Source organism: Cryptomeria japonica, chromosome 4 (genome assembly GCF_030272615.1).
Source record: "Cryptomeria japonica chromosome 4, Sugi_1.0, whole genome shotgun sequence".
Taxonomy (NCBI): Eukaryota; Viridiplantae; Streptophyta; class Pinopsida; order Cupressales; family Cupressaceae; genus Cryptomeria; species Cryptomeria japonica.
This window is the reverse complement of record NC_081408.1, coordinates 141,881,716-141,953,804: the sequence shown is the minus strand read 5'-3', so window position 1 is coordinate 141,953,804 and position 72,089 is coordinate 141,881,716. Positions and strand designations below refer to the sequence as shown.

General features: G+C 33.1%; 3 protein-coding genes across 3 annotated transcripts; all 3 read left to right on the top strand.

Moving 5' to 3' along the window:
- The first annotated feature begins 23,868 nt into the window (after positions 1 to 23,868).
- On the top strand, positions 23,869 to 25,209 carry LOC131074069 (peroxidase 5-like). The gene is made up of 4 exons (XM_058010613.2): positions 23,869 to 24,097; positions 24,180 to 24,371; positions 24,458 to 24,623; positions 24,707 to 25,209. Exons 1-4 carry the CDS (start codon positions 23,885 to 23,887, stop codon positions 25,117 to 25,119), a joined length of 984 nt encoding a protein of 327 aa, XP_057866596.2. The 5' UTR covers positions 23,869 to 23,884; the 3' UTR covers positions 25,120 to 25,209.
- A 5,884-nt stretch (positions 25,210 to 31,093) lies between these two features.
- Positions 31,094 to 32,345, top strand: LOC131074067 (peroxidase 5-like). The gene is made up of 4 exons (XM_059218927.1): positions 31,094 to 31,273; positions 31,350 to 31,541; positions 31,656 to 31,821; positions 31,939 to 32,345. The coding sequence occupies exons 1-4, from the start codon at positions 31,094 to 31,096 to the stop codon at positions 32,343 to 32,345; spliced, it is 945 nt and encodes a 314-aa protein (XP_059074910.1).
- Positions 32,346 to 52,599: 20,254 nt separating this feature from the next.
- Positions 52,600 to 53,846, top strand: LOC131074075 (peroxidase 5-like). The gene is made up of 4 exons (XM_059218926.1): positions 52,600 to 52,806; positions 52,900 to 53,091; positions 53,169 to 53,334; positions 53,434 to 53,846. The coding sequence occupies exons 1-4, from the start codon at positions 52,600 to 52,602 to the stop codon at positions 53,844 to 53,846; spliced, it is 978 nt and encodes a 325-aa protein (XP_059074909.1).
- Positions 53,847 to 72,089: the final 18,243 nt, after the last annotated feature.

Sequence of the window (72,089 nt, the reverse complement as noted above, 5' to 3'; positions counted from 1 at the left end):
TAACAAGTTCACAAACTAGCTCTGATACCATTTGATGAAGTCAAGGTAGGGAAATCCAATGAAGGACAACCCATCCTTGCATCCTAACACAAATGCCATGCAAATTATATTGGTAATTGGGAACACAACATGAGATAATGTAGAAAGAACAAATGGTAACATCACAGAATACACAACTGGTAAACAATATGAACAATTCTTATAATAGTATGAAGAATTAGATATGCCACATGCTAGATCACAGTCCAAGATACAAACAATTCTTACAACACAAATATAAAATCTATAGATCATCCACATATCAAATCGGCCTCCAGAAATAGTCTATCGATTCAACCCTAATCCGAACCTTAGCCCTTCCGGCTTTAGTCCACCAGATCAGAATCTTGTCGGTTCTACATCTTTGCTCGATCTCTAAACTCTATCTTCTATCTTCTATCTTCTCAAATGATTAGAAAACTTCTATTTATATTTTCAACAAATAATAACAACTTGATCAAGCTGGCCCAAAGACCAACCGGTTAATAAAACGTGTAAACAATAACAAGTCGGCTCAAATCATTAAGAACAACTTCCAATGCACAAAACATCACACAGTCTTTTGGGAACATCAAAAAAGACCCAAGAAACATAAATCAACGATCCGCAAGTCATAGTGATCAACCACAACCTAATCCAACTTCACTCAACACACTGCAAGACTAACTGGTAAGAACATATCAACCGAGCCAATACTGGAATCGATATCTCTCTGAGATTAAATCCAAATGCCATGAAACTCAAACACGACAAAGACGACAAACACAAGGGAATAAACCCAAAACCATAAAGCTAAACACTCAAACATGAAGGAATACCATGATCTCCAAGCAATTCCACTGCTAACTACTCAACCGGTAAGAACTACACCAATGCTCTTGCATCAGAGGGATATCCAAGTGGAGAGAAAAGTGATAAGATCCTAATAAAGGTAATATCCTAGAGATTGGAACTCCAAATATTATGGTCCATACAGGATTCACAAGAAACCTATCTAACCAGTCTACAATATGCTAGAAGCCATGTCTTCTATTGGACCAAGTAAAAGACCCATTTATTGGTATATAGTATTTTAGAGCATTAATACTAACAAATTCATTAAATTCTAGCATTGACTTTAGGGGCGAGATAATCGACCCTTTCGTTTCCCTTGGAGATAGAACAAAATTAAAGTATCCTCCTAAAATAAAAGGTGCCTCTATAAAGTTTAGTATCGTTAAAGCAATACTATCCCAAACTGACTTCCTACTAGTTGTTGAAGTTAGTCCATCTAGACTAAAATCAGGTGAAAAGATCCGTGTACAGTTTCTAGCTTGACATGAATAAAATTTACTTTAACAACAATAATGACAATCTTTCCCACATTTGGTTTCCAAAGAATGGCCAAAACTCCAGATGCCCCAATGGAATGAGATGCAATATATTTCTAATATTTCCATCCTTTAAAGGGTTGTGCCTCGATTACTTCTAGAAACTTCATTTCTTGAATAAAAAAAATGTCAGCCCCACCATTTTCTCATTTTGAGATTTGATAAGACACCTTTTGTTAGGGGTGTTGATACCCCTAACATTCCAAGTCACGATTCTCATTGTTTTCCCAGAGAGTTCTCCACTCTCCATTAGCATATCTTGTTATTAAAATGGTTTGAATCCCTACTTTAACCTCTTCATTGGTTTTCTTTTTCTCTCTCTTCTTCTTTGGAGACCTGCCCACTTTCCCTTTAGGTTTGCAAACAATAACTTTCTTTTTCGACCTTGTTTGGTAAATGGAAGCCACAACTATCAAGCGATCCTAAATTTTATCCTCTTGCTGACCACTAAAAGTGACCATCTTGTGCTCTGGCTCTCCCTTATATTGAGGAAGGCCTTTAAACTTTCAAACTACTAACATTGCTAAATGTGGAGGAGCCTCGCTATTTTGTTCTATGATGTGATCATAGAATCCAATCAAATCTCATAGCTCTAACATATTTCCCTCTTCCTCTATTTGTGCATCCAAAAACATTGAACAAGGTTGAAGAAGTTTCTCTTCAATAATGTGATCCTCCTCACCCGTTAGAAAAGAAGTTTTAAACTACATTAAGAACTCTTTGTCCTTATCTAGATAAAATATAGCAGAGGCTAGTAACAAACTGGCATGACACAATTCAAATAAAGATATCTCCAAAGAAATTTATCATAGAGGGTTAATGCTTTGTATCCATGATATGAGTTTGGGAGGCACAAAAATCACCTTTTTCCCCGAAACTAAAAAGAAGGAACTTATTAGACTACCTTTAGATATGTTTGCAACTTCTAACTTTTGCAGTCCCTCCTCTACTTTTGAATTTACATCATGAAAGCTTTCATAACAGTTCATAACTAAGTCTAACTCTTTTCTTGTAGCTTGAAACCTTTGTGATTCCACCTCTCCTATTAAATTAATAACATGAGTGTTGTCATGACAATTCAAACCTGAGCTTGAACAATTTAGAATTGAATCTAACTATTTGCTTGTAGCTTGATACCTGAGTGCTTCCACCTCTCCTATTAAATTAATAACATGAATCTTGTCCTGACAATTCAGACCTGAGCCTATTTCAAATTCAGTTACAGTCTCCAAATGAGACTCCTCATGAAAGATAGGTGAAGCAGACAGAAGATCATCCTCTACTCTTAACTCTTGAGCATTAGTTCATTGACATTCAGATACTACTTGATCCAGAAGACTTACAGACTCTGATAGAGAAAGTATAGAGCAATGAAGAGCGTCAAAAGAATGATCCTCACATACTTTTAGAATTTGATAGGAAGGTCCTTGACATTTTAAAGTTAGATGACCTAGAGACTCTTTATGCAAGTCAATCGTATTTGGATCCTAGACTAACAGTGATTGAGTATGAGGACCAAACTTTGAAGTAATTGACAAGAGTTTAGGGAATGGTTTCGAGAGAACTAGAAATAAGAAAAATAAGAAAACCCTTAAAGGAAGATACCCAACTGATTTGCAAACCCTTAAAGAAAACCCTTAAAGGAATGTTTAATAAAAATGCCCAATTGATTTACAAAAAGCTCAATCAATTATAAGTCTCAATATTCCAAAGGCATGCCTAGAAAGGTAACCCAAAAGGGTGCATATCGAATATCTATTATTTAAGGATTGAAATTTAGAGACCATGCCAAGGTGAAAAGACCAACCCACTATCGAACCAACCCTTAAATATATGATCCCTATCCCAACTCTCTTTTGAGGAAAAGATGGCAATAAAAAACTATGAACCATGATCAATATAAAACACTTCCTTCACCCCATTCCAATGTTTCTTGGCCCACAAGCATAAATCGAAGGATTGAGGGGGGGAGCTCCAAAATTTATCGATTATCGCCATATCTCACAGATCTATGATATGGGGTTTCAGAAGGTGATCCGACAGAGAGATACTAAACTTCCCTCCTTGGTTTGGGTTCCCGTTGGATTGAGCTTCTCCTCCATCCACTTTTGCTAAGAGAGAAGTGGCCTTGTCCTCTAAAATTTGAGGTGAATGTTTCTGTCTCCAAACTGTATAACCCCCATGTTGTTGGTCAGTTCTAGGTAACTAACCCTTTGTCGATTTGAAGTCTCCCATTGTCAGACTTGGTTTATTTGGCTTAAAGGAGCTCCCAATGGTAAATTATCTGGGAATGTGAGAACAAAAGATTCTCCATTCTTGAAGGAAACTTTCCTACCATAAAATTCCTTTCTATTTCTCAAGTGAATGTTATTTGGAGCAGTCAGACAATCTTCACCAAATGAGGAGTCTGCCCCGCTATCAATAAACAGGTAGTCTAAGAAACCTTTGTGTTTGTCCTATTGCTGAAAGCTTAGTTCCTTGTGATGTCCAGTATTGTCAACTGAATATCTATCCTTAGCACAAATATCCAATATCTTTTGTTTCTCCTTGTTCAATTTCTTCGACCACTGAAATGGTTTCTAGTTAGGTTTTGAAAATCTATATGTGATGTTGGATTTTAAATGTTTTCCATAATCCTTTCAAAAAGAATATGAATATCTAAGATTCCCTTCTGTATATATGTTGCTCTGCCATTGTTGGCAATACCTCCGATGTTCCTTGTTCTACAATCTAACACCATGTGAGCAGAAATTTTGAAAACCTCTTCCTACCTAGGGCCGAAGCCTTCCTCCTTCCATTCAAAGTATTACAAAGAGAATCAATGATTGAAACCAACTTATTTTCATAAAATTTAGATAATCTTGCTATATTTACAATATGAAATAAATAAATTATTTAAAAAATATCCAAACATTGGCAATCATCTTTTGTCATCTAGATGTAATTATATTAGAATTTTTTCTTAAAAAATCTATTAATTTTTATTGTTTCTTCTTGTATTTTTAAGACCTTAAAAAAAGGACACTGAAAAGGATTGTGAATATTAAAAACATGCATATGTTCATGTTTTCTTGCTAATCAATCTCTCATTTCCCTGTCACATACATTTTACTTTGAAATGACAACCAAAGCCAACTCAATCTTTATTAAACTCAATTAATTTTTTTAGCCTTTAATCTGTCCATAGTCACCTACTTTATTTGCCTAACAGTTCCATTTCTCTCTAAATATTCTTCTATCATTGAACAAAGATAATAAGTGAAACTTCTTCATATAGTGAACCAAGGTCCAGTGTCCCATCTCAACATGTTTTGTTCATTTTGATTAAAAAAATGTAGTTGCACATGTTTGCTATGTTCTGTTCTCTTGGAATAGAATTGCAATTAAATATTCACAAGGCTTGAAATGAAATGGACTCTTGCTGAGGTTGTTCTTATGTTCAAATGCGAAGAGTACAATGACAAAAGTATATAGAAAAATATATATATTCTTAGCAAGAAAAATTAGGATTTGAAATTTCAGACATGTAGATTAATATTTTCAACCAGGTCTAAGCTAGGCTTTTCATACTAGCTATACTTCAATTTACAAGGAAAAGTGAATTATGAAATAATGGAAGATATTTATAGAATTATTACAACAAGAAATAAAGATCTTATACAAGGATTTATATGCGAGATTCAAGAACTGATAATTTCATATTAAGGTTAAATTTCTTATTATAGTTGATATGAATGTACGGTGTATTTGATAATATGAAAATATTTTGAAATATTACAAATATTTTAATAATCAATTATTTTCATCATGTGGATTTAGGTTATTCATTTTTTTAAATTCTTTTTTGTAATTCTTGTACTATGGTGGAATATATGTCTAGGTCAATATTTTGATTTTTCTGTCTATTATATTCCTTTCTATTGTCTATTACTCTATAGCTCAATTAGATAGGCATGAGTTCTGGATCCATTTGACCAATTTCACATCTTTAAAACAAATCAAAACCACTAATAAATAGTTTTAAAATAAACTCATTTTTTTTAATTAATTAAGTAGGGAGAGAGCTCTTAAACCATATACAAAGCATCAACCAACAAAAACAACAAATAGCCCATAAACAACCATAAGTTGCAGATCTACCAATAAGTACAAACAAAACCCCCTTAATCTACCAATATTATTTAGCATAGTCTAAATTTTTCAACTAGTATATACCTATAAAGTTTAAAATAATATTAATAGTATACCATCTAGGCATAATCAAAACTTGTCTCTTAGGGTTGAATAAATTCTTAGTATCTAAAGAGACAATAATCAAACTACTAACAACATCTAAACATATTCTACATTATTCAGGCAATTGATTGTTTCTCTCATGTATTTGGTCAACACTAGGGGGTGAACTCACAATACTGGTTCCCACTTTTTGACCAACTTTAACGCTTAGATGAATATTTTGAAAAAAACCTTCACTTTTCAACACCTATAACTTTTAAACTGTTAAGAATTTGAAGATGATATAAACTAGTGATTTTTAGCATCTTGTTTGTAGATTCTAAATATATTTTTTTCAAATTTGTTTGAATAAAATTTTATTGATTTTTCCATCTCCCTCAAAAATTAGTTTTTTACAACAAACAACATTTTTTCAGAGTGATGTGTATCCCGAAATGAATAATGTTTTTTCTATAAATGATAAAAAATTAATTCTTTTGAATTTTGGTTTGTAACATCAATACCCAGGGCATGCAGTTGGTTTGATAGTGATATGTTGAATATTTTTCATTTTATTAAGTTTTGAAGTTTGACTAATTATAATTTATATTTAGGTGTACGTTTGAACACATAACTTGTTCTATATATATCAAAATTAAATTTTCTTTTTTTTATAAGAAAGAAAACATCAATACATAGTGCAGAGATATTTTTCAGAATTTTTTTGAATTAGTTTACTATTTTTCCCAATGCATTGAACAAAGAAGTTCATGTTCGATGAAAAACCTACATTCATAAGAAATAAAAAAAAAAAATATATTAAAAGTTATACTATTTGGAAACCTTATACAAGGACTAAATACTTTAAAAAACAAAATTTAAATGAATTAATTTGACCCCACAAAAGCTAATGTAAAATTGGTTTTTTATCAACATTTGATAGATGCAAAGGAGACTCCATTGCAAGTATGATTTAGAAGTAGAGAGGTTCTATCCAGGAAATATTGATCTAAGAGCCTTTGATTTAACTCTCTTTAATTAATTACTTCAAATGGGACCTCTTAAAGTTTAAATTATTATATTTTCTAAAAAATGTATGATTTCAGCAAAAATCAGGACATACGAAAAAGTGGGAACCAGCTTTGTGAGTTCACCCCAGGCCAGATATATTTTTTGCAGTTAACTCTCTTCGTCAATTCATGGTTGAGCCAAAGGGAGTGCATTAGACAACAGAAATGCATGTGCTGTGCTATTTGCGAGGTACAATCAAGTATAGGATTAGATATGCTCGAGGTGAAGGAATCAGGTTGATGGGCTATACTAATGCAGATTGGGTAGGAAGTACAACACACAAGAGGAGCACTTCAAGGTGTTGTTTCAGTCTGGGATCAGGAGTTGTCTCTTGGTTCAGTAGGAAGCAAAAGTCTATGGCTCTGAGTTCTACAGAGTCTGAATACATAACAGCTAGCATGGAGACATGTGAAGCTATATGACTTTGGAAGTTGCTAGTAGCCTTGTTTGGTCAGAAGGTGGAGAGTACAGTGATACACTGCGACAATTAGAGTTGCATTAAGTTGACTAAGAATCCAGTGTTTCATGATAGGTCGAAACATATAGACATTGGGTATCACTTCATTAGAGGTTGTGTACAGCATGGAGTTGTTCAGCTACATTTTATACCTATGTATCAGTAGGTAGCAAACATTCTGACAAAGGCATTGGGAAGGCAAAATTCATCTTCTTCAGAGAGAAGTTGGGTGTCATGCAGAATAGCTTCCTCACTAAGAGGGAGTGTTAGTTTGTTAGTTTTGTAGCTTGGATAGCTGTTTGTCCATTTGCTAAATAATTAGTAAATAATTGTTTTCTAACAAATGTAGTTAGAGTTCAAACAATTTTTATTAATTATTTGACTCTTTTTAGAAACTTCTAGCAACCAATTTGGTTAGGGTTGTGTAGTTGTTTTTAATCTTAGCCATTGATTGAGAATTAATCTCGACCGTTCGTTTTCCAACAAGAGTAGTATATAAGGGGGTCAAGGGGCATTTGGAAAATGATGAATTGTGTGGAGAAACTTGTAGTGTTAGCAAGTAGTCTTGCAGTGTTAGCAAGGGGTGATAGCGTTGGGATAGTAGCGAGCTGGAATCTTAGCAGGACAAATTGGGAGGTTGTTGAAGCTTTGCCAATAATAGGCAAGCAGTATTTGTATCTATTGATTTGTTGTAGTTAATATATATTCCTCATCTGCAATACTAGTTTTCCCTTCGCGGTTTTTCCAGGGACAGTTGTCCGAAAATATTGTGTTCATTGTGTTGCGCATTTATATGAGTTTGTGAAATTGCAGTTGTGTTATTTTCCAATATTTGTTGCTCAAATAATCTATCAAAGATAGGAGGATAATAATCAGTAATTGTAATAGATTTTTCACACCCTTTAGTTTAGTAGTGTTAAATCATAAATTTAAGATTATGTAAACATAAATATTTTCATGCACATATGTGAGAATAATAATGGATGCTCAATGTATTGTTCTTGCCTCAACCTTTCTAAAAATTCAACATTACATTATTCTTACGTATGGAAATCAAGGGAATCATTAGATACACATTGTTGGTTTTTTTAGGAAGGATAATGTGAATCTTTGAGAAGATTCAATTTTTATTGAAATTAGCAATTTGCCTATGTTTTCAAAAATGTGTTATTAATAAAACACTTGTAAAAGAGATAATTTTAAGATGAAGATGGTACAATTGAGAAATATGAAGATGACAATGTGCACCAAATTGATGTGAACTATAAAAATAAGCTCTATCAGTATGATAATCATAGTCATCATGTTCAATATGAGCTACCCATTAAGCACTTCAATAAAATCAAATAAATTATATGATAGATGTACAAGATAGTAAAGAAATCAAGTGTTAAATATAAATATCTCACATAGGGAATTATTTGAAAGGTTCAAAACAAGTATTATCTAAAAATAGGCAATTGAGTGTCAAAAGGTTTTGTTGGAAGTGCTACTATATGAATGAGGTTGGTTGCACAAACTAGGGAAAAAAAAAAAAAAAGAAATATGATTCAGGGAAAGATATAAAACTAACTATAGGAATATCACCTCCAAAGAAAAAGATGCATATACTAAATTTATAATTGCACAAAGGACCTATGTCCCTAGAAAAAAGTGTATTAGTGTTCCTTGCAATAATGTACATAATTCAAATTCTATAGTACTAAATAATAGACAAAAAATGGTAAAACAAGTAGCAAATGAGAGACAATAGGTTGTTAAGGATATTGGATCTCCTGTAAAAGGAAGCTTACTTATTATAAGTGTTCAAGTAATACCTTTTATCCCTAATACTAACATATAACTATTTTACCCTTCATCAAGGTTTAATCCTTAGGCTCTATAATTTTTATCTAGCTATATCCCTTTCCACTAGGCCCTTTTTCAATCCCCTTAGCCCCTTGTTGGACCCTAATTTAATGGTGGAGCTCTTGGCCCCTATTGAAAAAATGGACCCTAAAGCTGCCACTGCTTCTATACCAAAGCTTGTTCCTACCCGCTTTAACCCTATTAGAGATGCAAAACAGAAAATCTCCACTACTCTGCCTTTAAATGATGTGGAGTTACTGGAATTGAATGAGGGGGGAGTGCTTGAGGATTCTTTGTCCTCCTTAGCGTTAGAATCTGATTGGTCTCTCATGGCCTCGAAGGATGGTGCCCCTTTTCCCCTTGAACAAAATGTCGCTAACCCTAATCTTGACTCCACTACATGTGAATGCAAGAAAGAACATGCTTATACAAGGCTAGGATAAGACCCTAGTGTAGAGGGGGCAGCACCCCATTATTAATGTTCGGGCACAAAGAGGAGAAAAGATAAATGTCATATTAATAAACTCTTTATGATGAATGTGATTCAAATTAGGTAAGTGGTACCCATGGACAGTTTTGTACCTACCCTATGAAGTAGAATATTTCATGACATGAAAGCTAACAAGAGCATAGTGACGAAGATTGAACTTGCTATGCCCATTTTGCAGTCTTCCCAACTTTTAGTCATTTTCAAAGAATTTGTTGATGAACTATTTGTAATCTCACAAACTCTTATTCGCGACCCATAAGCCCTCTCTTAGAAGATCCATTTTCTCTACAATTATCTATGGGGTCACTTTGAACTTAATGCTCCCAATACACACCTCCCCATTTGACCAAGAATTGCAAAATTTAGAGGTGAGAGTATGATTATGCCTCGTGCATGGATTTTAAGAACATAATCAAACTAAAAAATTCAAAGAGTTTCCAAAGGTCTTCATTTTGTCCCACCATCTTAATATCTATTAGCCTTGACCTCTTCAAGGCTCTTCCCATGTCATCTTCCTGGGCTTTATTCTTAATCATGAGAATTGAGAACTTTCTATAATAGACTTTTGTTAACTAGAGTTGGGTATAGCCGTTGAAAAAATTAAAATCTTTGTTTTAGGAATTTTAACTCAACCTTTCCTTTGCTGGGGAATGGTTGAATTGGTACTCAACACACAACTCTACTAAACCAATGGAGGATTTTCTAATGGATACTACAATAAAAAATAAAACACTTACCTCAATACAAACCATACCCATCCTATAATACATGCATATCTTAGTTTTCACTTTGTGCTTATATAATAGTTTGTAGATTTCTAGTTCAAGTAGTTGATAAAATGGATGGACTATCCTACTAAATATTTTAAATACATCAAAAGATAGCCCTAATTTTGATTCATGGATGTAACCATGGTAGAAAAAAAATACTTTTAGCACAATATTAAATAGTTTTTCTAGTTTGATTATTCATAATTGTATTGGTATGATAGAGAAGAATTCGTACACATGTAGTTGGGTTCTTATATTAGTTGGTTAATAGAGTCAAGGATTCTTACAAGACATGTAATGACTATAACTAAATGGGATATCTTAATGAAGAAATACGTAACTACTAAACATATATAGATGGAGTACATAAAAATAGATTCTACATGCTTAAATGAATAAATAACACGAGGCATAGAATTTATAGGAGTGAGCACTAGTACAAGTGAACATTTTTTATTTGTTTTATATTTATTTAGAAAAAGTATTAAAGAATTAGAATAATTTAATACTCTTTTGGCTAACTAGATAGTGAATAAGGCATATAAAAAATTAATCAAATACTCTTTAAGACCCTCAAATAATGTTAGATATTCTAATTACACTTTCTTCATATGTTATATATGTTTATTACACATTTTGAGTAAGCTTGGATTATCAAAATATAAGATATGTTTCCCTTTGTTGTAAATAATGACCTTAGGTATTGCTATCCTAACTTATTTCATTTTTCTCTTTATCAATTTTTATCCTCCTTCCAAATGAAACTATAGGTCTTAAGTAATCTATTTGTAAATTAACACTACTTAAAAGGGAGTGGTAGTCCTTTATTCAAACTAAATATCCTTTGAATAGTGCCATAGAAAGAGGATTTGTATACATCTTAAGGGTCATTTTATTTTCATAACACCTAAAATTATGAATTGCGCTTGCTTTGATGTACTTACAAAACATGATTAAATATTCCACATTGTCATACGTGTCCTTTATATTAATGATCATTGGGACCTAAAGTTTATAGAAAACACTTGGAGATTATGGATGATTACTCCTAATGTTAAAAAGGATTTAAATTTGTAGGAAAGTAGGTGAAATAGGAAAAAGTTAGGACTCTAATTTGAACATTCCTTTAGTAAAATTTTATGTTTTTTAACTATGTGGATGATTTTATGAAATTGTGAACTCCTTGATGCCTTCATTTTTTTGTTTTCTTGTTTTTCACATGTATTATCTTGTGGGAAACCTTGCCACACTTTCAAAGAATTTGTGAACATGCAAACCACAAAGAATTTGTGAGCATGCAAACCTTGTGGTCCATTTGATACTCGACCTCTTTACACACTTTTTTTATTTCTCTTTATTTCTATATTTTCTTTGTCTTGTCAAACTTTTAGATCATGAACCATCTTTTCCTATAAATTACATTAACTTGTGAAATTTGTGACACTTATAGTTTTGTCATTTCTTTTATTTTTCCTTGTTCATAATTTTAGGTATCTTTGGAAATTTCATGAAATTTAATGAATTGTAAAGATGTTTAACTTCTTCCTTCACTTTCACACTTTTGAAAGGTTAAAAAGCATGTGAACATATTAAATTTTTTACCATTGTTGGCTTTTCAAAAAGTTAATGATCTTGCAAACTTCATGGCATCAAGAACCCAATGATCTTGACTTGTTCCTTTATTAAATTGTTGGATTTTCACAAAGTTCATGATCTTGCAAACTTCGTGGCATCAAGAACCCAATGATCTTGACTTGTTCCTTTTCCATGTTTTTCAAAGGTTTGTGAAATTATAAAATTCCCAATTTTTATAACTTAAAATGAAAGGTAAATTTTAAATGAATTTTAGTTTTTTGATATATTTTTTGTGATTATTCTAAGTAGAGGGGATTTCTCACTAATGTTGGCTTGATGTGGATGATCCATTGCTACTATAGTACCAAGAGGCCTACTGTATGTATGTCCACTATTGGTATAATTTCTATTTCTTGATGATGATTAAAATTGTCCCTCTAATTCCTAGACCAAGAAGGTAATATTTTATTTTGGTAATTGATGCTTATTACTTAGTGAGCTATAACTAACTAGGTCAAAGTTTATTTTTTGGCAATGGTATCATAATAATGTTATTTTCAAGATCAGTTACTTGATTGAAACCAAGTAAATATTTTTGGATTGGTTAACTAGCCTATCCTATATATAGTAAGGCCCCATACCATTCTTTGTAGTTATAGTAGGGTTTTTTCGAATTGACACCACCAAAATACTCTTCTGAACATAGGGGCCTATTTTATATTTCTTGAATTGGGTATAATTAATGGAGAAATAGAGTAAGGGCCTGAAAATAGAGAGGAACTTGGATGAGTCTTGTAGTTTTTGAGGCATACAAATATGAGCACCAATATGTAGTACAATAATTTATCATGCACTATTCTAGATGAGATAGCACATTTGAAAAAAATATTGATAAGCCAAGGCATAAATAATGACCCATTAAAATACAAGCGATTAAATATAAATGGATAAAAAAAAAAACACTAAGAATGATTAATAAATTGGGTGTTGGCATATACTCATTCATCATGCCAATTAAGCAATTAAGAATTGTAATTATTTACACACTGCTATGTCCCAATACCAAAAAAATAAAATTTATGCAACACTTCATGTGAATAATTTTTTATTTATTTATTTCCTATCTATTGCATTCTATCATAATAACTAGCTAAATTGCGATCATTATTGCAACTATGTGCATATGTAATCTCTTCATTTTCTTCCTGCAACACTAGATTAAATTCGTAATAAAATTAAGTATATGTAGGTTTAAGAAATCATTCCTTTTCCTCCTTTGAGGATGTACTTGTAGCACAATATTAATGAGCATCAATATATATTAATCCTTGAAACCAATGACATGAAATATTTCCATGTTTACCTTAGCAATTGAGGATGTCAAATATAAAATAGTTGATACATTCTTGAAGAATGGTGAAGACTCTTTATTTCCTTTAAAAGACTACTCAAACCAAGATAAGCTTCCTTAATTAATAATTGCACAGACAAATACTTTAAGCTTGTTAACTTTAAGGATGTTAAAATATGAACTCAAAATCTAGAATAAAAATAAGGAGAGTCCTCTTCTTGTCTTTTGTTGTTAGGAAGATCTTGAAAAAGAAAGCAAAGATCATATCCATTGTTAATTATTTAATAAAATATACAATTAATTTATCATGAGACAAAATCAAAAAAAAAAAACCACCTCATCTTTTGCATTCATATTTAATGTTTTGACAAAAAACAAAAAACAAAAAAAACCTTAACTATACATCATGCTCAATCTCAAAATCCTTATTAAAATCAATAAATATTTCTAAGTATCTTTCATTATATGTAGAGAGAGACTATCTACATATTGTCTACGAGTACGTACATACTAACTCTTTAAAAAGTGAATATATTAAAAATCGACAATATGTATTTGTATTTACAAATTCCACCCCAAATTCACCTAAAGAAATAATGCAAACAATAAGACCACTCTTCGCTTTCTTAACCCCAAAAAATAAAATATCTGGTATTAAAAGAGTCGAGTGAACAGACCAAATAAATTATTTATTGGTCATTATTTCATTCACCATTAGCATCTCTACAATTATATATTCAAAACTTGTTCAATGCCAGCTAATTATTATACTCTGTTTGAATTCAATACAGTACTCAAGTGTTTCTGTCCTATTTTCGAAGTATAATATAAGAATAAGACGACACTTAAAATGTTTTTTTTATTGTTTTCTAAATATTTTGAAAACTTTAAAGTTAGGTACTTTATTCGATTGGAAAACTCTCATTTATGAGCATCAATTTCAAAAAAATATCAACCACGTGCATACTGTAAAGCTAGCGTATGAAATCAGTTTCCTGCTTCCTTCCTTGCACTTAGATTTACTCGGTCATCTCTACTAAAATCCAATCTCATCTTTACAAAACTAATATTACGAAATCCGTTTGCAGGACTGATCAGTCCATTCTAACCGACTCTAATTTGTAGGAATCTGCAGAACAACACAGTTTTATAAAGAAACAGACAATAATTAGCTAGCTGGCATGGAAGAAATTTTGAGATTGCAAGACCCACGAGGGTTTTAATAAATCATTTATTGGAAATTATATCATTTTGTGAATGCAATAATAATTGAAGTTGTCAATTGTGGGCGCCGCCCACGTAAGATGAGCCGCCAATGGTGAATGACAATTAGCATTAAATGATGCACTTGGTCTATTAATTTGAATATTTTAGTTCTAATTAATCAAATTTTATCACCTATCTTGAACGGAGTCTGGTCAAGTTTGTTAACCTGAATCGACTGGTTCATTGAATGCTTCCTGAAGAGGAACCATTTAAATACCTCGACTGGTTCATTGATATGGGATATGGTTCCTGAACCATATCCCATATCAACATCTCATTTCTTCACAAAGGAAAAATACAGAGCTCGTAATTAATCTCCTCAGTTCTCAAGTGGAATATTAGTATTCATATCGTCCGAGATGAAAATGACTCTTTCTTTTGTTGCATTAATCTTACTGCTCTCATTTACAAGCAGTATTGTTGATGGTGCTGGGCCATTTTCCACTATTATGAAACTAGTTTATCGACTATGGAACTTATTCTATAATTTTAAACATTTTCAAATCTATTATAGAAATGGAGGAAAAAATTAGATTTATGATGTAGGTAAAAACTTAAAAAAATTATAATTTAGAATGATAATATTATTTTTAATATATGGTCTTATAAAATTCTTTCTTTTCTCATACTAAAACCAATTTATTGGTTGATCAATACTTTTTAATATATGGTTTTATTAAATTATTTCTTTTCTCTTACAAAAACCAATTTATAGGTTGATCAGCTAATCATACTTATTAACAATATCATATGCTACTAAACTATTGATAGAATTTGCATTAGATAGTATGTATTATTATGAACTAAATTAAGTTGAATATAACATTTTAATTTTTTTTTTATCTTATTAATAATTGTATTCGTTAGGCTAGTACTATTGCAATCGATTGGACCAAATTTTTATTATCGTATTGTTATTCAATTTTTTTCCACCAATTATATCTATGATTTATTTTTTCGATTTTTTTTTTAAATTCAATAGTTAGGATGCATGATTTTTAAGTTTTCAAATACACTTACACTTATTGACTTTCAATTATTCATAATTTGACAAAGACTAATCAATTTAGAAAGATTTAAAAAAATATACTATTATTTTATTTTATTATTTAAAAAATTCATATATCAAAATATGCATAGTGACAATAAAGTACATTCCAATTGCTATTTTTAAATATATCAACATACGCATAGTTAAAAGATTAGTATTTGTTTGTTAGGCTTAAATTTAGCATTGTATATTTTCTAATCAAGAAAGAACCTGAACATAAAATTATGATAAAATTATTTTAATCTTTAGCTTTGTAAATTCTCCATCTTAAAATTATGGAGATATGTTACAGTTGTCTTTTCTCAAAATTAAAATTATGTAATTGAATTTTAAATGTAGATATATATACTTTTTTTCATTTGACTTATATAATAGCTTTAATTAAGTGGAAATATGTTGAAAAAAGAATCTTTCTCAAATATATTTTTTAAATTTTTTTGTTTTATTTAAATTATTTTATTAGTTATTACATTTATCATTTTAGATTCATGACAAGAAGTATTTATTTATATTATTTATTAAATAGTTATGTTATCTTTAAATTACAAGTGAATAATTAGTTATTTTATTTTTTATTTAAAATATTTTATTAATAATTTTCATTGAATAATTATTTTATTTTGTAATAGTAATATAATAAATATTTTTCTTAGTCTATATTCAACCCCAATGTTTATCAAGTTAGGATTTATATTTTAATTTAAACCGTATTCATAACTCTATATCAAATCATAACCTCAATATTGAAAAAAACTCAATTTGAACTATAGTCCTAATTGAACATTAAACCAAATTAAACACCAATGCTAAACAAATTGAACCTTAACCATAATCACAACCTTAAACTAAAATGAATCCTTACCCTAACTCTAAACCAAATGCAATTCTAACCCTTCAACAAATTATTAATCCTAAAACTAACACTAAATAAATTAAATCCTATTTCAAATATTGAATGCTAACCCCAAAATAGATTAAACCCTAATCCTAAACCTAATTGAATATTCTACCAAATTAAATTGTAAAATATCATAATAAGTATTAACTTTTTATACCTTAAATTAAACTAAATCAAATTATTAATATACCTTTTATAATAACTTAAATTGAAACAAATCAAATTAATTCAATAATCTAATTTAACAACTTAATAATAAAATAAAATAAATTAAAGTAAACTAAATCAAATAAATTTAATTAAATGAAATTAAACTAAATTAATTAACTTAAATTACATAAATTAAAATATGTAAATACTATAATATTATATAAATAGTAAACTTAATTTAGTATTTTATTCTAAATCAAATTGAATGCTAAAACTTAACCTAATTTAAGACTAAACAAACCTAAACACTAACAAAAAAATACAAAGTGAGCCATAAACAAACCTAGGACAAAATTTTAAACGACAACTCAAACCTTGCACCAAATTGAACCCTAATCATTAACCTAATAATTTATCTTTAATTTTGACAATTTGACTCTAATAATTTTTCTTAATTTTTGACAATTTGACTCTTAACCAAATTGTACCATAATATTAACACTATACCAGTTACATCCTAACCATAAACTAAATTTAACCCTAGCCCTAAAAATAACCTTAACCGTGATAGAAAAATAAACTCAAATCAATTGTAAACAAATTATACCCTAAACCAAACTCAAGCTTCAACTAATACAAAATTGACCACCCTAAATAAAATCTAACTATTAACCAAATTAAATCTTAGCCCTTATCCTAATTAATCACTAATGTAGATTGAACCTTAATCATAAATAAACACTAAACTAGTGTGAACCCTAATGCTATATGAACACTAAACTAGATTGAACTGTAACAGTAAATGAAATTGTACCCTAACCTTAATACTAAATCAAAATGAGCATCAACCTTGAACCCTTGCATTAAAGTTATATTACAATTAACATTATAATTTAATAATAGCTACTATTAATTAGCACTAAAGTTTTGGTAAAATTAGTATTGAAATTTAATAATGGCTACATTTTAGTTTTAATTTTGATTTAACTTAAATTTATATATTTATTAAGATAACTTAAATTTATATATATATATTAAGATAATTTAATTAAAGTTAAAAATCTTGCTTCTAAAACAATTTTACTTTAAAATTTGTTTAAATAATTGATTAGAAATTAATTATTAAACTTATAAATATAAGTTTAATTATTTAATTTCTTTTTAAATTTTTTTAAGAAGTTGGTATTACAAATGATTAATCTCTTCTATTTGCTAATTGTTTTCTAGAATACATATTCAATTACTATTACAAATCTACATGACAAGTACTCGCCACTACGTGACACTTGTTATATCATGTTGAACAAAAGTAAGAAAGCTAGTGACTAAATTACAGGGAAAGAAATAACAAAATATTTTATATAGCCACACCATATCTAGCCAAACATATGACTTGTATTTGGATTACTATATATGGATTTGGCTTATTAATGTGTATTAATGTATTATATAATTAATTATTTGATGATATTTCTTCGTAATCCTATTTTTATTTTTAATTCTAATGTTATATAATCTAGGATTTAATATCTTGTCTATGTGATTATTAGTATCATGCTCACCAACTACAGAATTTTATGTTATCAAATTGTGATATACACTTCTATTCACGCCAAGCTCAAAGGATTTCCAAAATCAACATGTTCTAATTAAATGAATAATATTTATTTCCTTTTTGTTGAAACTTTAACTAAATAAGAAAGTATCCACGGATATGAATAATTGAATTATTTGGTAAACGACTCTAGAAATAAAGAAAATAAAATAAAATTATGTTTTATAAAAAGAAGTGATAGAAACAAGTATAAGGAAAGCTCATTGTCCATTAGAGGAATTCATATATGAGTGTTTAATATATAGATATAAGTGAGATAATGCATACAATATGAGTAGCTCCAACTTGTATATATTTGTAAGAGCCATACCTACATTCAAGATGCCAAAAAATGGTTACACCTACTTAGTAAAATAAAAATAGATAGATAATAGAGGTTGCACATACACCTTAGATGTAACTCTAACTACAAATAAAAATACAAAATATCATTTATGAAATGTTTCATGTAAGTTATCATAATTACCATTCATAATAATCTAAGAAAGCTTAAATTAACATGTCATGGGCATATGACCATTACCTATTTCTAAAGGAACATTTAAAAAAGGCAGGAAGAATTTAACAACATGCTTTAATTCGGTCGGGTTTACCAAAAGACAACCTATTTTTTAGCTAACTAACATTATGATATTAGACTAGATCATAGACCAGTCTAGATTGGATGATTGCCTAGTCCATGTTTACTCACTATAATTTTGAGCCAATTGTAGTATAAATTAAAATTTGATAAAAAAGATGGACAATAATTTACTGAGCTTTGGAATTTTGGAGTTTTTTTTTGTACAAGATGTTATTCATAAATAAAAGTTTTCATTATGCTAGATAAACCAAGATGCTAAAGAAAGGGTTTTATGTAGGGTATGTGTATGTGTATGGATATGTATATGTATATGTATATGTATATGTATATATATATATGTATATATGTATATATGTATACTATATATATATATGTATATATGTATACTATATATATATATATATATATATATATATATATATATATATATATACATTTACATATGCATGTACACATACAAACACACATACACACACATATATATACATGTACATACATACATACATATAAATATATATATATATATATATATATATATATATATATATATATATATATATATATATATATATATATATATATATATATATATATATATACATATATATGTATATATATGTATTTACATATATATATGTAAATACATATATATGTATATATGTATTTATATGTATATATATATGTATATATATATGTATATATGTATATATATACACATATATGTGTATATATATATATATATACATATATGTATATATACATACATATATGTATATATATATATGTATTTACATATATACATACATATATAACTCTATATGTATGTATATATATGTATATATACACATATATACATACATATACATATATATGTATAAATATATATATATATGTATATATGTATATATATATATGTGTGTATATACATATATATACATACATATAGAGTTATATATGTATGTATATACATATATATGTATATGTATGTATATATGTGTATATATATATATGTGTGTATATATATATACATATATATACATATCTATATATATATATATGTATACATATATATACATATTTATATATATATATATATATATATATATATATACATATTTTTATATATATATAGATACATATTTATATATATGTATATATATATACATATATATAAATATGTATATATATGTATATATATATGTATGTATGTGTGTGTGTGTATATATATATATCTGTGTGTGTGTGTACATATATATGTATGTATATATATATGTACATATATATTTATATATGTACATCATTATGTACATATATATGTACATATATATATACATACATATATACATATATACATATATATGTATATATGTACATAAATATGTATATATATGTATTTACATATATATATGTACATATATGTACATATCTATGTATATATATATATATATATATATATACATATATGTACATATATGTACATATATAAGTAAATATATATCTATATGTATATATATGTGTGTGTGTATCTATACATACATACATACACATGTATGTATACACACACACACACACACACACACACACACACATAAACATATACATAAATATATATATACATACATTTATACATATACATTTATACATATACATACATACATATATATACATATGCATATACATACATATATATATATATATACATACATACATACATACATACATGCATACATACATACATACATACATACATATATATACATGTACATACATGTATATATATGTATGTATGTATGTATGTATGTATGTATGTATGTATGCATGCATGCATGCATGTATGTATGTATGTATGTATGTATATGTATACACACACACACAAATATGTACACACACATACACACACATACATATATATGCATGCATGCATGTATGTATGTATGTATGTATGTATGAAAACTTCTATTATGTATTGTTAAAGTTTTATTGTTTGTGGCCACTTCGCCTAAAACTTGGTACAAGTGTTATTCTTGATGGATGTCATTTGTGAGAGCTATTTATTGTTAGGTTGGATTCTCCTAGGTTTTATATTAGTGGTAAATGGAGTGGAAGATAGGTTATGTAAATGCTTAGATGAAAGGAATGTGGTGACATATATGTATGCGCCAATGAATTATAGTAGGTGAGATGTGTGGATCAAGGGATGGGAATTTGAAATATTTTTAAAATTACATTGATATAATAGTAAATGGGACCAATGACTTCAGATGCCATGTTGGGCTTAGAGATGAATTATTATTTTGCATGTGATGATTTTTGAAAGTACAAGCAAGACCTATTAAATTGTAAACCTACAACTTCTATTCAACCTACAAAATGTATTATAGAAATTTGTTTTCCCACTAGGCATGTTAGACCACTATAAAATTAAGACTTAAAAATATTATTATAATTTAATATGCAAAGATATGATAGAGTGCTACATGATATACCCTTGTTTCTGATACTTTTACATCTATTTCTTATATGACAACATATACCTATTCAGACTAGGGTCATGACTCTTCAAAGTTAAAGATTTGGTCTCAAATTATAGGATTTTAAGGCTATGAATGGAGGAATAGGATAATATCTAAGATTGAGATCCCATGAAAGTAGTTGATGAGGATAGGTGGAAGCTATTATATATCACTTACCTAAAAGTATTTCCATATCCATATTGAACATAGTATGTGAAAATTTTCCTCATTATTATCTAAAGCTTTGTATGACTATCTGAAGCATGCCAAATTACATTGATGCAATTGAATTAATTATTTTTTGAATTAGTTTACATAGAGGAATAATTCATACTACTTTTATTTGAATAGAATTATGCCCCTTCATTCCAATTCATCCTCTACTTTTGGAAGTGGTGTTTGAACAAGTTCCAAGCGTTCTATGCTTTGTTTTTCTTTTCTCAATGATATGTGTGAATCCCTATCATCTCATATTAAATTTAGCATTACTTCTTTTGGAGTTCTTGCTACTATTTTGGCCATGAAATATGTGATTATATTTTCTCATTCCCTTATTGTTGTGGTTTTAGGGGAGTATGTTCATAGGAATAAGGAGTTATTTTAACATAAATGGCTAATATATAGGGCTGATAGATTCTGGCCCCAATTTAAACATGTAAAACATTGAATATCTTTATCATTGCATCCTATTACAAATGGGAAGGTGAAGATTTTCCCTTGTGTAAAGGGTTTTTCCATTATTTCTTTTGGCCTAATTTAAACTTGTGATATTATCTATAATACTCACTCCTAGTTTTTGGATCAAAATGCCCATCTTCTCAAGCCTTAGGTGGCCACTTTTAACCCTCTCACTAAATCGATCAAGAAACTATCATTTAGGATCTGATGCCTAAATATTTCACTTTATTTTTTTCTCTAGTTCCTATTAGATGGGAATATGTAATTGTTTGGAGTGTTTTATTATATTTGATAATGCTACTACTATGTTCTCTCACACAACCTATGCTGGTACTCTTTTGGGATTGGGCACTTCTTCAACTCTCCTATTCCAAGTTGTTTTACTAGTTGGGGATCACTCATTGAATCAATCTTTAGATTATGAAGGATGTTTTTTGGTGTTAATAGTGCCTTGCTACTAGTCAATTCTCTTATGTTTTCCCTTTGTTGAATGTCTTATGTTCCACTCCTTGCTAGAAGAATTCTAATCTTGAATTTGTGACAATGCGAAATTTCTTTGTGTACACTTATTATGTGGACTATGTCCTTCCTTCTATCCTTAATGTAGATAATTCTTAATCAGCTTGTACCAAAGGTTATTTCTAGTCCCTTGTTGTTTTTGGGGCTATTATTGTGGGTCTCCTACAACCTTATTAATATTTCTTCAACAAATTGCTTCTCTACTTTTGCTTTCTTCTTATTGTGTTGCCTCGTACTATTAAGGTTGCATGTTCTCCTCCTACCTCTCCTTTTTTGGGTGCTAAGGATAATGGTTTTTGGACCATTTCTCATTATAGGAAGAAGGCTCTTCTAAAGTTTGTTTCATATTCCCATGCTCAAGTGAAGGGTGCACATTTATTTATGTTTGGTTTTGCAATTGTCTAGTTTTGTTTGTTAATTATTGGTTCCAACAATTTTGTTTAAAATGCTTTAGTCCCTATTTCCCTTTCATTATTGTTGCTTTGTTATGAAACTTTTGTACTACTGATTTGTTTTTGCTTATCAATATAAATATGTTTTGATTCACCTTCTAACAAATTTTATTTTTAAATCAAAACCTTTATTCTTTCTTATTGTACTCATACATATTTAAACTACCTCTCTCTATATAATAGTTTCCGTAAGTCAAACTTCATTTAAAAAAAGAGAAATAAATAAAAATTGTAGTTTGCACAACCTGCAACCTTGAAAAAAAGACCATTTCAAAGAACACTTCTTATATACAAATATTATCTACCTTGAGCGTGATGCAATGCTTATGACATGGTTTATTTATAACTTAAAACTTCTTTCCTTATCTGGCGCGGCCTTCAATTTGGAATATATTAACACATTTGAAAAGTCACCATTTGTTGCCAACTGTTAAAAAATATAAGCGTTGCCAATTATTTAAAGAATCTTTAAAATGGACAGGAAGAATATTAACCATGTGCATTTAGTAGGCCCGGTTTATTTGGTCAAGTTTACTCATATAATTCCGAGTCAACTGTAGGATAATTTTAAATTTGATTAAAAAAATAGAATAATCGATTGACATTGAGCAAATTTGGAGACTGCAAGAGCCATGAAGCAACTATATGTAGCTCTTAATTGCTGGCGGCGCCCACGTTATCTGAGCTGGCAATGGTTTTGATATGATTAGCAGTAAATTGTTTACATAGTTTATTCACTTGAATCATTCAATGCGAAAAAAAAAACATTACATCACCTATCCTGAACAGAGCCTGGTCAAATTTGTTAAACTAAGATGGCTGGTTCAAGAACAATGTCAGACGAAGAACCGTATAAATACCAGGAGCTCCTGTATCGCATATCAACATCTCATCCTATCTCAAAGCAGAAAAGAAAGTTGTTGTGATTAGTTTCCTCAATTCTCTTTGAGAATTAGTATTGACTTCGTTCGAAATGAAAATGATTCTTGCTTTTCTTTCATTAATTTTCATACTCTCATTTTCGATCAGCATTGTCGATGGTGCTGGGTTAAAAGTCGGTTACTACTGGCATACATGCCCCGAGGCAGAGGGGATTATAAGTGATGTTGTGGGCAAAGCTGTTAGAGCGAATCCTGGTGACGCAGCTGAGCTGATAAGGATGCATTTTCACGATTGCTTTGTGAGAGTAAGTGTTTTGAAACCCTACATGGGCTATTCAAAGCTAAGATCGAGGTGACTATTTTCTAAACATTGACTTGTAATTGCAGGGCTGTGATGGATCAATCCTCATCGACTCCACAGCAGGAAATACTGCAGAGAAAGACTCCCCAGCAAACAACCCAAGCTTGTCTGGCTTTGATATCATTGATGCAGCAAAATCTAGAATAGAAGCGAAATGCCCAGGAGTGGTTTCTTGTGCCGACATAGTGGCCTACGCTGCAAGAGATAGCGCCCACGAAGTAAGATTTGTATTTAAATTGAGTAACGCAGCAATTATCTTAAGCTAACATTGCTGAAGTTGTAACTATGTAAATTCAATGTTCAGGTTGGTGGCCTAATGTGGGCTGTTGAGGGTGGACGAAGAGATGGAAGGATATCTCGAGCATCAGATATTCCGGGGAATCTGCCACCTCCCTCATTCGACGTAAACCAGTTGACACAACTCTTTGCTCAGAAGCAATTGTCCCAAGATGATATGGTTACTCTTTCAGGTGGTTACTCTGCTAGTTGTGAAATTAATTCAACTGTGTGAATAAAAAAAATTCTAACACTTGTGATGATTTTGTTTTTGCAGGCGCACATTCTATTGGAGTTTCTCACTGTTCTTCATTCAGCGCAGATCGTCTGTACAACTTCAGCGGAAGGGGTATTCAGGATCGTTCCATGGATCCTAGCTATGCCCTTCAGCTGAAAGCCAAATGCCCTGCTTCATCTTCTTCCTCTAGTGTTGTTGTTCCATTGGATCCCCTCACACCAAATAATTTGGACGTGAAATACTACGTCGATTTGCAATACAAGCGTGGGTTGCTGAAGTCAGATCAGACGTTGATGTCAAATGATGCGACCTCCAGACTCGTGAGGATTAACGCCAAGTATCCAACCATTTGGAGGAGGAATTTTGGCAGGGCGATGGTTAAGATGGGTTCCATTGGTGTGCTGAGTGGATCGCAAGGGGAGATAAGGAAACAATGTCGTGTCCCCAACTAAAGGAATATTTAAATATGTTATTGGTGTGGTATTGTTTTTATTTGTTATTGGCAACGAGAAATAAGGGTCAAATTCCACGTAAGTGCAGAAGTACCCAATGAAATCAAATAATTTATGTGAGAAGGAGCCGTGCAATTGTTTTCGTTACCTTCACTGAACCAACCTGAAGAATGCTTCATGTGAAGTGAAATTCGTAAATAAAAATCAAGTGTGTATTTTTTTATTGGAATAAGCAGCCGAAAAATTACAGATTACATTTGCAATTACAAAAATTGAACAAAATCAATTAGTTTTCGATTCAGTAAGTAATGTTTTGAATTTTTCATCGAGTATAAATTGATAATGCTTTCATGATCTTAGGATTTAATTCGGAGCAAGCAACATCTATTTTGTTTCAAATAATTCTGAATTTTTTCGATTATAAATTAATAATGCATCCGTGATCTCAAGATTTAATTCGTGACTAAAAGAGTCACAAACGATGTGTGCACATGCGACATTATCCTGCTTGGACTGTTGCCACCAAACTTAAAATTCAATGGATCAGAAAAGGAAACTCACGTAAATCGAACCACATCAATATAGACAAAAGGACAGTAAAAAATACTAATTGTATTACTATCGAGCATTATTGTCTATCAACATTCTGGATATGCATTAGACAGTATTTATTTATTAATTAAAATTTAGCATATGTCAAATATGTATCCAGAGGCTAGAGAGATGTTGCCTTATCTAGACTACCATTTATATTTGATCAATACATCATAGATTCTAAGTGTACTTTGACTAACAAGATTTTAAAACAAAATTTAGTTGTACGATCTATAAAACATAGTATTTAATGAAGGTATAAGAGTTGTTTTATGCAGAATCTGTTTGATACTTTCATTAAATTTATGATTGTATGTTTTTTATTGAGATATGTTGTGTTTTGGACAAGGTCAAAATTGCTATTATAAAAAGGAAATAACAAGATCATCCAAGAGATAATAAAATTAAGATTGAACAACATTTGAAACAATCTTAAACATTTTGACATCTTCCTCACACCTTTGAACAACTATCCAACTAGACTAGTCTTCCAAATTCAAAAACCTAACAAAAGAAAAAGAAACCCCTTCAGTAGCCCCAACAACAATTGAAGAAAGAGGAACTGTAGAAAAACATTGATGTAGAATAGCATGTTGAAAAAAAAAATTTGAACATATGATTTAGAAAGAGGATCAGGTGAAATAGAAGAAATTAGAGAAACCAAAAGATAAGTTAGATGTTAGTTAGGAGGAAATGTCACAATATTTTTTTAAAGTTGCCCTATTTTCACTTCTCATAATTTAAATTTGACTAAGACACAAAGGCTTATAGGTTTAAACTTTAAGAGAGCTTTATTGATGTACAATATCACAAGATCAACCCCAAAAAATAGTACCGAACTCCTCTCTTGAAAGGAGACTAAATTTTTTCCCAAAGTTACAATGCTATCATGCCTTCACTAAACAAAGTATCATGATGGCACATGAGATGATTTTTTAAATATTGAACTTGTTGGTGCCTAGATTGTTTATTATTTCAATGAAAAGATACACATAATAGTCTTCTCTTGGAGTTGAATATAAATATATGTTCTCTTAGAAACATGTAACTATAAAGTATAAGAGAAACTAATTTATACTAGTATAAATATGTACTATCCTAATATAGCTATGGAGTTCAAGTTAAAAACAAGGTAGACAAGTGAGAAGAGAAAAGAAACAAAGAATTGGAAAAAGAGAGAGAAAAATTAGAATAAAAATATGAAACCAACATGTTTAGCCCATAAGAGAAAACCAATGGCTCAAACAAAGTTATTAAAAAAATAGATGAATTGCTTACAATTCTATTATTTATAACTCAGCATAAAAGTTAAATGAGGACTACCTTGAACACTCACTTCTACCCCCACCTATAATTCATCACCTTCATCAATCCTTGGGCATATTTGGCATGGGTTGATTCGAGGAGGGAAAGTCTAGTGTCGGGGGGCATCTTAACCTATGTAATTGTAGTACACATTATTGCATTGACTCTTCAAATAGAATATATCAAGTATTACAATATTCTATGACCTACCTATCTCTTATGGATTGGTGGTAGAATATTTATAGAATCTAGGATATTTATAAGCCTATATATGAAGAATATGTAGGCATAAAATACATTTTAGATATATCTACAAGGTTTTAACTGATTTTAGATAATAAGTGTGATATTTTGAAGAAGGCTTACTCATATATCAATTATAAAGGCACGTCAGACTACATCTTATATCATTATTTTATATGCATAAGATGAACTTGAGAAGATGACTACCAATATTTTAGGTACCATTCCTAGTTTTGAATTTTCTTCTATTAATCACATGATCTTTAGAAAATTTAATTTATCTTCATCATTAATGCTACAAAAAGACTCAAATTAGACTTCAATAATGTTTTTAAATAATAAATAAATCATTTATCACTCAATAATCTTATACATACATACATACATACAAAACACTAAGGATGCTAAATTTGAGTGCCTTTGTTACTCATAAATTTTTATATCTAGTATTTAATGTACATTTCCCATTGTTGTAGTTGTAACCTCTCGGGATACTTCTTCTAGGATTCTTAGGAAAGAGGATCAAGTTTTCCCTTGTGAAAAAGTTGATGCACTATCTCCCTTCAACAATTTCAACCCAAAAAGGCGGTAGATAGAAAATTCATGTAGTTTACTAACCCCATCATCTCCATCGATGTATATGGGTTGATAAGTTCCAATGTAAAAAATCAATTCTATCTGTATACAAGTTGTTGAGAGTAATATGGTTCACTAGAAAAATTTAAGAATCCATGGAATAAACATGGGGCAATAAGGAAGAAAAATAATAAAAATACTAATGCAGACATGTAGTGTAAAAGTATGGGCCTATTTTAGACCATGGATTATATTTAAATATACCACTTATGTCTAGATTTAACATGAACCTCTAGGTCTATTAAAGCTTATGAATTGAGTGCTTAGTAAATTGAAGTGATAAATTAAATAAAATTTGGTATCTCATATGTGAAAGCATATCTTTAAAGGTAGAATAAGACTTTAGAAAGACATAAAAATAACATTAGAAAAAAAAACCTCTATGAAACTAAAATAATACTAGAAAAATAAATTGAATAACCTAGGTAATGTAGGAAGAGTTGTGATATTAAAATGTGTATTTGATCATATGTTTGTAGGACATCAATTGCAATGAAAATTAACTAGGAAAAATGGATGAGGTCTGATTAAAGTGTTACGTTGTATGGATTTTAAAAAGATGATATTAATTTTTAAGAGATAATTAGGCATGTTCACAAATAGCAAGAAATGTGGCTTTTATTTGAAATATTTGTAAGGTGATTAGATTTCAAAATATTTTGATTAAAGATAAATATTAGCTAAGATAAAATTATAAAATGGGTTATGTTATTCACATCGAATTTAATTTATATTTTTAATACGCATGCATCAATTTAATCAAATTAGAGAATTTATGTGCACATAAGTGCAATTCCTCATTTTTAATTCTACCATACTTCAAGAATTATATAAAATGATATTAATAAAATAAAAAATAATAAAAGATATTAAGATATTATTTTGTTGTGAATTGTTTATCCATAGCCCTAATGGACCCATCTCTAGTTCCACTCATAGAATAACTTTACCACTAACTAGGTACATATGGATTTGGTAGAGATACTTATATGTAGCATATAAATTAATTGATTATTATTTTATTTTACTTTACTTTTAGTATTTATTTCATCTTATAGTTTTCCTTTATTTTCTCATTTTTCTTCGGTTTTAAATATTTAAATTTTTCTTGATTAGAAAAGTAATGAAAAATACTGCATAGTTTGGACACCATGATTGGAATGTGAAAATATTGTTCAAGAAATTAAATCTAAATACCTAAACCATAATGGGTCACTCTAGGAAACATACAGATTACATTATTTAATTAATTATTGTTTATTAAAGAATTTGTGTACATGATGGGAAAGTTAAAAAAAGTTTAGTATGTGTAAAATATACAAAATATTTTAACTAGTTTAATTTGTTTATAAAAAAGATGTAAATAAGGATTAAGAATATTAATAATTACTTTCATGAATAGTACTACATGGTATCTTTGAATCACAAAGTAAAAGAGGCTATGGGAAAATATATGGCTAAAACAAGACAAAATAAAAAAATAACTAAAATTATAAGAAATAAAGATACATCATGATAAGAAAGTAGGAGTGTAGAAAGAGTTATCATACATCCTATTTTTTTTCATCACAGAGCTTGCTAATATTCAAACTGAAGGGGAAATGTGAAGATTAGGAGTATTATGAATAGGTCATGTCCCATTATATAGATATTTTTATAGAAAAATATGTAACATATTTGAGGATGAGGATGTAAAAGATAATATGAGATAGTAGGAAGATATGAGAAAGAGATGTAATATGTGATATATAAAGGAAATATAGTTTATCAAGGAGATATAAGGATACTATGAACATACACAAATGATCTTAGACAATACAAATATATTAGATTCATATATATAATATATTTTATTGTACGAAGGTTTAATGTTTCAATATTTTGTTCACTAGTTAAGGAACTATCTTAATTAATTCTTTGTCCCCTTTGTATAATTGATTTTGAAGGATAAATGCAATATATAGAAATTACTTGAGTCTTTGAACTTCAAATTGCACCCCCCAATTTTCATTGGTGATATGATATAAAACTCTATCATATTATGTTTTCCAAACCACAAAGGCTATTTTGTATACATTTTTGTTATTCATGGAATATGAGAATAATGTTTTCCCAAATATATTTGACCCTATCTATGAAGACAATTTACTTTCTTCATGTCATCTAGAATCTACTTGCTTAAAGTATATAAATATATGCTCAAATTTTTTTATTTGAAGAACTTGCCCTTTGTAAAATATGTTGAACTAATTTAATCAAGTCACAAAAATATGCGAAAAAATCATGTAATAATCTTAAATTATATATATCAATAATCATATCATAATTACTCCTTATTCTTCCATGATTCAAACCTAAATGTTCATTGTTGGATGCATGTTATGTTTGAACATTTTGTGTTCATGTCATTAAAATAGCAAATTAGAATGAAAATTATTGCGGATATCCAAAGCCGGCGTTCATGTCATTAAAATAGCAAATTAGAAGAAAATTATTGCGGATATCCAAAGCCGGCGAAGATTTGACATTTTCTTGCTTGGTCGGTTTCATAGATACTATCGATTATAGTTAAACATAATTACGTATCAATATCGTAAGCTAGTCAGTATTGCGTCTGAGATAGGTAGAATTTTTTAATACTCTGATGCAATTCAATTCATTCCCATTTGAGTTACTCTATACGCATTTTACATCCTTTTAGTTGTTATCGTTGACAAATCATTTTATATTCATCTAGTCGAACGCGTTTAAGAAGCTTTAAAATATCAGCTTTCATGGTCAACAATATTTTGCTCTCAAGTGATGTTTGCAAGCGGATGCGATAAACGAATTTCCGCGTTGGGTTAGCTGGTAATTAGTCAATATGCATATAATCCAGCTAATCAAAGTCGATGCCTGAAACAATTATTTTAATAAATAGACTCTGTCAACTCTGGCTTAGACAACTCATTCTATGTAGACTATGTCATGGGCATGATCGATATAAATAGAGACATTACCGAATTGAATTGAAACAACATTAATTTAATCAAAGCCCAAGCATTCAAGCCTTCGTTCTTCAAAAAGTAGTTCTGCAAAGCTTTTCTCAAAGGCCGAAAGCAAGCCTAGATTTTTTCTGTTCCTAATATATTGCTACGGCCGAAGGCAGAGATCCACAAGAATGAAGACTTCGACATACTTGTTGATTATTACCACCATGGCATGCTACATATGCTCTGTCTATGCGCAGGCGAATGGGCTGAAGGTGGGTTATTACCGCCATAAATGTCCTCAAGCGGAATCCATTATAAAGAGAACTGTCTCCAAAGCCCTAAAAGAGGACCCTACATTAGCAGCTCCTCTAATCAGGATGCACTTCCACGACTGCTTTGTTAGGGTAAGCAAATCGCCCTTAAAGATCTTCTCATTAAGTATCAATTGTTTGAACTTATATAATAAGGTGATGTTTACAGGGTTGCGATGGTTCAATTCTCATAGACTCCACGCCCGACAACAAAGCGGAGAAAGAGTCACCTGCAAATTTTCCAAGCCTTCGAGGGTTTGAAGTGATAGATGAAGCAAAACGGGAAATTGAGGCCATTTGCCCTCAAGTGGTTTCATGTGCAGACATCATTGCATTTGCTGCTCGAGATAGTGCATCCAAGGTTGCTATCTCTTTTTACTCACTCCTGTCATAACCATAATATCTTAACAATCAGAGCAATTTGTATAGAAAGTTTACTCAGTCTCTCCGGATTGTGGACTACTTGTTTTTGCAGGCAGGTAAAATGAATTGGCGAGTCCCAGCCGGTCGAAAAGACGGGAGAATCTCTAAAGAAGAGGATATCATCGGGAACTTACCTCCTCCATCTTTCAACGTCCAAGAGTTAACGGATATATTTGAGAAGAAAGGTCTATCACAGGAAGAAATGGTAACTCTTTCAGGTGGGTACCATTAAAATTTTGATCAAGAATTACTTCTGGCAGAGATTAAAGACATTTTTTTGTCTCATTTCATAGTTTTCTAATAAGGAAGATATGGACCATCGCATTTGGATGCAGGTGCACACTCCATTGGTGTATCACATTGCTCTTCATTTCGTGACAGACTTTACAACTTCAACAACACAGGCGCTGCGGACCCCACACTGGACTTTCAACTGGCGCAGCGACTCAGGCTTACTTGCCCACCTGCTGATACTCCCGACCCAACCGTATCTTTGGAGGAAATTACCCCCACTCGGCTTGACAACAAATATTACACACAGCTTTATAGAAAGCGGGGATTATTAACATCGGATCAAACGTTACTTTCAACTCCTTCAACACGAAATATGGTGAAGAGTAACGTGGTGAATCCATCTAGTTGGCGTAACAAATTTGGTGAATCCATGGTGAAGATGGGGAGTATCGATGTGTTGACGGGATCGGCGGGTGAAATACGAAAGAACTGCCGCATCGTCTTGTGACGAAATTTTCATGCCGATATTCTGTACTGATTTCATCATAATATTATTTTATTATTTTATTCTCTTTCGAATCAAGTAAGACTCGTGTTCAGGCTGCCTCGTCAACCACATTTACAACTTGTATTGCGATATCCACCTTCTAATATAGAGGGAAACCATTAGATTTGAATTTTCAAAATTATTTCTTTCTTAAATCTAATGTCATTGTATCTCTGATTTAACACTACCACTTCTACTAATAGGAGGTGCAATGGATACACATTTTAAATTTATATTAAGTATATTTGAGAAGATATCTATATTTAAATTTATAAATAATATTTTATTAAAACTATTTATGAAAATCTAGAATTTCAAAATTTCGAAATCTTTCATTTCCTTTTTCTCTATCTCCCATCTTCAATAACATAGATTCCAATCTGTCACAAGCTTACTATTATCAACATTCAAAACTTTAGTAAATTTGTGAAAACTGGATATTTTGGTTGTAACATATTGAAATGTATTTGAAATAAAAAAATTATTGAACAAAAAGATGTAAATGATGTGATCTGTAATTTTGTATGCAGTACTTGTGTTGATGGTGTTGATCTTGTTCATATGATTTCTTGTTTCAATTGAGACAACGATGACAATATTTTAGATGCAAGCTATCAAAAATTTGCTAAGTAATTTGTTTGTTTCAAGCATGTTGGATATGTACCTTATGATAATGTTACTCAAATGTCTCCTAAGAAATAAATTCTAGAGTATTTCAATTATTTTTCTTAACTGATAACAAAAATGCAATTACTTGTGTTCAATATTTATGCGTAAGAGAAATTTCGTATTTGCCTTTTGATAAAAAGTGCAAGATTTCTATCATTGAATAGAGAGCAACCAACTAGCAAAATAAATAGAATTACACAATAACATAGATCAGTGATAGCCCCTTTGTAGTCTCTTTCCGAAATCACCTCCGTGAATCTACAATAATAACCTTAAGAAATATAGTCACCTCCAACATACACACCTAAGAGCTTTATGCTACTCTTTATCTGCAAGGCTATTTCCATTTATCATTTTCTATTTGAAAAATCTTTTTGTCCATTTATCATTAAAAACATTTTTTTCCATAACCTTACAAAAAATTAAAAACTGCAAATTTTGAATATCCTACCTTTAAATCCCTATGGTAGAAACCTCTTTCATGGTGATATCACACCATATAAATTAGCTACTGGAAATACTTTTGTGTTTTCATTTCGTTTCCCATTACACACCTAAATATGAAGATTATATTTATAAGTGAAACTAAAACACTAACATGAAAAGGGAAAAGCTTCATATCTAATATTTATCATTATCATTTATGTGATTCATTTATCCTTGAGTTGATATATGCATCACCTTTTGATTATTTCAACTAGGGTTGGCTCTAATACACTTGAGTAGGGATCTTCTTTACATATATGCACTTATTTTATTGGCACAATCTTATACACACATAAGGTTTAAAGAACACACTTTTATTTCAGATCCAACTTGGCTATTTATGGAGGTGGAAACATAAAAAATGAGGTTAACTAAGGCAAGACCCTATATAGCCATGACACCATTTTTGTCCTCTTTTGTGCATTCATAGGCTCATATATAGGTTTCACCCCTTGTTCGAGGTACAAAAGAGCTAAGAAGTTTGAGAAATAGATTACCAAAAAAAAAAGGAAAAAGTGCATGGTTGACGACATTCAAGATCCTTCTTCTAGGATTCTTAGGGAAGAGGATCAAGTTGGCTTATGTGGAAAAATTGATGTACTATTTCCCTTTAAAAAAATTAGTCCATAAATGGAGTAGAAGAAAAATTCATGTAGTGGACTAATCCCATCATCTCATGCTTGTATAGGGTTTGATAGGTTAAAATATGTGAAATAGATTCTATTTCACATAAAACTTTGGGTTTCGGGTCCCTATAAAACTCATTTATCTTTATCAGAAACATGAACCTCTAGGTCTATTGAAGCTTATGGATTGAGTGCTTAGTAAATTGAAGTACAAATTCATAATCAAATAAAATTTGGTATCTCATAGGTACAAATTTACCATTAAATAGAAAATAATAAACTGGGAAAGACATGAAAATAACATAAAAGAAAACAAGACTCTAGGGAATTAAAACGATGCTAGAAGAAAAAATTTGAATAACCTAGGTTATATATGAAGAGTCATGATATTAAAGTATGTATTTGGTGATATATTTTTAGGACATTAATTGCAATAAAAATTAACTACGAAGACATGAATAAGGTCTAATTAAAAAGTTATGTTGAATGGATTCTAAAAAGAGGATATAAATTTTCAAAAGATAATTAATCATGTTGCACAAATAGAAAAAAAAGTGATTTGTATAGGAGAAATTTGTAAAGTGATTAGAGTTCAAAATATTTTGATTAAAGATAAATCTTAACTAATATAAAATTATAACATAGGCTATGTTCTTCACATGCAATTTAAATTATTTTTTTAAATAAACATGTACATAAGGTTATTTAAATTAAAAGCATTTATTTGTGCATATGAGTGCAATTTCGACTTTCTAATTCTACCATAGTTCTAGCACTACACAAAATGATGTCAGTCAAGTAAAAGTATGTTGATAAAAGTGACACATGTGGGGATATTATCTTAATTTGAATTATTTATCCCATAGCCCTAAAGAAGCTATTTCTAGTCTCATTGAAAGCATAAATTTACCACTAATTAGGTATCTATAAACTTGGTGTATGTATATATATATATATACTACATAAATTAATTCATTATTATTTTATATTACTTTCCTTTCTCAATTTATTTCATTTTATATTTTTCCTTTTTTTTCTCATTTTTCTATTCTTTTTAATATTTATTTTTCTTGATTATAAAGTAAAAAAATATACTATTGACTTTTGACACCACCAATGGGACATTAAATTATTGATCAAGAAACTAAACCTAAATACCTAAACCATATACGCTCACTCTAGGAAACATAAATATTACATTATTTAGTTAATTATTATTTTTGGGAGATGGAGATAGGCGGAAAAAATAATTTCAAAAATCCATAGATCTCAGGCCCGGAGTCTTCTTTCGGTCAAAAATTTCCAGGTAGAGGAATAGGTACTGGTAAAGTCAACTATAGCTGCTCCCATAGGCGGTTTTGGAACAGGAATCTTTACGAAAACAATGGTAATTGGTTTTCAAATGACAGACCTAATTAGTTTATTTTATTTGAGATCGTTCAAAGGCAAGAACATTTGGGTATAACCAATCTGTGGGCCACAAACCTTTCCCAACAATATCTCATTGCATTCTCCTTACTTTCTGTCAAGCCCTAATAATACACCTCTGTATCAAGGCAGACAATCACCTCTATTTTTGTCCAACCTGAATAACATTCCTATCAATAGAGGTTGGTAAATGCACGAATATGAGACGTGGAATGGACCCTTCAAACCAAACTTTCAGAAGAGGGTCTCAAATGGACATAGGGTTTCAGATAAGAACAAGAAACATTCTCATTAGCAAAATGTGTACAGGAAACAACCTCCAAATAAATTGGTAACCCTCAAAAAATAGGCCAGACGAAAGCTCATACAACTCTTCTCATGGAACCTCTTCTGCCTCTAGCAAATGTGGGTCGCTGGGAATCCCCAAAAGCAATACACAAAATGTATTGGTAAATACACAAATATGAGATGTGGAATGGACCCTTCAAACCAAACTTTCAGAAGAGGGTCTCAAATGGACACAGGGTTTCAGATAAGAACAAGAAACATTCTTATTAGCAAAATGTGTATAGGAAACAACCTCCAAATAATTTGGTAACCCTAAAAAAATGGGCTAGACGAAAGCTCATACAACCTCTTCTCATGGAACCTCTTCTGCCTCTAGCAAATGTGGGTCGCTGGGAATCCCCAAAAGCAATACAGGTTACTTTTCCAGCGGAGTACCTGCAGCAACAAATTTTAGATATGAGTGATAGAGTACTAATCGGTAAGATCTGGAACCATTCTCCTGACATTTCTATTCTTTGTGATTTCGTAAACTAGACATGGAATGGGGTTAATAATGTATTCTATATAGATCATGGATTGGATCATTTTATTGTAATTTTTTCTTCAAAATACCTAAGAGATAAAGTCCACAAATTCAAAGGCTGGTTTTGTATGGGTTTCGATTTGTTTACCACACCATGGAAACCCAACTTTGATCCAAATTATAGCGACATGAGATATGCACCTTTCTATATTTTTCTGTCGTCTATGCCTCTTGAATACAGGAACTTGCAACTGATAGAAGTCCTAGCTAATCAAATAGGCATTTTTGTCAAGCATGACATCATTCCCTTTGAAGTTACAAATCTGCCCTTAGAGGTGTGTGTCTTATTATAGCTCTCCAAAGATTTTCCCAATCAAATCTCCATCAACTCTAAATTTGGAGTTTGGTTTCAAAATATTGGCATTGATCAATTAATTAAGGTCATAGAACACTCTGATTTGCTGAGTCACTTCACATCTCAAAGACTCAATCCTAATGAAGATGCAATTAAAGTTTTTTTAGATCACACTACTATCCCACTTTTATGTTCTCTCAAAAATATGCCTCTGCCTCCTTCCATTAATATTATAGAAGTTTCCCAGAGTGAAGATCAAGCCTCAGAGTTCTCTCAACCACGTCCCTCAAGTGTCATCATTCCAGCTATTTTATCTCAAAATCAGAATATCTATGAGGTTCTTAATGTGTTGGGGACTCTAACTATTAATTATCGACTCTTTATGAATACTAGAGTTTTATTATCAAGCTTTCAAAAAATTTATCCCTTGGGGATGTTGGAACAAATTGTGAAAGAACAACATATAAAGGCTTGCAATCAGTTAATGAATGAGATTGAAGAGGAGGTTTTCAGTCATGATCAAGTTTCTCCTCCTTCATTAGCCTTAATAGTCACTTGTTTAAGCTTATACATTATTTTTTCACGATGCAGCCAACCTGTGATTCACTGGTTGTGGGACAGATACACTAATTTCATCAACTTCCTAGGGAAGTTGTTCCCGTATCTTAAAGTTGTATTTGGGCTTAATGAGAGCTCAATTCCCCCATATTTTATCCCCTTAAAAATAAAGGGTAATGTTCATCACTTGGACGGGTATCTTCGAAGTCCAACAAGGCAAGCTTCAAAAGGAGTTCTTTGTTTGCATAATTCTCCTAAAAAATTTGTTTCACAATGCATACTTTTCAATAATTTTTCATTAGATTTTAGTGAGTCCTTTGCCAGACTTCAGGAATCACTCTTTTCCATTGGATTGCAGAGTTCTAGATGTAAACCTACCACGTAGATCTACTCAACATCCCATTCTTTCAAATAACTCTATGATTATCATGCTTCCATTCTCCAAACACATTTTAAGAAAGTTTTCATAACAGAGGATAGCCCTCTTAAACCCAAGAGAAGAGTTGGAAGCCCCCCCAAAAAGAAGAAAATGCTAGAGATCATTAAAAAGGAGGTTAAAGTGGGAATACAAACAACACTAGATAGTAAACTTAGCGTGCAAAGAGTGAAACGCTCTTTGAGAAATCAATGAAGATAGTCACATGGAACGTTAGGGGCCTTAATGCCCCTCACAAGAGATGCCTTATCAAAGCTCAGATTCAAAGTTGTGGGGCAGATATAGTTCTTATACAAGAAACATAATTCTCAGACATTCCAGATCTCCAATATTATAAGTCTTAGAAAAAATGGAAATATGTAGACTCCCAATCTTTAGAGGATTCAGGTGGAATGGCTATCCTTTGAAAATATGAGGAGGTTCAAATTACTAGCATAGAAATGAAGGAAAATTACATTCATATCCAGGTCAATCATCCTCACAGATTTTTCCACCCGATTTCAATTTATGAGCCCACTTCAATAATGGGGAAGAAATATATTTGGAATAAAATATCTTAGATTTTGGCCACATTTCCAGATATTCCTTGTATAATTGGAGGTGATTTTAAAGAAATACCATCCCTTCAAGACAAGATTGGGGAATCATTCCTCTTATAAAATCTATGCAAGATTTTTCTGAATTTGTGGAAAAGAATGGTCTGAAACATTGTGCTTCTTCAAATGGGAATGTGACATGTACAAATAGAAGGAAGGGCTTCCTATAGATTGCTGAAAGATTAGACAAAATTTTTGTCACCCCTAATTGGTGCTCAATATTCTTATTTCCATCCTCCCAAATCTTTCCTCTTTCTAGCTCTGATCATTTTGCAATCCAACTGGAATTATCTTTAGCCTCAAATAATCATAAGCCAAAAAAATCATTCAAGTTTGAGAAGACGTGTCTTCGAGATGTTACTTTTCTACCTCAGCTACAGGCATGGTGGAAAAATTCCCCATATTTCCATAGTTCTAGAATATTTCAATTTTGTAAAAATCTGTAATGGTTGAAATGTTAGATTAAAACATGGAATTCTACAATTTTCAAGAACATTTTTACAGAAAAAAGGGGATTTGGAACAAAATATTAAAGAGTTAAATGAAAATATCATCCAACATGGATTCAATGGTCAATCCTTCAGTGAACAAGCTCATCTTAATCTTCAATTAGAAGAATTGCTTTAGAGAGAGGAAATTTATTGGAAATAAATTTAGAGAATTATGGTTTCAGGATGGAGATAGAAACACTAAATTTTTCCTCTTCTACTAAAATGAGAAGGTCTATAAATATTATTTCCCAAATAAAAGATGTTGTTGGGGAATTATTGACTGATAAGGTTAAAATTTAAGAAGAAGCCATAACTTTCTTCTGAAATTTATTTACAGGAATAGATGGAGAATTTAATGGGGCACACTTATCTAGACAAGAATGTCTATAACATATCTCTAGATTAGTATCTAAGATAGCTAATGATGATCTCTTCAAACCCTTTACCATGGAGGAAATCAAGGCAGTTGTTTTCTCACTACATCCAAATAAAGCTCCAAGGCGATATGGTTACACTACTATGTTCTTTCAAAGATGTTCGGATTTAATGGGTTTTGACATATGGCGTGTTAGTCCCAATCGGTGCTGAGAGGGGAGAGGTGAATCAAAACTTTACCAGTTGTGCTTAATTAAAATTTTTAACTTAAGTTGTCACTAACTTAACATTCATCAAAATAAACAACTATTGTAGAAGAATAACCATGCATGAAAAGAAACACAGTGACACCAAGGTTTATCTCATGGAAACCCAAATGGTAGAAAACCATGGTGTGAGTAGGAACTCACGAAATTTGTAGTCTTCTAGAGTACGTCCGGTGAAGAGCCATCCATTTTAGGAGATTAAAAAGACACTGTTTAGGTGCCACCTGATTAAGTGATTTTGTCTAAGGCATGTTAGTGACTTTACCCTGTTAAAGGTAGCCTTGTCAAAGGTCTTAGAATCATCAATTAAGATGACACCCAGTTAAGGGATTTTTACAATGGGACCTATTAAAGTCCACCCTATTAAGGGATTTTAGTTGCAATGGTTAGAGAGCAACATAAAGATGATCTACTAGAATGGGTACTCATTAGCTTGATCAGATCACACCAAAGAATCACACTATGTCTGCATCAGTTGTGTCTATTCTGCACAATACTGATTTCTTAAATCCACCTTCAACTCTATCCTCCACCAATTTGCTGACCCTTGGATTCCATACTGTCGGTCCTCTGTCACTTGGGTCACCACTCTATTGAAATCCACTCTACCAGTCCTCTATCACTTGGCTCTGCATTCTCTTAAACTCCCCCTGTGTACACTTTCACATTATCTTCATTCACCTTGACAACAACCATCTCAAGAATGAGATATGTGAATTTATTGACCCTTTAGTCTGTCACCAAATTTCCCTCCAAAACATCCCTTTCAAAATTTCATTATCATGCTTTAAATCACACCTCTGAAATCATTGCAAGAATCTCTATCAAGAAAGTCGAACATGCCAATAAGTCCGCTGGTTGACTGGAGAAGACTCTCGATTTAACTGAATGTTAACTGAACATTACCCATCTATCAGTTACAAACTCTTCCGGTGTACCGCTCAAAATTTGTTTAGCCAATTTTCTCCTATATACCAGTCTATTGTTTTGTTTAGCTAGTGGACCTCTTCTCTGCCGATCTACTCACCACTAGCCGGTCAACTTACTGCTTGTCGATCTACTTACTTCTTGCCAGTATACTCACTTCTTGTCGGTCTGCTTACTACTTGTGGGTCCACTCACTGTTTGTCCTATTTACTTATTGCTTAGCCGGGTGACCTCAATATCCTAGTCTACATACTACCAATGGACTGTGAAGACTTAAGAGATGATGTTGCCAAAAATGACAACCATATCATTCACCGGTCATACAAAACTGCATCAAAATGCCAACAAACTCTCCCTTTGGCATTGGTGGCAAATACTACAAACTGCTACAAAACTGTGGCAATTCTAGCCCCTGTAACTCATAACTCACACTGTACAAGGTTCCAAAATTCCCCCTTTTTCCATCAATGGCAAAGACTATCCAAAATAATTGTTCAAAATAAAGAAAAAATCTCTTTGAAGTTTTCTTGATCCACTTTCAAGGAAGATTCCCATGAAGATTGAACCTATTTCATGGTGGTGAAGTGGCCATGTAAGACTACAATGAAGACCTCCATATCATCAACTCTCTTACTGTAGTGTCCACCCTTGATTTGACTTATTTTGACTAGAGTTGACTTTTATATTATACTTGATAGACTTATCTAGACTATATTTGATGATTTGGATGATGATTACTCATGTGCTTCAGTGACTTATGATTGATGTTAGACTCTATTGGACATATGCTATTTTGATTATCTATATGGATGTTGGTACTGTGATGATTGATCATGTAATTTGATGATATATGTACTCGATAGATTTTATATGCTCACTATGTGATGGATTATTGATAGATTAGATTTATCATGGTTTTGATGATGATTATGATTACGCTAATGCCACTCTATGATTACATATGATGAGATGTTTATGAGATGTGTTTGATATTGTTTGACTATCTTCGTGATAGAGATGATTCCACATCACTCATTGCGAGTGGGATGTGTCGTTGCGATTCTCTATCACTTGCTTGTTCTATATATGTATATGTATATGTGGTATTATCATTTTGTGGTTGCTGGATTTTGTAGGTACTAGACACCGACTCCACCTGGCTTCACAGGTCTGAGCATGTCTTTAGTTCCAATAGATTATGTGGTTCGGAGATGGCATGAGTTCCCCTCACATACTCTAGGTCTAAGTTGTTCACCGTGAGTAGTCGGTGTCTTGGCATAATTTGCCATGTCAGTTAGTAAACTTGGTCTTTTAGTATTGTGAGTTCAGTTTATGCCGGTTGATTTACTTGTTTATGTTAGAATAATTATGTGGCTCTTGATGTGTGGTTTTATATTTGATAATGTTTATTTTGATGTATTTAATTTATATGTTTTGAATATTTAATTATTTGATATTTATATTTATTTGATATATATATATTTTTTATAAACTATGCTTGGTAAACTTTCTAACATGACCGGTGACGCTGGCACGAAACACCCTCCGGCTCCACATGAACACTTTTGACCTAGAGCTATGAACTAGTGAGGCCAAAAATGGGGGACCTCATCCCCACACTTCACTTGTTCAAATCCGCTAGCACAATGGCCTAGCAAAGGCACAAGGCCTTACGAGTACAATGGCCTAGTAGGGATTTAAACCTTGGTGGCCGCTTCACCAATGAAGTGTTTCAACCGCGACACTAGATGTCCGAAGACAAAAGCAGTTTCTCAGGCTTTTGTAGTGAAACTGCCTAAATTTATATTTATTTGATAGTTAACGTTTATTGATTTTATGATTATTTAATAATTGATGAGTTTTATTGTTGTTTAATATTTATGATTTAATCTTTAATGATATTTTATTATTTAATTATTTATTTGACCTTCTATGGTTTGATATTTATTTGGTTCTTTAATTTATTTTATTAGCTTCTGGTTTATTTGATTTTAATCCCCATTTGGATTATTTATTTATAGCTTATATTTATTTAATAGTTTGACTTTTATTCCTAAGTGGGGTGTATGAACACATTAAATTAAATAAAGAAATAAAATAATCCCACTTAGCTGGATAAGTATATTTTATTTACTTTATCTACCCTTCACTCTCATTGGTTAAATTCAAAATGGGTGAATAAATTGTATTATATGGTGGGTTGGTAAAATATACTCCAAAATGAAATATTTTGATTGGCCGAGATTAAGGCTAGGGTTTTGGATTATTGTTGCTTTTAAATTTATTTCCTATGAGGTTTTTCGGGTTGGTCGGCTCTTCTCTGGAAATTTCTCTAGCAAGTTTTCTTCTTGGTTTTGGATTTCTTCTCTCTTGGTTTTGGCGGGAGCTTGGTTGGATTTTGGTTTGGCTTGTGGGAGCTAGAATCTGGGATGGACCTACCATTCTATAGGCTAGTTGGGTGGGAGTGATAGGGTGGGTGGGACCTAACTATAGGGAGCGGGGCGTGGGGGGGAAGGAGTGGGGGGAATTCTAGTAGCCATCTCCAAAATATCGCCACAACTATAAGAAAGCCCTACTATCCATCCAACTCAGCATAGTTGACCGGCCTTATATACGTAACATAGTAGTCGACCATTACACCACCCTGCCTCCCCACAACCAAGAGTGTTACATAGAGATTATATACTCTCTCTCCTCTAAACTGGCAAGGCCAAGCCACCACCCCAAACAAAGATTCTATTCTTCCGAAAGCTGCTCAGGCCGGGGTGGGTTTAAAAGAAGAAAAGATTCTAGTGCCCTTACCCAGCTTCTTTAGCTTCAATCCATTACTTCAAGTTGCAGGTTGGAGTTCTTCACTTTACATTTTGGCTTTCAATGGCTTCTTTATGTATGCATTGTGTCTGCATCGTTTTCGGTCTGGGTTGAAATATTACTTTACTCTATGGTTTTATTATTACTGAAGATTAATATTTGGGAGGGAAACTTTATGTTATAAGAGTTTTTACATAGTTGCTGGGAGATATATATTTGGTTTTCTTGTGTATGGCATTTCTTGGCTCTATGAAAATTATTCAAAAGATCTTGATTGATTTATCCTTGTTTTTATGAGAGTAGTTTGGTTTTTCCTTTTGTGAGTCCTTCAATTGTGATTAATTGGGATTGTCTTCATTGGATTCTTTGTGAGTTTTGTAGTGGTTCTGTTTGTTTTATACCATGAAGATATTTGATTAAATCTTGGTTTATAGTCTGAGATATTTTGGTGTGTTTATACCTATGTATTCCTTGTTTCTAGGCATCTCCTTTCATATAATTTTCAAGCCCTTTTGTAAAGTTTGGAGTTTATTATTTTACCCAAAAGTTTTCTAAGTTTTTCATAAGTCTTGTTCAAAAATGTTGTTTCTGCAAAAGTGTTGTCTTAATGTGCAAAAGCATTGTTATGCATTGCATTTATAGTGCTTTGCGTAGCATAAGCGCTGTCTCAAGATACATATGCGCGATTCTGGAGACATAAGCATTGTTCTTCTTGGCAGAAGCGCTATCGTGCAGGGCAAAAACACTAACCTGTCTGTGTTTTGTATTTTCTCAGTTTTGGTCATTTTTGAGGTATTTTCACGAATTGATTTTTGTACTAGAGGCTTTATTTGAGGTCTATTAATATTTCCTAGTTTTGGGTTTGATCAGTTTTGATGCATTTTGATGGTTTTGAGTATATTTGCTTCTCTACACCATTGTGTATATTGTAGACTGTCTTCCATGTGGATAGGCCATGAATGATTGAGATGATTACTATGTTGTTTTGGACCAGCAAGTGAGTAGGCCTTTCTGTGATGTTATCTTTTATTTGATGGCAACATTTGATGGCTTGATATGCCTTTGTTTATTGCTAGCCAAGAGGCTCATTTTTCTATATTGATGTTGTTGTAGCCTTGTTTATGTTGTAAGAGTATGTGTGGAAGTTTTTGGCTACATTGACTATTAGTTTCATGTAATTATGTTGGTAGAGCCTCTTGTGATTTATTGTTGGGACATCTTAGGAGGAGTGGGCTTCCTTGTGATGACCGGCGTCATGAGAGACAGGCTTGCATGAGGTTCCTTGTAAGGATGCATGAAGTCTAGACCACTAGGGCACATTGGAGTTTTTTGTTATTTTCAAATAAGTGATAACCTAATAATTGATGGGTTGGGTAGTTACATTAATTAATAAGATGATAAATTGGTTTGTACCTCATGACTTGGTCGCAGGGAGGATGTTTTAGGATAAGCATGAGAAGGCCATGAAGATGGTAAGAAAATCTCCCTTAGTCTCTCGTAGGTTGAGATGTCTCCACATGTCCATCAAGATAGTGCCTTGTGTTATTATGTTATTATGTTATGAGGATGGCATGTGATGACACTCCACTCCTACATGTGTTTCCCCTTTATGATTATAATTAAACATATTGGATGCATTTATGTCTTGATGAGTTTTACGCCTCTAGGAGTTCATTCTTGTTGTATTGTGTGGGTTCTTGCTTGAGAGTCCTTGTGTGGTTAGTCTCTTTGGTTAGAGTTCCATCTTAGGTTTAGAGTATGTGTTGGGACGTTGTGTCATCTCCTAGCATAGAGGGTGGTTCCTTTGGTTCCACATGGTTGGGAGGTTGGTGCTTTTATCCATTGGGATGTTCTCTTGGATTCTTCTTGTGTAGATGTGGATTCTTCTTCATGATGTACTATGGATGTACCTTGTAGTAGATTTATGTAAAGGATAAGATAGAATGCATGTAATGTAGCATTCTTGTATATCGTAGATGGAATCTTGTAATAGAAAGAACTATGCTCATAGTGTATTTAATGTACTTATATTTGTAAGATGAATTGTAGTTGGAAACTAGAATTAAGGCATATTTGTATTTGTACTATTGTAGAGATGTGATTTTATGAATCATGAAAATAAAGTGGATTATAGTTAGAATAGAATGGAATTTCTTTATGGATTAGTTGTATTATTTCATGGAATGTTTGGAGGATAGTTAGAATGCTAAATAATCTTGAAAGAGGAATATTCATAGATTAATAAGTGAATATGTTAGAAGATGTTAATTGGATCTAGTAAATAGGAATGATTCACATAGATGCATTGGCAGAAAGGAAATTATGCATATCATGAGGAATAAGTAATGTTGTAGGCTACATATCTCATGGTTAAAGAATTAGAATATGATGCATTAATGAAGGCAAAATATACCTATCATGTGTGTAGTATGTTATTGTGGAAATGAATTAAGTAATGATGTTAAAGTACCCTAGAGAAAGATTATTGATGTTGTGTTATTTCCGCTGGCGTTAATTGATGAAATGAGAAATGATGTATGTTCATATTGGTTAATTGGTTAATCAATGTAAATAGGTGGAGATGTTATATGTTGCATTAGTTGTTGTTAGATGTTAATTAAGGAATTTTTTTTTATCTCCATTTGTCTATTATTGTTTAGTTTCTTTAGGGTATTTTGGAGGGTATTACAACTTGGTATCAGAGCCCAAATTTATCACTGGGTACTCTGGTTTTGATTGAGCCCATTGTGCATTTTAGCATTTGGCATGGGGTAGCCCAATGGTTTTATCCCTGCTATTTATTTTTCCTTGTTATAGTTCCCTTAGATGTTTAGCTTACAGTTTCCTTTGCATTTTCTTAGATAAGATGCATGTTAGGGGTAGAGATCATTGTCGTGCTGGTCGCATTGGCACTCGTAGGAACCCTTGCACCGAGGTGTCTGAAGAGTCACACCATGATGAACAGGAGCAGGAGCAACCTAGATATGATCTGATTCCATAGTCGGTGAACATGCTTCAGGAGCTTCTTGGTCGCCTAGGAGAACCAGCAGGAGGGATCTCATCATTCAGAGCATCGAGAGAGAGCATTTGCGTTCTCCTAGGAGGATAATGGAGGTGGATTAGGAGGCACTTGCAGCTAGTCACATTAGAGATTTGAATAGGACTCATCCTCCTACCTTTGATGGCTTAGGCAGTGGCATGGAGGTAGAGACATGGTTATCGGACTTAGGTAGGTGTTTTGCTATGCATCAGTGTAGCAGTAACAGCAAGGCGAGATGTGAGATTTTGCATCTTTGTGATTTTGCAATGACATGGTGGCACATGGAGGAACAAACGTTGCATTTGGACATAGCAATGATATCTTTGGAGTTATTCTTGGAGTGTTTTCGTGCTAGATTTCTTTTAGATCATTGGAGGCAAAGGAAGGCCGAGAGTTCCATGATTTGAAATAGCAGAGGATGACTGTGGAGTAGTATGAGCGTAGATTCTTTGAGCTTAGACAATATGCTAGATATGTAGATGATGAGACGATGTTGATTTAGCACTTTGTTAGAGGTCTCAATGATTGTATTGGTGGAGAGGTTTGAATGCATGGACCTAAGACCTTGGAGGCAGTTGTGGAGAAGGCGAGACTAGCAGAGGAGAATCTTTCATTGTTGTTACAGGATCTATGGTTAGAGGACCACAACAATAGTCTTTAGGATATGCTAGGAGTCATCCTTCTTCTTTCCATAGTGGTCATCAGTTTAAGAGGAGGTTTTCTTAGGAGTAGAGCTTTGCTTGAGGTCCTAGATTTTAGGTTGATAGGAGTCACAATCGTTAGCGTGACAAGAGACCTACTCCTTCTCAGCCAGCATAGAGTTCACAACCAACTTCTAGTAGAGGCAGTGTTTAGGTGTTGAGTACAGCACCAGGTAGTAGAGTGTCTGTCAGGAGAGATTGCTTCGCATGTGGACAACCAGGTCACTGTGTCGTTCATTGTCTTGAGCGTTCTTCTCATATGTCAGGGCAATAGAAGCCAGCTTCTTCTGAGCCTACAGTTGGAGATGTAAGCAGGTCTCATCATGTTTTTGCAGTGGTTGATAGCCATCAGGCTAAGCATCAGGCCACCATTATAGAGACATCAAGTGTGATAGGTGGTATCTCTTGTTTAGTGTTATTTGATTCTAGAGCATCAGACTCTTTTATTTCTCCTTTTCTAGTAGAGCAATGTGAGCTTACTACAGAAAAGCAAGACGATAGGTTGTAGGTAGAGTTAGCTATGGGGTTCAAAGTGGTAGTGGGTTCCCTTGTGCTTAATTGTCCTTTAGTTTTAGGAGATTTCCATACTTCTGTGGATCTTCATGTTATGTCTTTGGGATCTTATGATGTGGTTCTTGGTATGGATTGGCTTGGATCTCACCAAGCGCAGATCTATTATAGAGGTAAGAGAGTGCAATGGATGGATGATAGTGGGGAGAGTGTGGAGATTGTAGGTATTCAGAGACCTATCTCTCTTCGCATGATTTTTGCTATGTAGATGAAGACGTGTGCATGTAAGGGTTGCCAATTGTTTGTAGTTATAGTGAAGGATGTGAATGAGGGAGTTAGCTTAGAGGATTTATTGCAGCAGCATCCCACTCTTCAGGAGTTTGTAGATGTTTTTCGTAGTGAGATTCCAAGTATGCCCCCTCGGTGAGATATAGATTTGAGGATTGATTTGGTGCTAGGAGTTGAGAGCCTATTTCTAAATCTCCCTATCAGATGACCATGCAGGAGTTGAAAGAGTTGAGGGTTCAGTTAGAGGTCTTTTTGGCAAAGGGGTTTATTCATCCTAGTGTGTCCCCTTGGGGTGCACCTATGTTATTTGTGAAGCATAAGGACAGATCTCTTTGATTATGTCTTCGCAGTCTACGTTCTCTTCATTTTAACCTTGCATCATGCTACAGATTTTGATGGGAAATCATACATACATGGATGTGATTGGGAAATGAACTATTGCCATTGGGGATAATTCCTTCAATGATGTGTTGTGTGTACCTCATTTGACAAACAATCTCCTTTCCATTTATGAAAGCACACATGGGACAACAAAGAGAATTGTGGAGTTCACACCTAAGTCATTTTTCATTAGAGACTTGGAGACTAGACCTATCATTGCGACTCGGGTGGTGGATCATGCATCTCGGTTATATTCCTTTTCAAATTTTGTTGATGAGGATGATTTCACATATAATGATTCTTCACATGATGATTCTAACATGTGACCCCATTCTTGAGCCTTGCATTTCACCTCCTCCTATTGATATAATGTCACCTATTGCACCTGATGATACAGATAGTGCGACAGTTTTGCCTTCTTATGATTCAGTGCAACAGGATATATCTTGTCTTCCAGCTTCAGTTTCATGGGATCAGTACTTGACAGACATTGCAGGTTTGTTTGTGGAATCCTACATTCCAGATTTGGGAGACATCATTGATGACATTCATCTTCTCTTTGATGAAGATGATCCTTCTTCAATTGTTGTGAGGGAGCACTCTGATCCTCTTCTTCATTCTCTACATGATCATTCTTTCGAGGTTGATATGATTGTGGATACTTATGTATAATAGTTGGAGGAGGTCTCTTTATCCCTAGAGGAGACATGTGATTCTTTGGGACTTATTCTACACTCCTCTCCACTAGATCTTGGAGTGCCTTTTTCACCAGTGTAGAGCAGTTCACCACCTTTCGAGGGGGTAACCTTCAACATAGACATGGGGACACTTGAGAAATTTTCAGAGACTTCATTCATCATGATTTTTTTTCCTAAATCTTCCCTTCATGATTAGGGAGAACTCATGTATACACCATTGGTTATGTTTCTTCCCAAGAGGAGGAATGTTGTTCGATGTTCATGGAGCAGTTTCTTCATTCATTCTTGAGCTTCTACCATTGGTGCAGATTCTACATTGAGGGGGGACTACCTAGCTTCTCTTCTTCTCAAATATGAGGGGGGCACTTTTTCCTCACATGGGGTTTTGTTCCTCTCCCACTTCTATGAGAGTTCTCTTGTATAGTTTTCATCTCTCTTTTGGGGGAGGGTTTATTCTCATTGGGTACCTAATATGGCCTTGTAGTCGAGACCCATCTTGCATTTCTTAGTTGCATTGTAGACTTAAGTGCATTCCCCTAAGTTTCTCTTAAGGGGGGGTATTGGTGTAATTAATTATTCATGTTGGATATTATTACACCTTTCTTAAATTTACTTAGGATAATGCATTTCAATAGAGTTTGGGTATGAGACAATTGGGTGTTTGTGCCACATTGGGATAGTGTGTTGTAGGAGATTTCAACCTTTTATGGTGTGATCTTGTTACTACACTATCATATCCACTTATTGTGGAGTGATAATTCCACCTTCGGTGGGTGATCCACCTCATGTGGAATATTTAATTGTTTTTGCTACCTATCACACCTATTTTCTACCTAACCTTGTTTCTTATTGAGCCACATGTCATGTTTGTGTGCTCACATATCCATATAGTCTTGCCTATATAAGCAGGCTCATATTCATTGTATGTAACAACGATTGATGGTCTATCTATTGATGAGAATACAGTTTATTCTTGTCCTATATTTTATCTCTCTATTTTTTACTTTTCATTGAGCTCTTGATCTTGGAAAAATCTCACAATTATCATATAAATAAAGTATATTGTTAATTATGAGATTTTTTTTTTAAAATAGCTATTTATTTTTAGGAAAATTGATCTAACTTACATTGTGATGCATGTTTTCGAAACAAGTATGTTTAAGTCAATTTGTTTGATGAATAGTTGCCTCAAGAAGGATATCTCTTTACATGATTTTGATACGGTTTTCTAAAGATATCCATTATAGTTACATTTGTAATTTGAATAAATTTAAACAACATTATTTTTATTATTGACACATATGTTTGAGTAATAATAGTGTAGTAAATTTAGAGAAAGGATATTATACAAATATGCTAGATAATCATCATCTAAATTCTGAGAGTGATCCAACAATAGTGTGACTCACTTTTTAGATTTCTTGAGTGTGGCTCACTTTTTAGATTTCTTGCAATCCCATCGACAACTTGTTAAGGTTAGTTATGCTTCCACTTTGTTGCATGAAAGTAGTCAAGGATACAATGAAATCAGGACACTGAATGTTTGCCTAACTTACCACTCTTGTCATGAACCAAAATTGAACTAGCCATCAAAGAAAACATAGAAGACCAACTCAAAGATTTGGTAGCATCAAAAAAATTATTTCTCCCCCTCTAATATCTTGAGTGAAGCATCAACTCCCAAACATGCACCAACCACAACAAAAGATCTAAATTTTTAACATCTTGTTCGATAAATGTTATGAAAAAACATCATCTCTTTATTGCAGAGTCACTATTTTTTACTTTTCTTCATCACTCTTCACACACTATCCTTCATCTTCTTACATTAATTATGTCATGTCTACCTCAAATCACCACCTTTGGAAGCCATGAGAGCACATTAACATCAATGTCTTCCAATCACCTCAATTCTAAATAACATTCATTCCATGTTGTCACAAGCATGCAAAATTAAATTCATTCAAATTTATTTAACTATTTAATAATGGAATATTATATATGTATATTTATATATTTAATTAGAAGATTACATAAAAAATATATATAGAAAGAATTTTATTTATAGATTTATATAGAATATAAAGATTCTTATATTATATTAATATGAAATATTAAAATGTAATTTTAAATTATTTAAGATTTTTTGTTTTATACATTTTATTGATTTACAAGAATCTTTTAATTTTATCAATATTTTTTTCATGTAATTGTCTTTTATAATAAATAATACTATACTATAATACATATTATATAAAAGTATAATTCTATTTTCTTTATTTCATTTAAGTTTAATTTTACTTTCAAGTAGATTTTTATATACATTTCTAATCCGATCCACAATTCTATGAATGTATAGTTCTGTAAAAGTTTATATATTTATTATTTATTTAAAATTTATTTTAAAAATATTTGTTAAATAACTATTTTATAATTTAAGACTAATATGTGAAGTAGGGAAACATGAAATATTTAACATCACCATTTGGTGTGATTTTGATGCTATATAATAAGGTTATTTTGTAAATGAATAAGACATTCAATATAAGTCAACATGACAAAGAAATGTTCGATCACTTAATGTCTAACAATATCGTCCTTGAACTCTACAACTTACTTAAGAATTTCCTTCTTTTTATTGACATAACCAATAATATTCATATTCAATTTAAGCATTTTATGCTTGATTAACACACAATTCAATTTAGGTCGAATGTTAATTTTATTCTTTTTATTTATAATGAACATTTAAAATTGTCTACACAATGTATGGCTAATCAATTAAAAAAGTGTATAAAATTATCAATAAAACATTAGCTGGGAGATACCACACAAAAAAGATATCCAATTTTATATACTAATAACTATATAAAAGTAACTAATAATTTATAGGTTAAGAACATGAAGAAAAAATTTAATATCTTTACGATTGATATTTTGTTTTCTAAATTTCAACTGTATAAAGTTTTTTAAGATCATACTCAATCATTTCACTCTTAGACTTACGTACTAAATGAAACCGATTTCCTATGGGTCTAATGACGTATTAACAAAAGAGCTCACCTCGATCTTTGTGCGTTGTCTCGACAAATATTCTTTTCCTCCTAATCCATTTAGAAATGGTAAGATTCGATCAACTTAAGAAATGCTCTGTTATTTTACTAAGGGTTCGTATCATTCAGAAATAATAAAATTCTAAAATGTTTATAATTATTGTAATATATCTCAACCGTTTGCAGGAAAAGCATTCTATCAATTTCAGAAATCTTGATTTTATTTTTTTGTATATATATATATATATATATAATATATGGTAAAGTTGATAAATACATTGAAACCCTAAAGCAAGTTGCAAATGGAAGAACTGCATAAGGTAAGGGATAAGACAGTTCCTCGTCATGTTAAGTTGTATTGCCAAATTCAATTAGAACGTGAGGGCATTAATGCCAGATGTTAGTTGAGAGTAAGTAGTTCAGTCTACGCTGGCCACGGGAATGTTTTTGTACTCATATGATGGAATCTGAAATAGTTATTCTGTTCAATCATTTATTAGCCTTTCATGTAATGATAGGGGGGTTGGGTAGATTTAAATATTCAGAAGATAGAAGATAGAAACAAAAGAGTTGTGGCTTGTAATGAAAATCAAATTCCGAATGTTGGCTTTAAATACACCATGCTTCTCTCTTTAAGAACGGAGCCTGAAACGTTTTTCATTACTCTCTTCTCTCAAAGTATATAGTTCCCACATATTTTGAAATGAAAATGGAAATCTCTGTGGTCTGTATTCTTTTGGTTCTATCAATTTCATCTGCTATTGTTAATGGGGCTGGCCTAAAAATAGGTTATTACCGTCATACATGCCCCCAAGCGGAGAAAATTGTTAGTCAAACTGTGGCAAATGCTGTTAAAGCGAATCCGGGTGTAGCAGCTGCTCTCATAAGGATGCATTTCCATGATTGTTTTGTAAGAGTAAGTGTTCTAATCACCTTGAAGTTTATCTTTCAATACTCTAATGGATAAAATCATTTGTTACTCACAACCCTAATGGATTATGAATTGCAGGGTTGCGACGGATCAATCCTCATTGATTCCACATCAGGGAATTCAGCAGAGAAGGATTCGCCGGCAAACAATCCAAGCCTTTCTGGCTACGACATTATTGATGCTGCAAAATCTAGAATAGAGGCCAAATGCCTAGGAGTGGTTTCTTGTGCCGACATAGTGGCATTGGCTGCAAGAGATAGTGCTCAACAAGTAAGTTTTATTAAGATTAAGCTATGTTGGAAGCATCAAAGGATTTGGCTAACTATATGATATGAATGCATATGCAGGCAGGTGGATTATATTGGGCTGTTGAAGGAGGACGAAGGGATGGAAGAGTATCACTCGCGTCAGACATCCCTGGGAATCTTCCTCCTCCCTCATTTGATGTTAACCAGTTGACACAACTCTTTGCTTTGAAACAATTGTCACAGGACGAAATGGTAACTCTCTCAGGTAAACAACCTGTATTCATATTTGGATTAATGCTTGATTTGATCTGTTAAATAACTTGCAGATCCAATCTAATATGAAATACTATTATTGTCTACGCAGGTGCCCATTCAATTGGGGTTTCTCATTGTTCCTCACTCACTGCAGATCGTCTGTACAACTTCAGCGGCAGGGGTGTTCAGGATCCATCCATGGATCCTCGCTATGCTCTTCAGCTGAAGGCCAAATGCCCCGTTTCATCTTATTCCTCTAGCGTTGTTGTTCCACTGGATCCTCTGAGTCCCACTAATTTGGATGTGAAATACTACGTAGATTTGCAGGTCAAGCGTGGATTGCTCAAGTCCGATCAGACGTTGATGACCAACGATGCAACCTCCAGACTGGTGAAGATTAACGCCAAGTATCCCACAATTTGGAGGAAAAAATTCGGAAGGGCTATGGTAAAGATGGGTTCAATTGACGTTTTAACAGGATCGCAAGGGGAGATAAGGAAACAGTGCCGTGTCCCCAACTAGCGATCTCTTCTGCGACCCTGAAAATAATATCGTTTTCATGGCCGTATTGAATTACTGTTTTCATTGCTCTCTAAAAACCCAGTAAGGAGAGGCTGTTATTTGCGAATGCGTAACTCTTCCATCCATGATTCCCACCAGCTGTGGTTAAAATTATGTCGGATCACTGATTGAGCACCCAGAATGCTAGTTATTTTGGGAGAAAGTTGAATAAAAAGATTGCTGCTTTTATCAAAAATAAAATCCGTTTTGTTTTAGTTTTTCTTTTTCTTTTAAAAAATATTATCTTCATTGAATGTAATAGAAATTTTATTTTGTTATTTTAAAATTAAAAAAACATTGTTTTTACTAAAATAGAATAGATTTTGTTTTAGCTTTTCTTTTTGTTTTTATTGATGATTTTTTTTCCATTTCTTTTGACTATAATACACCTCTGTATATAATAAATAAAATTATTTATCTTTCACTTCAATTTTGATAGTTATTCACATTTGAATCTTTAAATCTTTAAATATAATTATAAACTAGTGTCACGTAGTGGCGAGCACATTGTAATAAAAATATTTATTCTAATTTTTAATTATTATAATTTTAAATTGTAATAAAAAATATTTGTTGTAATTTTTAATCATTATAATTTTTAATCATTGTTAATTTAAAATTATATTAGAGTAATCATATTTATGTAATATTAACTACAACTCTTATTTAAAAATAATAAAATAAACTAGCAATTACACTTTGGTGTGCAATGGGTATGTTGAAGAGGTGTGGAAGGTCAATTGGGGAAAATTTGGTCTATTTTTTTGATATATTTGTGTAGTTCATGAGGTCAATTTGTGGCGATGATGTTGTTTGTGCAACAAAGGACTTAATTGTGTTGGTATTCTAGATATGTTGATATGGTTTTGTCATTGATGTCAACACTTGTCAACACTTGTCAACACTTATCAGCACTAGGAGATCTTTGGTTATGTTCACTAGCATGATCAGTGACTTATACACAATCACTGGTATCTGGTTCACCGGTAGGTTATATTGTTCACCGACACTTGGAATGACTTGGAGATTACTTGGTTATGTCGAAGAGATTGTTTGGACACTTTGTTTTGGTGATTTATTCATTAGTATAATCAAGTTTGCATATTTGTTGTTACCGGCAAATAGGTCTAGGTTATGGACCGGCAAGCATATCTAATCCAAATCAGCACGGCACATCGTGAAGATGATTTATTATTATTATAAATGCATCAAGACGACATCATGCATCACATATTGATTCATTTGTAATTGATTTTATTGTAAAATCTTTTAGTGACCCCACCTACACATTTGGTCTTAGGTTATGGTATAAATGTAAGATCTCATTTATGAGATTGAGATAGGATAGCGAAAAAAAGGTTTATAAGGTTGTAATATTCGGTATATACGAATATAAGTAGAGCTATACACGCAGACATCATTCAAGATTGAAGGAAGGTTTTAAGAAGGCAAATCAGAGCTTAACTGGTACTGAATCCAGCATATGAAGATGTTATTTTGAGTAGTACATTATCATTGGATTTAACCATCCAATTGTAGTCAGTGTGACTCCCATTTTGTGATTGATCAATGAGCTCTAGGCAATTGGCCTTTATGCATGTCCAAACTCCATATTGTACACACATACTATCTACAGTAGTATCATCTGATTGTGGGTAGGGTTTCCCACCGTGGTTTTTCCCCTAACAGGGTTTCCACGTACAAATAATTGTGTTATGTGTTGTGTATGTTATTTGTCTTTCTGTTTCATTCATTAAACTTTACCGGTACTACAATTAACTATTAAACTATCTACTGACATTAAGCATTAAGTTTGGTTAACTTATTTTTGGTTTGTATTTATTGGACAACTGATTCACCCCCCCCCCCCCCTCTCAGTTGCCTCCGAGACCTAACAAATTGAGAGGTGATAGCTTAAAATCAACTATGCATCCACTTACAAGGACTCAATCATAATTGAAATGAAACCTTTGAGCTGAGAAGATAATCAAGTTTTATTAAAAACAAGCTCATGTTATGTTTTCTATAGGGTGAGTGTGCAAGAGAGGTTGAGATAAGGCTAGAAAGAGGTATATATAGAGGGGTAAGAGTGAGAGAGAGATGGGTAAATAGATATATATAGAGATAGATATATAGATAGAGAAGAAGATGGAGATATAAGTGAAGTCAAAGATAGAGATGGAGAATGGGGAGAGGAAAATTTATATATGGAGAGAGATACAAAAGAGACAAAGAGAGGGGAGAGAAATATATAGATATGGAAGAGAGAAATAAATAGTTGGAAAGAGATGAAGATATACAAAGATAAATATATAGATAGAGGGAGAGATATAGTGGTAGAGGGAGATAGAGATAGAGGGATAGATGAAAGAAGTGATAGGGAGAGATGAATATAAAAGAAATGAGATAAGTATATAAAGGTCCAAAAAGAGGGAGGATGAGAGATAGATGCATGGATAGGAGGAGGCATGTCTAGAGATTAAGGATAGAGGTAGAGATGAAGATAGAGAAAAAGAGGAGGGAAAAAAAGATGGAGCAAGGGAGAGGGGGGGATAAAGATAGAAAAAGAAGAGATAGGGAGAGAGAGACAAAGAGGAAGAGATTGAGAGAGAGAGATATAAAGGAAGAGGGAGAGATGATATATATGTGTGTGTGTGTGTGTACACACACACACACACACATATATATATATTTCTATGTGTATATATATACATGTATATATATGTATACATACATACATACTTGGGTGTGAGTAAAGGAGATATAGAGATAAATATAAAGAGGGAGAAAGTTATACAAATAGATGGAGATGGGGGAGAGGGAAAGAGATGATATAGAAGTCAAGAGATATAAAAAGAGAGAACAAGAGAAGGAGAAAGAGGGAGAGATAGATAGAGTGGGAAGGATAGAAGGGGAAAAGAGAGAGATATAGGGAGAGGTGAGGAGATGTAGATAAGGGAGACATATGGAGATGGAGATAATAATCAAATGACATGCTAACATCAGCCTAACTCCCCAAGGACATCTTATCCTTAAATTATTGGCATGCAATGAGTAATCAAAAATTAGTTGTTCCGTTTTGTTCTCTCATTCTAAATATTTAATTTAGGTGTTAAGTTGAAATTTATTTTATTATGCAGATTAGAATAAAATTCAAATATTATTATATATACATGTAATAAAACTAGGTATTAGATAGCTAAAGCACTCCCCTACTACAGGGGCCTCAGGGGGCTTAGCCATCATTTGGGACGCTAGATACATCTCATTTACACCTTTAGAGATTAAGAAAAAATTGTTTGGAGGAGAAGTAGTTAGTTATAAAAATAACCTAAGATTCAAATTGATTAATGTTTATGGTCCTATCCAAAATAGGGATAACGCAAGGGTGCCGGAGGAACTAGAGTCTTTCCTCAGAAGTTTCCCAAATGATGTATGCATCATTGGGGGTGATTTCAATGCTATCACTAAGGTAGCAGATAAAAGAGGAGGTAGCAACATACTCCCTCCAGTGGCTGTAGATTTCAATCATTGGATGAATGGGAACTCCTTGTTGGAAATCCAGACGGTAGATAACTCCTTCACTTGGAACAATAGAAGGCTTGGTTTCTATAACATTGCTGAGAAACTAGATAGGTTCTTTATCCATGGTGGGCTTTCGGATCTTAACTTTACCTTGACTATAGAACTCCTCCCTTTAGCAGGATCTGACTATTTCCCACTCCAACTAACCTTATTATCTGTTTTCTCCCCTAAAAAATGTCCCTTCAAATTTGAGAGCATGTAGTTTAGAGATGATAACTTTTTAAACTTAATTGAGAACTAGTTGAGAAGCTCTGTTTTCTCTGGTTCAAAGATGTTTATTATCACAAGCAAGTTAAAGCTTATCAAAAGGAAGCTCTTAGAATGGAACAGGACTAATTTTGGAAATATTTTCGATAAAAAACTCCTAATAGAAAATGATCTTAAGAATGTTAACATTGAGGTTCTTGAGAAAGGGATGGATGAGCATCTCTTCCTCAAAGAAAAGGCTCTACTCTCTGAATATGAAAAGATACTCTCAAATGAAAAGATCTTTTGGAAACAAAAATCGAGGGAGACTTGGTTGAGTGATGGTGACCGAAATACTAGGTTCTTCCACAATAGCACTAAGAAGAGGAGATGGGTTGATCGAATTTCAAAAATTAAGAACTGTCAGGGTTCCATCCTGTTTGAACCGGATGATGTTGCCTCCAAGGTAGCAAGGTTTTTTAATAAAATCTTAAACAATATTGAAGGCTCCAACCTCATAGGCCAACTCAATATTATCAAGAATCTTCCAAAACTTATTAGCGATGACCACAACAAAATACTATCAAAAAAATTCTCTGAGGAGGAGGTTAAATCTGTCCTTATGAAGATGAATCTCGACAAGGCCCCGGGACCGGATGGCTTCCCCACTAGCTTTTTCCAAAAATGTTGGGGTTTTATGGGGACAGAGATCACAGACGCCTTAGAAGGTATTAGGAACTCTAGTAAGATTCTCAAAGAAATCAACAATACCTTCTTAGCTCTCATCCCCAAAAAAGAGAATCTTGAGAGCTTTAATGACTTTAGACCAGTAGCCATCTGCAACACTCTATCCAAACCCTTAACCAAAACCCTAACAGCCAGACTCCAGAATCTTCTCCCCATTATCATTAGTGAAGAACAAACTGGCTTTGTAGTAGATAGATCAATCTATGATGGGGTTATTATAGCCCAAGAGGCCATTCATTTGGTCCAACTCAATAGGGCACCAAGTATGCTAGTCAAATTAGACATTAGCAAAGCTTACGACAAAGTTGATTGGTGCTTCCTATGCAAATGCTTGGAGGCCTTTGGATTTTCCAAACCTCGGATCAACCTAATCTTTGAATGTATTTGCACCCCCAAATTCTCAGTCTTGGTTAATGGCTCCCCAGAAGGTTTCTTTAGCAGCTCAAGAGGGCTTAGGCAAGGAGATTCTATGTCCCCCTTCCTCTTTATCATCATGGCTGAAGCCCTAGGTAGATCCATCTCTAAGGCCAAAGAGGAAGGCGGGATCCAAGGAATACCCATTACCAGCGGCCTTCCTCCCTTTACGCACCAGCAATTTGTTGATGACACGATGCTTTTTGGGCAAGGAAGTGTAAAGGAAGTGAGAGCCTTCAAAGGAATCCTTGATTCCTATATGCTAGCCTCAGGTCAAAAGGTGAATCTGGCCAAGTCTGCAGTTTTTATGTTCAACATATACCCCTCCTTAGGAAAAGTGATCAGCAATCTCCTGGAGATTAGTGAAGGAACTCTTCCTTGCAAATACCTAGGCATTCCCCTTGACAAGAGTAGAAGACCCTCAAAATTATGGGACAACCTGGTGGATAAAATAAAGTCTAGGATTAACACATGGAAAGGAAAATGGCTCTCATCTGTAGGTAGAGCAACCTTGGTTAGATCGGTCTTGTCAGCCATGCCCATTTACTAGCTCTCATGTCGACATTTATCTTCTTCTAAACTTGCAGAACTCAATAAGCATCTCAAGACTTTCTTTCGGCAAGGTGCTAATGACAATCGTAAAATCTCACTCATATCCTGGGACAAGATATGAAAACCTAAAGAAGAAGGAGGTGTTACCATTAAAAATCTTTGTGATCAGGGAAAGCCTTGGGCGCCAAGTTGGTCTGGAGGATGTTCAAAACTCCCCACCTCAAATGGGCTCACTTGCTACACCACAAATACCTTAATGGAGGGAATCCTATCCAAATCTTCAGAGAAACCAACCCTCCCAGAGGGTCTTGCCTATGGAATTTTATGTTAGACTGCAGGATGATTATCTCTGACAAACTTACTTGGAACCTAGGGTCCAAGGATAAAGCTCTCTTCTAGTCAAATTCCTGGGCTGGATATAAGGCTATTGATAATATCCATGACTTTGGTACTACTCGTATCCTTCTTGAATCTCATAGAGGACCCCTATTAAACAAATATATCTCCCCCTTAGAAGATGGGGCTGGTTGGCAATGGATCGAGAAGGAAGATGAGGATACCCCGATAGGGGATAAATAAAAACTTATGGCAATTCTCAAATCAAGGAATATTGCCTTAGGTCATAATGAGGACAAGCTCGTTTGGGATGGCTCCCTAAGAAGAGAATACAACTACAAGGATGGGTACTCTCTCATCTCCAAATTGTTTATAAGACCTATGACTGAGCTTCCTTTGAAACTTTGTTGTGATAAATACTGTCTGCCTAAGACAGGTATCTTCTCCTGGCTTGCGGTTCAGAACAAGCTCTTAACTGTGGACAATTTTAGAAGAATGGGGTATGAGGGTCCTAGTAGATGTCCACTTTGTGAGGTAGACGAGGAAGACACTAATCATATCCTCCTTAACTGCCCCTTTGCTCACAAATGTTGGATCTAGTTCACCAACAAACTTGAATGGTCTGCAGCCTTCCCCCACACCATCTTTGGAATGCTCAAGGTCTCTTTGAAGGTTTATGGACAACTCTTCCTTCTTCCATAATGTGGGAACTTTGGAAGGAGAGAAATAGACATCTCTTTAAGAATGAAAACCTAGATGCTCCTAGAATCATTAACAGGATAGAGTCAGCTATCACTGAGCTCATGAAAAACTAACTATCATCAGGCACATTGAAGAATGCCTCTATAACTTATTGGGATGAAAAAATTAAAAAATGATGGGAAGGATTATCATTTCCTCCCTTTGTAGGAATTGGTCCTATTGCAAGTCTTTCATCAAGGGATGCATGCAGATGGAAGCCCCTAGGCAAAGGTTGGATGAAGCTAAACTTTGATGGGGCATCCCGTGGCAACCCAGGGCAAGCAGGGATAAGATGCGTTGTTCATAATTTCGAAGGAAAGGAACTAGCAACCCTTGCCTCTCTGGCTGGCATCAACACCAACAATTGGGTGGAACTTATGGCCCTGGTGGAGGGTCTGTATTTATGCAGGAAACTAGGAGTTAAGAACTTGGAAATTGAAGGAGATTTGGCTATAATTATCAATGCTTTGAGGAAAGGTTGTATGCCTAATTGGAGACTAAATACTTTGCTATCAAAAGCTCTTGACCTATGCAGAGATTTTGATAGGTTCACAATCAATCACATTTATAGGGAGGGCAATAAAAGAGCGGATGAGCTGGGGGTGAATTCACAAAACTGGTTCCCACTTTTGCCAACGAAAGAATTTGGCGAAAGTGGGAATTTCGGATTTGACAATGTTCGAGCGAAACACAAATGTTCGCTCGGACTGCCCTTGGGAGTCCGAGCGAACCAAAAGGTTCAGCTGGGTTCGAGCGAACACAGTGGTTTGAGCGAACCCATTAAATATCGATATTTTAATGGGTTCGCTCGAACCCCCCATTCGCTCGAACCCTTGGCAGTTAGGGTTTTTTAAAAAATTTTATAAATATCGAAAATGACAGTTAAAAGGTCATTGTTACATTTGACTTTTTCTGTCTGGTGGGGGTTGGATCGAACCAGTCGTCAGCATCACGTCATCGAGCCTTGTCTGCAGCAGTTAGCATCTTTCTTATTTCAGTTTTCGACCCTTGTTATATCAGGTGCACAAAATAACCCTTTGTTTGGTTTAATAATGTCTTTTTTTATTAAATTTGTAAATAATTTATTTGTTAATTTAATTTTTTAATTAAATAATTATATATAGTTATTGGTTTTGAACATTTTAGAAAAATGTTTGATAATTTATTGTTTTTCATTATTTTAGAAAAATGTTTGATAATTTAATATTTTGATTGAAATGTGTAAATTTGTTTTTAAAATTACGTAATTGTATAGATGTATATTTTTTACAACATTTTAAAAAATTGTTATGAAAAACATAGAAAACTACCCTGTAGTAAATCAGATCTTAGAAAAACATTAGCAAAAAAAGAAAAACGTTAAAAAAATTAATTTAAATAAACATTAGAAAATTTAGATACCAAATTTAAACAAATTAGACAAAATAAATTTCCTCTACAATGTGACCTATTTTCACATCCTATTACACGCACAACATGACCCCTTAAGACCACATATGACACTATACGTTCTCTTAGGAGGTCATAGAGGATCACATATAATATAATAGTGTACATGTATGACATTCCCTTTAGGATCACATCTAGTGTCCTAAGGGGTCATACGTGGTTCTAAGGGGTCACACGTGTTATAACACATGCGGGACCCCTTAGAATCGCATATGACCCCTTATAAAATTGTAGGGTGAATGACATACCCCTTAGTCCATCAAATAGTGTCTTAACACATACGTGACCCATTAAAATCGCATATGACCCTTTATAAAATCAATCTTAGTGTGAACGACATATCCCAAAACCCATCACATAGCATCTTAAGGGGTCGTATGTGGTCCTAAGGGGTCACGCATGCTTTAACACATGCGTGACACCTTAGTAGGTCACATAGGACCCCTTATAACATCCTACTATACATATGACATTCCCCTTAGGATCACATAGTGTCATAAGGGGTCATATGTGGTTCTGAGGGGTCATGCATTTGTTATAACATATGCATGACCCCTTAGAACTGCATATGACCCCTTATAAAATCCTAGTGTGAACGACATACCCCTTAGTCCATCACATAGTGTCTTAAGGGGTCCTATGTTGTCCTAAGGGGTCACATATGCATTAACACATGTGTGACCCCTTAGTAGGTCACATATGACCCCTTATAACATCCTACTGTACATATGACATTCCCCTTAGGATCATATAGTGTCCTAAGGGGTCATATGTGGTTAGACCCACATATGACCCCTTATAAAATCCTATAACCACATATGACCCCTTATAAAATCCTAGTGTGAACGACATACCCTTTAGTTCATCACATAGCGTCTTAAGGGTCGTATGTGGTCCTAGGGGCCACGCATGCATTGACACATATGTGACCCCTTAGTAGGTCACATGTATGACCCCTAATAACATCCTACTGTACATATGACATTTCCTATGTGTCCTAAGGGGTTGAATATGTGGTCCTAAGGGCTCACGCATGCATTAACACATGCGTGACCCCTTATAGAATCCTAGTGTGAACGACATACCCCTTAGTCCATCACATACTATCTTAAGGGGTTGTATGTGGTCCTAAGGGGTCAACATGCATTAACACATGCGTGACCCCCTTATAACATCCTACTGTACATATGACATTCCCCTTAGGATCATATAGTGTCCTAAGGGGTCATATGTGGTTAGACCCACATATGACCCCTTATAAAATCCTATAACCACATATGACCCCTTATAAAATCCTAGTGTGAACGACATACCCCTTAGCACATCACATAGCGTCTTAAGGGGTCATATGTGGTCCTAAGGGGCCATGCATGCATTGACACATGCGTGACACCTTAGTAGGTCACATAGGACCCCTTATAACATCCTACTATACATATGACATTCCCCTTAGGATCACATAGTGTCATAAGGGGTCATATGTGGTTCTGAGGGGTCATGCATTTGTTATAACATATGCATGACCCCTTAGAACTGCATATGACCCCTTATAAAATCCTAGTGTGAACGACATACCCCTTAGTCCATCACATAGTGTCTTAAGGGGTCCTATGTTGTCCTAAGGGGTCACGCATGCATTAACACATGTGTGACCCCTTAGTAGGTCACATATGACCCCTTATAACATCCTACTGTACATATGACATTCCCCTTAGGATCATATAGTGTCCTAAGGGGTCATATGTTGTCCTAAGGGGTCACGCATGCATTAACACATGTGTGACCCCTTAGTAGGTCACATATGACCCCTTATAACATCCTACTGTACATATGACATTCCCCTTAGGATCATATAGTGTCCTAAGGGGTCATATGTGGTTAGACCCACATATGACCCCTTATAAAATCCTATAACCACATATGACCCCTTATAAAATCCTAGTGTGAACGACATACCCTTTAGTTCATCACATAGCGTCTTAAGGGTCGTATGTGGTCCTAGGGGCCATGCATGCATTGACACATACGTGACCCCTTAGTAGGTCACATGTATGACCCCTAATAACATCCTACTGTACATATGACATTTCCTATGTGTCCTAAGGGGTTGAATATGTGGTCCTAAGGGCTCACACATGCATTAACACATGCGTGACCCCTTATAACATCCTATTGTACATATGACATTCCCCTTAGGATCATATAGTGTCCTAAGGGGTCATATGTGGTTAGACCCACATATGACCCCTTATAAAATCCTATAACCACATATGACCCCTTATAAAATCCTAGTGTGAACGACATACCCCTTAGTTCATCACATAGCGTCTTAAGGGGTCATATGTGGTCCTAGGGGGCCACGCATGCATTGACACATACGTGACCCCTTAGTAGGTCACACATGACCCCTAATAACATCCTACTGTACATATGAAATTTCCTATGTGTCCTAAGGGGTTGAATATGTGGTCCTAAGGGCTCACGCATGCATTAACATCCTACTACACATATGACCCCTTATAACATCCTACTGTACATATGACATTCCCCTTAGGATCATATAGTGTCCTAAGGGGTCATATGTGGTTAGACCCACATATGACCCCTTATAACATCCTACTATACATATGACATTCCCCTTAGGATCATATAGTGTCCTAACATACATATGACGTGTTAGATCTCTCTATTCTTGAATTTTTTATGTATGTCAAAGATTTAAATATGTACATGTACATTAGATCTCTCTATCTCTCTGAAATATATGTTATCTCTAGATCTGAAATATATGAACTCTCTCTCTCTCTCACTGAAATATTTGAAATTTTTACACGTATTTTTTGAAAATGAAAATGATCTCTCTCTCTCTGTCATGAAGATTTATATGTATATAATCTCTCTCTCTCTCTCTCTCATGAAAATGATCTCTCTCTCTCTGCTTACGTATTTATTTTAACTTTATGACATGTACCTAGATAGATGGCATCCCAGGATATACCTTCGCAGGCTCCTGATCAGGATCCACCTTTGCAGGCTCCTGATCAGGATCCACCTTCACAGGCTCCTGATCAAGATCCACCTGTGCAGGCTCCACATCAGGAGCCACCACAGCAGGATCCTCCACAGCAGGATCCCCCCTTGCCCGATATTGCCACTATTTTTCATTACAGTGATCGAGAGCTGCATAGGTTGAGGGCCATACTAGATGACCCTCGTACTGATGGCATGTACAAGAGTACGTGCACATCCATTTTTGACAGTTTGCAGACATTGAGGGACCGCTTAGTATCTCATACCTCATTCTCACCTGAGGCTATAGAGGATATATATAGACAGTTAAGGAGTGAGGTGAGGGGTCCTCATTCTTTTGCTGATGTGGTGGGGGTGGTCTCGAAGGAGACCATCAAGGAGAGATGCTTCCCACAATATCAGGAGAAGAGTAAGGTGAGGGGATATCAGGTTACCAGATGTATTGACCCACAGGTTGCGTCACTGATTTACCCACGATTCTTAGCAGCCCATGGTCGTTATCCTAATAACGACCAGATTCCATTATACTTTGCACAGCAGGTATTTGCTGAGGTTCATTGTCAGATGAAACCAAACTACCTTGATATTCTGGGATATTATGGATAGGGGAGGGGCAGGATTGCTGATAGAGATGCATACCGTAGGCGTGATAGAGCTCCGCCTAGACACAGGGACCTTGTTGGCCAGAGATTTCCTGCAGTAGTCCCAGCCATGGCACCCATAGCAGACCACGTTGTGATTGCTTCTCAGAGAGAAGCAATTGATAGGATTGGACATATTGCATCAGCAGCAGCCACCATATCTTCTGACAGGGTGGGCAGATATATGATGACTCGAACACGTTCGCGATCATCCATAGATCATGCATCTTCTAGTCATGGGGGGGCTTCAGATTCAGATGATCGGTATATTTCTGCTGGCATCCCCTCCCTAGATGAGGTAGCAGCTATAGTCGGAGGTAGTAGACATGTACAGATGTCACAGTATTTAGTCGAGGACCTACTACATGCTTATAGTTCTATTTCATCTCGACTTGGGATACCATTGGGTGATGTTAGAGAGGAGATTCTCAGAGATTTTCAGGCTACAGGGGCATCGACGCATACCCCGAGGAAGTCACAGCATTCTCATCACTCTACGCATGCTCCAGGCACTGACCCACCTACAGATCACTCTGTTGCTGCAGAGGAGGAGCTACGAGCGGATGAGCTCCATATCACAGATGAGGGCCGGTTGGATTCATGTGAGGAGATACGAGCTGATTAGGTATATATCACAGATGAGGGTTTGGACTCATTTGAGGATCAGCTGAGAGATTTGAGCCATACTAGATTTATGGACATGCTACTACAGTCAGACACTTCATCCATGATGCTCACTCATCTAGTTAGCCCCTTGCACTCCTCAGTGATACGTACAGCTAGAGAGAGATATGCTGGCACGAGTGATGTTGTTGATATGATTACGGGACAGGATCAGTCTACTATATAGCCTACTCCAGGTGATACACAGGTATGTACATGTACATGTGCGTTTAAAATTTTAGAAGATATGTATACTTACATTGCAAATTTGTACCTAATAAATCTATATATATATATATAGATCTCATGTTTAATTTAAATAATCTAGAACTTTCTAAGTTTTAATTTGTAGATCATTTAAATTGATTGTGGACTAATCCTTAAATTGACAGTTAGCTCATGTCACTCCTTCCTTGAGCTCTGAGCATGTGCGTAGGAGAGATTCTTTAGATGCTGACATTAGTGTACAGGTTAGTTATGGTTTTTGGTATATATATATTTGATGTACATGCACGTCTAGAGAGATATATATATATTATATTTAATATTTAAATAAATTCTACTTTTGCAGGACTCCCCCTCAGATGGTCGCTCAGTTCGTAGCCGACATGATGATCCCCAGTGTTGATTTGCTCCAGACTTTATAGCTCATTTAAATTTATCTTTTTATATACTTTCATATTATATATATATTCATGCACGTACATGGAGTTTAGACTCTAGATTATACTTTATACCTGGTTTATGTTTGACTCTGGATTATACTTTATACTTTATACATGGAGTTTAGACTCTAGATTATACTTTATACCTGGTTTGTGTTTGACTAGAGCTAGATTATACTTTATGCATGGAGTTTAGACTATAGATTATACATGTTATAAGTTTTATACATGTTTGATTATATTATATTTATACACATGTTTGATTATATTCTAGATTTATGTACATGATGTTTGATTAAATTAGATTTAAATACATGATTGATTAGATTGTATATTTCATGCATGTGTACAACGACTTGTTTAGACTCTAGATTATACTTTATACCTGGTTTGTGTTTGATCAAGATCTATTATACATGTTTGATTATATTAGATTTATACACATGTTTGATTAAAGATTAGATTTAAATTCATGTTCAAGATTAGATTGTATATTTCATGCATGTACAACGACTTGTTTAGACTCTAGATTATACTTTATACCTGGTTTGTGTTTGATTGATCTATTATACATGTTTGATTATATTAGATTTATACACATGTTTGATTAAAGATTAGATTTAAATTCATGTTTGATTAGATTGTATATTTCATGCATGTACAACGACTTGTTTAGACTCTAGATTATTCTGTATACCTGGTTTGTGTTTGATCATCTATTATACATGTTTGATTATATTAGATTTATACATGTTTGATTAGATTAGATTTAAATACATGTTTGATTTTCAAACAAACTTGATTTAAATGTATTCAATTATACATGTTTGATTTTCAAACAAAAGAGTATGTATGAAATGAACAAACTAAACTAAGATAGGTCATGTATTGAATAGTTCACATCCAGTACATGTATATTACATAGGTATGTATATTTGTAGGTATGTGAGCTTCTAGGTATGTATATTGTAGTTAAATAGTTCACAACATGTACATGTCCTAATTCCATATTAAATATATCAATTTTACAAATGTACATATTACATTCTAATTTAAATATGCATTTTTTAATTAAATACAAATACAATTACATACAATTAAACACGTGCACATTTAAATACATCCTAATTTGATATAATGTATAAATAAACTTAAAAAAATATTTATCCTAAATAGTTTCAAAACAAGTTACTTGAGATCTAGAATTTATCTTGAACTTTTACATTAAAATTCAATTCAAGTGGATTACTAAATTATGTATATATAGTTCATACCACATCAAGTGGTTCACAACGCTCTTCAATAACACTTAATATTTTGTCATGATCTTCACTATCTAGTCTCCACTTTTGAGTCCGCCCTCGACGTGGAACTGTTTGAAGAATTAGGCCAACAGCAATGACCAAGTGACTATACTGATATACCTTGTTATCAATTTGGTATTCAGTGAAATGAATCCCATGTTGAACAATTTTAACTTGTTTGAAATATGTCCCTTGCACTACAACTGATCCTGCATGTACATGTATATAAGAAACATGAGAAATTAAAAAAATTCACACAAGCGATTTGTATGTATGTACATATTCAAATCAGAACTCAAACCTGTGGGAAATGACATTCCATCACTCATCTCAGATTTTGATAACTTCTTTCTCTCTTCTGTGCAACGCAATAAATAATAACTAACACCTTCTATATTTCCATCTTCTGCTATGACTACAAAAATATCTCCTGCAATTTGACACAAGTTAAATAAATTCTAAGTTATATGTCATTTTTAAGGAAATGTTTACATGTGTACGTCATGTACATACATACCTTTTTTAATCAATCCTGAAATATGATCGTAATCACCAAAAATCAAAGGAATGTCTTCAAAGTTTTCATCCTCATTTGAATCCTCGTATGTGTCAGAAACATCTAGTGGCACCATTTTCCATTCACTAACATATCCAAGCTCTTGGTTCTTGCAATCAACATAGTTTTCGAAAATGCATTCAGAACAAAAACATGAATAATCTCTAGTGTATAATGTCCATGGGCGATTATCTGTACTCATGACACAATGCAAAGATCTTGTCCTCTCCACACTCTTGCATCCATGCATTGATTTTCTATCCACATCTGTAAAATGTACATGTGTACAAGAATACATACATGTAGATCAAGTTGTTAAATTAAAAAAAAATAGAATAAAATACTAAAAGAGAACACGTACCGGTTATCTCCCAAAACACTCTATATGGAATGGGCTTATATGTTCTTGATGATGATTCCCTAGGATAATTAGGTTGTTCAAAGTGTTTCTTACACCATTCAACAACATCATGTGCATTTTCTATACGTTCTCCTGTGTACTTTATTTGATGCTTTCTTATAGCACGTTTGATACAAGCTCCTGCACCATCATGTTCACCCTTTCCATGACCACTCTCAAAAAAACTCCAAACATGTGGTATTTTGTCATTTCGATGATATCTACATAGTGCATAAAATGGCCTCGAAGATTTGAATTGTGCCGCACATCCATCAGACCAAACAAAATGTTTAACTATTGTTATGCCTCTATCTTTCAAATATTCAAAAAACTTCTTAAAGAAATGTTGTACAAAAAGTGTGTCATGCTCCTTATCATCACTGATATAGAAGTGGTACTCTTTCTTAATGACACGATTTTCAAATGTACTATCAACACCATCTAAATTCATCTGTGCATGTCGATAACACACATGCACGAAAATAGTGATTTGCTTTGAAAAATAATACTCTGATTGAATCTCTTTTTGATGCACAAAAGAGTAATTCTCTGCGAAGTCAACTACAGATAAAATAGTTCCAAGTGGGAAAGTGTCTCTTAATCTTTTAAATTGTTCTGCTTGCCACTTGGCAAAAAAACCATGGCATATGTATGGTTTTATCAACTTACGAAAATTTTCCATAAATGTTCCAATAGGTATTTCTTCTTCTACATAATCTAGTCTTGTAGATTCCTTTCCAAATTTTGTTTCAATTTTTTTGTACTTATAACTCTTGCAATTTACCATCTTCCTCATGTCAGTATCTTCATCTCTCAAAGGCAATTTAGCCAAGTCCCCGCATGTTCCACAAATTCCTCTTATGCAATTTATTTGACCGGTTGCATTATCATCTGATTTATCACATAAGATGGATGCTATGAATTGACTTGTTCGTTTAGGAGGAGCATTTTCATAACCATCATTATCTTCTCCAATCTTTCGAAACACCTGATAGTACAAGTCAAATTCGATGTGAGAACGACAACAAGTTTCGAAAACTTTGTTTAACTTCACATAATATGGCCTTAACCGTTCAAACATGGTTTGTCCAATCTTTATATGAGGGTTTGTTTTAGTAAACAATACATACAATTCATGTTTTGTTGTGTCTAGCCAATGTTTTACATGGAGATCATAACGATCAGGACCAATCCTTTGCTTGATAACATCTCTACTATTTGATGAAGGGCGAGTATTATCATTCCAAAAACTTGTCACAAAGTTCCTAACAACATCTTCAATTCTATCAGAACGAGGAGCTCTACACATAATTGCCCAATTCCCTTCTGAGGTAGTATCATCCAAAATCTTTCTCCTTTTAACATATTTAGATATTGTCCTTCTACTAAAACCAAACTCAGATGACAGTGAAGAGATTTGTCTTTTTTGAGGCAATCTTTCATTTACTAAAGATGTCAACATCACTCTTCTTGAAATGGTCTTATCTAGTTTTCGAGATTTTTTACCAATGTTCACCAAACCTTTCTTAACATTATCAACAATAGATTTTTGTAGCTGAGAATATTTCCTCTTTTGATTTGTTGTATCTATACCCAACAATTTCATTGGATCTATTAAGTCTTTATGAGTAAGTACAATTGATAACAACTGAGCTTTTTCTAGTGTAGTATCAAGATTGTTGAAATGCGACATTATTTCTTTTGCACTTTTATTCATTGACCTCCTTTTAGTATGTCTAGGTTCTTCACTGAGACGTTTCAACTCATCCACATCCATTTCAAGTAAATGATCTAAATTTTTATAAGAAATATTTCTCTTCACCTGTTTAGCTAGATCCACAATATGCTCATCCATATCAGTGGTAGGAGGTAAGGAGCCTGACCCCTCTCCTTCAAAGGTCTCCATTGGTTCAACTTGGACAATCTCCTCCCTATGTTCATCAACTATATTGTGTTCTTCAACAGGTTCATTTGCCCGTTCTGCACATAATTTAAGAGTTTGTGTAAGGTTCTTGAATTAATCAGAGATTATTCAATTAGGATTAAGAATAGGGGTGAATTTGGCTTAAAGCTTTACATGTTAAAATTAAAGCCCATTCAATTTGGTTTATTAAATTTAAATACTTTTTTAAGACCTTATTGTTATAACTCTAATTAAATTACTTGTTTAGGTTTAAAGTTCAATTTGTTCTCAGGTTAGGATTAAAGTTCAATCTCTAATTTTGAGCACTAATTTAACACATAAAATAAAATTTTGATAAATTAGAAATTCCAATTTTGAAAATTAAAAGTACAAATATTTTGATGCATGCATACAATAACTTAGGTGACCTCATATTAATTTGTTATGGACCATAATGTAAGTGGACTATAATTTGTCACATGTGAGTATATTTAAGACCTATTATTGCATAATAGACCTCCTAATCTGAAATGTTTTTGCATGTACGTGAAATTGAATATAAATAGTTCACCTAAATTATTCAACATGTTTAATAGGAGAAAAATGCAATTACACAACAAGCAAGTTGATGGAAATTGAAATTTGCAAATACACATGTATTATCTCAAATTAATTATGTTTTCCAATTAAAACAAAATTATTTTTAATCCTATTAAAAATATTAGATAAAAAATATTGAATTCTAATTAATTGATACGTAATACATATTAAATTAGCTATCTTCTTTGTTATAAATTTATGTCACATTTAAGAACTATAATCAATGTAATAGTCCTAATAGGCCTTATTATTAAAATCAATATGACCACATTTGAAAAAACATTTCACAAAATTAATATACTTAACTACCCTTAAGACAAATATATTATGTGATATTAAAGGACCTATCACATGAAATTACTTGTACATGTAGATTAAATATTCAATATATATAATTTAGAACCTAAAAATTATGACATAATAGGTCTTATC

Bases quoted from the DNA above. Each gene is read 5' to 3' on its own strand.
- LOC131074069 (XM_058010613.2), top strand. From the start codon at position 23,885: ATGAAAATGATTCTTGCTTTTCTTTCATTAATTTTCATACTCTCATTT. The intron at 24,098-24,179 runs GTAAGTGTTTTG...TTGTAATTGCAG, and splicing joins TTCACGATTGCTTTGTGAGA to GGCTGTGATGGATCAATCCT. The intron at 24,372-24,457 runs GTAAGATTTGTA...TTCAATGTTCAG, and splicing joins CAAGAGATAGCGCCCACGAA to GTTGGTGGCCTAATGTGGGC.
- LOC131074067 (XM_059218927.1), top strand. From the start codon at position 31,094: ATGGCATGCTACATATGCTCTGTCTATGCGCAGGCGAATGGGCTGAAG. The intron at 31,274-31,349 runs GTAAGCAAATCG...TGATGTTTACAG, and splicing joins TCCACGACTGCTTTGTTAGG to GGTTGCGATGGTTCAATTCT. The intron at 31,822-31,938 runs GTGGGTACCATT...ATTTGGATGCAG, and splicing joins AGAAATGGTAACTCTTTCAG to GTGCACACTCCATTGGTGTA.
- LOC131074075 (XM_059218926.1), top strand. From the start codon at position 52,600: ATGGAAATCTCTGTGGTCTGTATTCTTTTGGTTCTATCAATTTCATCT. The intron at 52,807-52,899 runs GTAAGTGTTCTA...TATGAATTGCAG, and splicing joins TCCATGATTGTTTTGTAAGA to GGTTGCGACGGATCAATCCT. The intron at 53,092-53,168 runs GTAAGTTTTATT...ATGCATATGCAG, and splicing joins CAAGAGATAGTGCTCAACAA to GCAGGTGGATTATATTGGGC.